Source organism: Ahaetulla prasina, chromosome 6, assembly GCF_028640845.1.
Source record: "Ahaetulla prasina isolate Xishuangbanna chromosome 6, ASM2864084v1, whole genome shotgun sequence".
NCBI lineage: Eukaryota > Metazoa > Chordata > Lepidosauria > Squamata > Colubridae > Ahaetulla > Ahaetulla prasina.
Window position 1 is genome coordinate 108,676,399 of NC_080544.1, and position 72,089 is coordinate 108,748,487.

Below are 72,089 nucleotides of genomic sequence, written 5' to 3' on the forward strand. Positions count from 1 at the left end.
TATATGGCCATTTTTATAATAAGTTTTTTAATTAGTATTTTAAATTGTATATTTTGTACTGTTTGTTTTTATCTTGGCTGTACACCGCCCTGAGTCCTTCGGGAGAAGGGCGGTATAAAAATTGAATAAAGAAAGAAAAGAAAGAAAGAAAGAAATTGCAGCTTCCTGCAATAACACCAGCGGAACTGCAAAAAACTGCACTACTCGGAACATCCTATATTTTAAGAAGATACTTGGTTGATACCTTGGACGCTGGCAGAAACCCATATCAACCATTAGCGCCAGTCAATCATATTTGTGACATATTTTTAAATGTTCAGTTGACTGAGTTTCATGTTTAATGAATAAAAGATAATAACAATAATAGCAGCAGCAACAACCACTACCACTGGTCATTATGTAAAAAATATACGACTTACCTGCATCCAAAAAGTCATGGGAACATAAAAGTGGAAAAAGTTGTCAAAAATGAGAAGGTGAAGATCTTGTGGGACTTTCGAAACACAGATGGATCGTCATTTGGAACACAACGCATGAGATATCACAGTTGTCGAAAACTGAAACCTGCAATTTATTGATATTGCAGTACCAGGAGACGCCAGAGTCAAAGAAAAAGAACTGGAAAAAAATCACAAAATATCGCAACCTGGCCATTGAAACTACCCGGCTATGGATGGAACATGGAACAGTGATACCCATTGTCATCGAGGCACTTGGTACCATGTCCAAGAATTTTACAAAACACATCAAGAAATTGCAGCTTCCTGAAATAACACCAGTGGAACTGCAAAAAACTGCGCTACTTGGAACATCGTACATCTTAAGAAGGTACTTGGTTGGTACCTAGGACGCTGGCAGCAACCCCTTATCAACCATTAGCACCAGTCAATGGTATTTGTGATGCATTTTTGAATGTTCAGTTGACTGAGTTTCATGTTTAATGAATAAAGTAAATAATTAATAGTAGTAGTTGGTAGTAACAGTAGTAGTAGTAGTAGTAGTAGTAGTAGTAGTAGTAGTAGTAGTAGTAGTAAGGCTTGCTGACTACTAGAGAGACCAAACTGGCCTACAAGAAACACCTAATGAAGAACAGAATGGAGACATGGGAAAACAAAGCACTACATGGCCAGTACATTAAAAGAAAATAGCAAGGAAAGCAGATAATAACAAGACCTAGCAAGGGCTAAGAGCAGGAAAGTTGAAGAAAGAGACCAAGAGATTAATTCTGGCTGCACAAGATCAAACCTTAAGGACAAATGTATACAAAGCCACAACCGAGAAGACAGCAACAGACAGTAAGTGCTGCCTATGCAAAGAAGGTGAAGAAACAGTGGACCACCTGGTAAGCTGCTGCAAGAAGATCGCACAGACCGACTACAAGCAGCGGCATCAGTAGTGGGCTGCTGCCAGTTCGTGAGGGCGGAGCTGATGTCGCGACGGGACGACGGGCGATCTTGGAGCTCCAGGATCGCCATCGACGGGCGATCTTGGAGCTCCAGGATCGCCATCGATTTCTCCACCACTGGATGATCCATTTTGGACCTCACTGTCCTGTAGAGATGGTGATAGAGGAGGGCACATCCTGTTGATCCCTGGGACAGCGCAAAGTCCCCGGTTGATCCAGGAGAAGCCCTTTTTTCCCGGCGGTGAAAGAGGCAGCCATTAAAAGCTGCTGAAGTTGGGACAGCTCCGGAATGGCAGAGAGTGAAAGAAAGTGTGTCGGTTTGGTGAGAGAATTTTTTTCTAAAATAGACTACTAGAGAACACCCTGAGATTAAAAGAAAGTTAAAAATTGAGGACAGAAGAAATTAAGTGGCAGAATTAAGCCTGGATCCAAGGTAGTTTTTTTCCTGCACTTTTAATTTGTGCTTTTATGTGGATGTTTATGGAGGATTTTACTTTTTAACTGCATTGGACTGGACTGGACCGGAAACTTCTATTTTACTTTTTTTAATTTTTAAACTTTTAGAGCCTTTTTAGAACAATTCTTCTCTGGTCCTACTTTTTGTCTAATTTTCTTTTCTTTCTATTCTTATTCTTTTGTGTATTGTGTATTGGATATGAAAAGGAAGGAAAGTGGAGAAAAAGTAAGCAACATTGCCACCTAGTGGTCTGGAAATATTGTTTCCTTTTTTTCTCTCCTTTGATTTCAAGAAAGAAACACTGTGCACATCTCAAGGACTCTGAGCTCATTCTTTATTTATTTATTTTGTCACAACATCATACAAAAAGATTATATAGTATATATTCTAGATAAGATAGTGGGGAGAGCATCAAAGACGTTCTGCAAGATTGTTGATTCAGGTGCTCTTCTGGGAATTATCAGTGGCAGAGTCTGAAATTAAAAAGGAGAAGACTGCAGGAAAGAGAGCTGTAAATATTATTTGAGAGTTAACAAAAGAAATGTACTCCTTTCCCTCTTTGGCCTTTTTCTCTTTCCCTTTTTTTTTTGATTGGAGATTGTGAATGCGGTTGACACTTTTTTGACTAACTGAATTAAGACATAAAAGCATCTGAAGATTTTTTTCTTTTTTTTTCTCTTCTGTTTTTTTTTTTAACCGTCATTTGGGAGAACTGTTGCTCTACATATATTTATTTTATTTTTATTTATTTATTTTGCCACAACATCATATAAAAAGATTTTATAGTATATAAACATATATATGAGTAAATATTGGGAGGTATAAGCATCTATATATATATAGGAAGAAGAAAAGAAAAACAATAGGACAGGAACAGTAGGCACATTTGTGCGCTTATGCACACCCCTTATGGTCCTCTTAGGAATGGGGTGAGGTCAATAGTGGAAAGTTTTTGGTTAAAGCTTTTAGGATTATGGGAAGAGACCACAGAGTCAGGTAAAGTATTCCAAGCACTGATGATTCTGTTACAGAAGTCATATTTTCTGCAATCTAGATTAAAGCGGTTAACATTAAGTTTAAATCTGTTGGTTGCTCTTGTATTATTGCAGTTAAAGCTGAAGTAGTCTTTAACAGGAAGGACATTACAATAGATAATTCTATGAGTTAAACTTAGGTCTTGTCGAAGGCGACGGAGTTCCAAGTTTTCTAAGCCTAGGATTTCAAGTCTGGTGGGATAAGGTATTTTGTTGTTTTCAGAGGAACGGAGAACTCTTCTTGTGAAATATTTCTGGACTCATTCAATTGTATTGATGTCAGAGATGTGGTGAGGGTTCCAAACAGGCGAGCTATATTCTAGAATTGGTCTAGCAAATGTTTTGTATGCTCTGGTTAGTAGTGTGGTGTTTTTGGAAAAGAAGCTACGCAAGATTAGGTTTACAACTCTTAGAGCCTTTTTTGCTATGTAGTTACAGTGGGCTTTGGCACTTAGATCATTTGACATGAAAACTCCAAGGTCTTTAACGGGATGGGGGTCGTCTGTAAGGTAATGTCCATCTAGTATGTACTTAGTGTTTGGGTTCTTTTTTCCTATATGTAAGACTGAGCATTTGCTGGTTGAGATATAAGTGGATTAAAGTATAGAAGAACCTGAAGATTATGTTAAAATGAGTAGAAAGATAACAACTTTTGGTTCAGTTACAACGACTCCCTCTTCTTCACCATCTGGGAGACAACATTCAATACAGACGATGTTACAACAGGAAAAAGAAAAAGAACGAGAAAAGGAAAAGGAAAAGGAAGTGACATTGCAGATAATTTGGCAAGGAATTCAACAAACTCAGACAAGAGTGGAGAATATTGAACAGAGAACAGAAAAAAATGAACAAAGAACAGAAAAAACAGATGAAAAGGTGGAGAACATACATCAAATAATGCAAAAATATGAGGATAGACTTCAAAAAATTGAGGAAAAAGAACAAAGAGACAAAAAAAATCAGAGATATTGATAATAGATTAGATGAGATTGAATGAGAATTGACATAATTTGTTTACAAGAAGTACATATTAAAAAGCAACATGAACAATTACTGGTACAGCCAAAATTGGGGAAAATATTCACTTCATTGTCACAATGTAAGAAAAGAGTAGTTTTATATATAAGAGATACAGTTTTGGCAGAGCAAGTTTATACAGATCAAGATGGAAGAATTTTGAAGGTGGAAATAATAGACAATAACAGGAAAATACTTTTAATAGCAATATATGCTCCAAATGATAATCAAGAAGATTTTTATAGAAAACTACACATGAAAATAATTGACTTGGACTATGACAATATTTGCATATGGGAGATTTTAATGGTATAGTGGACGAGAAATTAGATTATAATACACAGAAGACAACAAGGCAAAGTAGAAAGACTTTTCCGAAATCCTTTTTCAAAATGATAGCAGAAGTAAACTTAAAAGATATATGGAGAGAAAGAAATACAGAAAATAAACAATACACTTTTTATTCAAATAGACATTTATCATGGTCTAGAATAGACATGAAATGAAATTCAACAGTGAAAAAAGTAAGGTTCTACATTTAGGCAAAAAAAAAAAAATGCACAGGTACCGTATATGTGGTACCTTGCTCAATAGTAGTACCTGTGAGAGGGATCTTGGAGTCTTAGTGGATAACCATTTAGATATGAGCCAGCAGTGTGCAGCAGCTGCTAAAAAAGCCAACACAGTTCTGGGCTGCATAAACAGAGGGATAGAATCAAGATCACGTGAAGTGTTAGTGCCACTTTATAATGCCTTGGTAAGGCCACACTTGGAATATTGCATCCAGTTTTGGTTGCCACGATGTAAAAAAGATGTTGAGACTCTAGAAAGAGTGCAGAGAAGAGCAACAAAGATGATTAGGGGACTGGAGGCTAAAACATATGAAGAACGGTTGCAGGAACTGGGTATTTCTAGTTTAATAAAAAGAAGGACTTGGGGAGACATGATAGCAGTCTTCCAATATCTCAGGGGTTGCCACAAAGAAGAGGGAGTCGGGCTGTTCTCCAAAGCACCTGAGGGTAGAACAAGAAGCAATGGGTGGAAACTGATCAAGGAAAGAAGCAACTTAGAACTAAGGAGAAATTTCCTGACAGTTAGAACAATTAATAAGTGGAACGACTAGCCTGCAGAAGTTGTGAATGCTCCAACACTGGAAATTTTAAAGAAGAGATTGGATAACCATTTGTCTGAAGTGATGTAGGGTTTCCTGCCTAAGCAGGGGGTTGGACTAGAAGGCCTCCAAGGTCCCTTCCAACTCTGTTGTTATATTATATCAAGGCCATCTTTCCATCCATAAGGCTCCACTCCAGAACTTTGAGCCCCATGGTCTTGCAGGATAACTAGCATCGGCTTGCTCTGTTAGTCTTAAGTATTACCCATTCTTTATGCAAGGAAAAGCTTGATGGGGCAGTCCTGACATTAATAACACGGCTTATAAAAAGCAAGACATTCAACCATCTCTAAGTAAGGGAAGAGGAGAGGGACAGAGAACATCCAACTTCCTAATATACTAGTCTTGTCAGCTCAGAAAGTGACCTCATTTTCCTCAAAATTCACATTAAGAAAAAGATCGAAGTATTTTTGAAGTATTTTTAGCAGCACTACCAGATTCTGGAACAGCTTTGTTCCCTATGCCATTGGTCTGGTAAACTCCCAAGATTCTTTTTTTCTTGCCATGTACATCTATACATCCAAACTAGACTGCGTAGTTTCTCTGTGTCATATAATATATGTGGGTATATATTGAATAGAATAGAATAGAATAGAATAGAATAGAATAGAATAGAATAGAATAGAATAGAATAGAATAGAATAGAATAGAATAGGTTGACTCAGCCTTCCATCCTTTATAAGGTAGGTAAAATGAGGACCCAGATTGTTGGGGGCAATAAGTTGACTTTGTATATAAATATACAAATGGATGAAGACTATTGCTTAACACAGTGTAAGCCGCCCTGAGTCTTCGGAGAAGGGCGGGATATAAATACAAATAAAAAAAAATTTAAAAAATAGAATTTTTTATTGGCTGAGCGTGATTGGACACACAAGGAATTTGTCTTGGTGTATATGCTCTCAGTGTACATATGTATGTATGTATGTATGTATGTATGTATGTATGTATGTATGTATTTGTCAAGAATCACAAGATACAACACTTAGTGAATAGAATAGAATAGAATAGAATAGAATAGAATAGAATAGAATAGAATAGAATAGAATAGAATAGAATAGAATAGAATTTTTTATTGGCCAAGCGTGATTGGACACACAAGGAATTTGTCTTGGTGTATATGCTCTCAGTGTACATATGTATGTATGTATGTATGTATGTATTTGTCAAGAATCACAAGATACAATACTTAGTGAATAGAATAGAATAGAATAGAATAGAATAGAATAGAATAGAATAGAATAGAATAGAATAGAATAGAATAGAATAGAATAGAATTTTTTATTGGCCAAGTGTGATTGGACACACAAGGAATTTGTCTTGGTGCATAGGCTCTCAGTGTACATAAAAGAAAAGATACCTTCATCAAGGTACAACATTTACAACACTTAATGATAGTCATAGGGTAGAAATAAGCAATCAGGAAACAGTCAATATCAGTATAAACTGTAAGGATACAAGCAACAAAGTTACAGTCATACAGTCATAAGTGGAAAGAGATTGGTGATGGGAACAATGAGAAGATTAACAGTAGTGCAGCCTTAGTAAATAGTTTGACAGTATTGAGGGAATTATTTGTTTAGCAGAGTGTTGGTGTTCAGGGAAAAAACTGTTCTTGTGTCTAGTTGTTCTGGGTGTGCAGTGCTCTATACCGTCGTTTTGAGGGTAGGAGCTGAAACAGTTTATGTCCAGGATGTGAGGGGTCTGTAAATATTTTCTCAGCCCCCTTTTTGAATTGTGCAGTATGCAGGTCCTCAATGGAAGGCAGGTTGGTAGCCATTGTTTTTTCTGCAGTTCTAATGATCCTCTGAAGTCTGTGTCTGTCTTGTTGGGTTGCAGAACCAACCTAGTCTAGTCTAGTCTAGTCTAGTCTGTTCTAGTCTAGTCTAGTCTAGTCTAGTCTAGTCTAGTCTAGTCTAGTCTAAGATGCGGCTCAGAAATAAGAACCTGTTTTGCACCAATCTTTGATATTTTTAGAGAAAGCGAAGTTCCACTGTTTGAAATGCTGGCATGGCATTAGCAGCAAATAGACTGGCCTCCGCAAGTGTGTTGGGGAATCAAAGGTCATATAAATTTCAACGTTGACCACCAATGATCAGGCTGGTTAAGAAAAAAGAGCAACTTCTTACACTGGTATTCAGTGGCATTGCCAGCTAATGCAAGACCAAAGTCACAATCAGGCCCCATTAAAGGTTTTCTTATATCATGTCCTCATGGCATTGCATTTGTCTTAATCCCGATGCACAATTTAAGCAGCTTAAAGTCATTTTTAGCTGTTCCAGTTTTAAGGGCTTTCTCCTGCATTAGCTGGCTTATGTTGCAGATACAATCTAGCATGTTTCATGACTGATGTAATAGAATAGAATAGAATAGAATAGAATAGAATAGAATAGAATAGAATAGAATAGAATAGAATAGAATAGAATTTATTGGCCAAGTGTGATTGGACACACAAGGAATTTGTTTTAGTGCAGAGGTGGGCTGTTTGCTGAAAACTGCCCTTTGTGGCTACTCAGGATCAGGCTGCAGGAAAAACCGAGCATCGATCTTTTGTAGAGATTCCCACGAGGGGAACATTTAACATCTTCGTGTTGCACATTTAACAATGTTATTGGGTATGTCTAGTTTAAAGAAGGACCAGGGAGACATGATAGCAGGGTTCCAATATCTCAGGAGCTGCCACAAAGAAGAGGGAGACGAGTTATTCTCCAAAGCACCAGGACAAGAAGCAACGGATGGAAACTGGTCAAGGAGAGAAGCAACTTAGAATTAAGGAGACACTTCCTGACAGTTAGAACAATTAATCAGTGCAACAACCTGCCTCCAGAAGTTGTGAATGCTCCAACACTGGAAGTTTTTAAGAAGAGATTGGATAACCGTTTGTCTGATATGGTATACGGTTTATTGCCTAAGCAGGGGGTTGGACTTGAAGACCTCCAAAGCCCAACTCTGTTATTTTATTATATTCTATTTGTGCAAGGAGTATGTGTGGTGCAGGCGTATATGTACTGATGCAAGAAAACAAGGGAGAAAAGAAAGAAAAAACAGGGAAGGAGGAAGGGAGGGAGGGAAGGAAGGAAGGAAGGAAGGAAGGAAGGAAGGAATCAATGCATAACGGGAGGGAGGGAGGGAGGGAGGAAGGAAGGAAGGAAGGAAGGAAGGAAGGAAGGAAGGAATCAATGCATAACGGGAGGGAGGGAGGGAGGGAGGAAGGAAGGAAGGAAGGAAGGAAGGAAGGAAGGAAGGAAGGAAGGAAGGAAGGAAGGAAGGAAGGAAACAATGCATAAATGACCTTGATTCTACTCATTGCTAGCTGTAATCCCATACCAACTAGATTTCCTACATGAAATACAACTTAGATGGGAAAGATTCCGCATCTCTGCAGGGAATAATTATACCACCTTATCAGATGATGTGGTATTGCAAGAACTTAGAAGTAATATCTTAGAGAGCATTACCTCAGAGGAAGTAAGAGTTTGTTTACCCTGTTGCCGACCTAATCGCTTTTATGATGAAATGCAATTAGGCGTGAGGAAAAGACAATGGAATTGTTTCAAGGAATGACAACCAGGTGTTTGGAATGATTAAAATCCCAGCTGTTGTCCAGGGGTCACATGTAAAACTCCAGGTGAATTGTAGAATTTAATAGAGAAGCTATCTAGCCATCACAGCACCAACAACAGGGTTAGTATTTGCAATGGAGAATTGAGAAGAGGTGGCTGGTTGGTGGCTGAGACTGGACATCTACACACCTTAAACTTGCGGAGTAAAACCTGGTGGCTCAGCAGACTAAGTCTGTCTGTTATTAACACAGCTGCTTGCAATTACTGCAAGTTCAAGCCCCACCAGGCCCAAGGTTGACTCAGCCTTCCATCCTTTATAAGGTAGGTAAAATGAGGACCCAGATTGTTGGGGGCAATAAAAGTTGACTTTGTATATAATATACAAATGGATGAAGACTATTGCTTGACATAGTGTAAGCCGCCCTGAGTCTTCGGAGAAGAGCGGGATATAAATGCGAACAAAAATAAATAAATAAATAAAAAACCTTGGTAGGACAACTTCATACTCCTGTAGTCGTGAACCAGCTGCAGTTCTAAGGTTCTGATCAAATATTAATGCTTAACAAAGTATTTAATCCAGATCTAAAGGGGGAAAATCACTCATGCAGACTCTTCCTCTTAGTGGAAAGAGTTGCAAAGGCAAAGCAGGTGAAGGATACGCTAGGCTTTCAAGAGGAGTTGGATCCTACAGTAGATGCAGGGGTGGTATTCACTTACCTTCGCTACCGTTTTGCAAATGTGAGCGTGCGCCACCTCCGTGCACGCGCAGGACCTTCTGCGCATGTGCAGAGCATAAAAAATGGGAAGCGATGACATCCGGGCGGGTGGGCGGAGCCTCCCACAGCTACCGGTTCGCCCGAACCTGTTCTGTCCCCCTTCGCCTCCGTCCGAGCAATGGCTTAATTAGCCGGCACTATCAGCTCTGGCAGCAAAATAGCGAGAATCTGCCAAGTGTCTCTGTTATCTCCCTCGATGCCAATGAGTCACCCAGGAGCAAACTTCAGCTCTTAGTTAAGCAGTTAATTTGCCTGCTATGAAGAGGCACAGCAACTCTTGCTGCCTTTGTATCCTGTGGGGTGTGGCTCCATGACTCAGCACTTCCTAGGCCTGCCCCACCCGCTTCTGTTGTTCCCGCCTCTCCTGCCTACGAAACCTAGGGTCCAGCCAGGCCTGATTGCCATCAGCTGGGTCTGGAGGCGTGGCCTGGGGGGAAAGAGACAGGGGACTGAGGCCTCGTTATCTCCTCCACCTGGCCTGCCTCTGGCTCCTGGAGCTGAGCCAGGGAAGCCGGTGCTCCCGAGGTAAGTCCTGACGGCCCTTCCCCCTCATTTTCCAAGTCACTTTCTGGCAAGAGGCCCAGCTCGGGGGATGCAGACACAACAGAACTGGATAGGACCAGCTGAATCCCACCACTGAGCAGATGGCTTTTTCCCTTAGCAGCAACAGCAGCCTGTGCCACATACCCACTTGTGGCTTAGGGCTCTTCTTCTCAAGCCACTCTTGATATCATTTTGAAGCAACGTACTTAGCACGCATCCAATGTGATGTCTGCCCTTGGATCACTGGCAGTGGCACTCCTTAGTGACAAAGAACGCAAAACCCTCCACTGTAGGTGCCAGGGTTCCGAGTAATGCACCCATTGAAAGCAGGTAGATTCCTCAAAGAACACGTTTTATCGGATACATCATAGCGGCGCAGCCAGTGAAAACCAACTCTTGACAGTTCCCGGCATTTTCACCTAATTAAAACAGTAAAACTCCCCCCCCCCTTTGCAGGCGTCACCGGTCGCATTGTCCAATGAAGATGGAAGACAGGCTCCTCTCCTCCCTCCCCCCCACCCTTCCCCCCCTCTGGCTTCGTGGCAACTATGAGGCAGTACAAGATGGCTTCAGCCAGGTTTGCTTCAGAGTTGATAGTAGGTTGAGCGCCCCACAGGAAAATGAGACCGACTGAACTCTAAATTGGGGCAATCAATCCCACGTGGTGACCAGCTGGCCAGTGCTTGTCTAGTTAGGTCTCTTGCCCACCGATCTGTACCCCGTTCTCCAAGATAGGGGCCATGGCAACATCCTGTACCTCACAGGGGGACCCTCAAGTGGAGCAACTCAGTTATGATCCTCCAAAGGAAAGGGCAGAGAGCTACTAGCCTTTACCCCTCTTCAAACCGCTGGTTGCAGCCTGACCACTATATCTAAACATATCCAAGGGTGAGGGGCAAGTATTGTTTCCCAAGATACCATCTCACCTGGGTCAGCACCCTGACCCACTTATATGGGTAGTTCTCCTTTAAGTTATAGGTTGTCCTCCTTGTTCTGCACACCAGAACTAGACACAAGGACAGTTTTTCCCCCAAATGCCATCACTCTGCTAAACAAATAATTCCCTCAACCCTGTCCAACTACTTACTAAGTCTGTATTACTATTATTCTTCTTATCGTTCCCATTACCTATCTCCTCCCACTTACAACTGTAACCTTGTTGCTTGTATCTCTATGATTTGTTTTGTTACCTAGTATGATTTGATTGCTTATTTAGTAACCATGACTATCACTAAGTGTCGTATCTTATGATTCTTGATGAATGTTCTTTTTTTAAATGTATACTGAGAGCATATACACCAAAAACAAATTCCTTGTGTCCAATCCATGTCAGGAATTTTTTTAGTTCTAGGTTGCTTCTTTCCTTATTTTCCATCCGTTGCTTCTTGTCTTGCCTTCAGCTGCTTTGAAAAATAGGTTGACAGCCTCTTCTTTGTGCAGCCTCTCATATATTGGAAGACTGCTATCATGTCTCTCTAGTCCTTTTCACTAACTAGACCCGTGATGTCGAACCTATGGCATGCGTGCCCAGTGGCACACCAAGCCATGACACCTGGCACACATGGCGTTGCCTGTTCCGGGTTTCTGGCGTGCATGCGTGCGCGACGATCAGCTGGCCTTTTTCCATGCGGGAGTGCTGGAAACAAGAAGAGCTGGTCTTGTGTTTTCCTGTGTGAGCATTGTTGTGCCTCGTCCGCTTTCCCCGCAGCCGGGCCCATCTTATCTGCTTCCGAACGCTGAGGAATGTCCTAGCATGCCTCCCGGCCCCAGCCCTGGCTCCATGCCCAGACAGGCCGAGGAAGAAGAAATGCTTCCAGCCCCCAGCTTTGGCTCCATGCCCAGGCAAACGGAGCAATTAGACCCCTCCCCCTCCCCCACAGCATGTAAGCCTGAGTCAATTACCAACAGCTGCAGACTGGAATGACCCTCGCTTCAGGAGAATTGATAGGCAGCGGCAACAGAAGGGAGGGGCAGGCCTGAATAAGTGCTGAGTCATGGAGCCACACCCCATGGCCTATATAAAGGATCTGCTTTCTGGCATTCTTTGAGTCAGGCAAAGTCTACCTTATCTTGCTGAAGTCACTTTCTGGTCTCCTGCCTGCCTTGAGAACTTTGCTAGGACTTTGGCAGAGCTGCAGAGGCACGCCTGATTCGGATTTCCCTGACTCGGCCGTCAGCGGAGGAGTGGGACACAACAAGCATGCACACCAGCCGACTGATCGTTGCGTGCACATGCACGCCAGAAACCCGGAAGAATAGCTGGCTCAAACCAGAAGTTCAGTAACTGAAACCGGAAGTTCATTTTCAGGCGCATGCATGCGCTCTGGGCAGCTCCTTTTCCAGGTTACGGCCCAGATGTGCATGTGCTTCCTTTTCGGCATTCGGTGCCAAAAAGGTTCACCATCACTGCCTTAATACTATTTCAGACAAATGGTTGTCCAATCTCTTCTTAAAAGCCTCCAGTGTCCAAATTTTTGAATGCAAGTTATTCCATTGGTCGGTTGCTCTGTCTTGAAATTTCTCCATAGCTCCAGGTTGCTTTTCTCCTTGGCTAGTTTCCATTCATAGTTTCTTGTCTTGCCTTTTGGTGCTTTGGAAAATAGGATGGCCCCTTAGTCTTTGAAGAAGCCCTTCAAATATTGGAACACTGATACCGTGTTTCCCCGGTTGCTCTTTTCATTACCCATCTTCACTCATCCACTGCTACAGTGCCTCAAGACCAAGCAACAGAATTTGACTATTAATTGTAGACTACCAACAATGCACTTGGATGTACACAATGAACTGTTCCAGCATGTTGCCTGGTTTTAGAGTGCAGACAGAAGCCTGGCAAGGCCTCTGGCTCAACACGTACCCATTAAGAGCCATCGCTCACAAAGCCGTTGGTTCTATATACTTTATTGTATTTATAACTGGACAATCACACGTGTACAAAATGGGAGACCACACTACCTGAAGCAGAGGATTGTGGATTGCAGCAGCATTTCCATTGACCCAAAAGCTTTTAGTAGAAGAACGCATAAGCTGATTGGGCAAAAGAAAGATGGGAGGAGAAAGGAGGAAAGGAAGGGGAGGAAAGATTGCTGGCCAATTCTTAATCAAAGGACAAATCCTTTGGATATTACTGATCAAATCAGTCCCTCCTCGGTTGTGTGCCAGATTTTTTGGGGTGGGCAGGGGGAGGGATTGTGTTTTAAGAGAGAAAAGGTACTGGCTTTGTCAGCTATCTTCAGTGCTTCAAGGAAAGTTGCCCTTTGAGGCTATGAAATTCTTTGCTATTCTCACCATCCATGATAATAACCCTCAGACATTTTTGGTCACAAACCTTCCTCGAGCTGTAGGAGAAAGCAATGAGGAATATTCCCACCTTTGCCGCACAACAACAATTACAACAGCAAGAGCCAAGTATAGGAGCCAGAATTAATTCAAGGGTTGTCCAGTCTATGATTTCTCGTCTAGTCTACTGATACATATGCACAAGGATTTCCAAAAAAATACTAGGATATAATGCAAGTAGTGACAACAGAAGGGGGGGTGGGTTATCACACGGTGGATGTTCCCTAGAATGACCACAAGGGGGTGGTATTAGACTGGCCCTTTTACATCCTGGGACAGAAGCAAGACATGAGCCCAGACTCTCAAACCACCTGATGTCAGCTGCATCTCCAACAGTAACTGAAACAAAGCAGGTGTCGGGGGTCTCCCTTTTTTTCTCCCCCTTCGAAGAGCAGTTGCAGGATTCCAGCTTCCAGCCTCTGAATGGAGGAGGGGCCAGTGAAATGCTCTTGAACGTCGAGACCAAAGGGTGAGAGAGAGCCAGCTTGCTGCATGGGGCTAGCATCTTGTCTCGTAGATCCCGCTCCTGCCAATGTACCTCACCCATTTGATCACATCGTGGTCACTGTAGTTCAGCTTTGGCTCAAAGACTTTCAGGTAGCGCACCTTCAGCCCGGAAGGCGCGAAGGGAACCTGTATACAAAGGCAGAACACAAGGATGGGAAAGTGAACCTCTGGCAGCAAAGGCTTTTCAAAAGCTCGCCCTTGCGAACCTTCCAAAGTCAAAGTGAGACTTACTGGGCTGTCCATAATTATTAATTATTAATAATATCATAATTAATTATGAGGCACAAGAATTACTATACCAGAGCACAGAACAAGGGAAGAAAAAAGAGACACAGTTTTTAGGAATATATCTAGCTTGTTGGCTAAAATGAGATTCCAATTACTTTCCCTGAAAGAGACTCCAGTCTGAAGGTAGCCTTCACATAAAAGCAACAGGCAAACTCAGCTTTCAGACCAACCCTCCTCTCATAAGTACAAACAAAAATTACCATACTTTTTGGAGTATAAGACACACTTCCCCACCACCAAAAGAGGGTGGAAATGTTGGTGCATCTTTTGCACCAAATATAGCCATTTTTGACCTCCCGAAACCCCACCCCGGGCATCCCGTTTTTGCCAAAAATAGACACACCCCCCTTTTTTTTTTTTTTGCAAAAACTTGATTCCCCCTTTGGTTTGGGAGGCCTGTAGAGTGCTCCTGGAGGCTGGGGAGGCCCAAAATGTGATGCCTGGGGGTTTTGGGAGGCCAAAAACGGGCCTCTTTTTCATGAAAACGGGCCCCTTTTTCGCAAAAACAGGATGCACAGAGGGTTTGGGAGGCCTGCAGAGTGCTCCTAGGGGATGGGGAGGGCAAAAACCGGACACGCAAAGGCCAAAATCTTTTTTTTCCCCTTGTTTTCCTCTTCAAAATCTTGGTGAATCTTATACTCCGGTGCGTCTTATATCCGAAAAACATGGCATCTCGTAATCCTCCCTCATTTAAGCTACTTTTCCATCAATCTTTCATTTGAGGGTCGCAATGCGAGAAAATAACAATCCTGGAAATCAGTAACTGGCTAGAGAGGTGATGTTGCAAAGATTTGGCTTTTTTGAGGATTGCCTTTAGGTTTGCTTAGTACTCCAGGGGAGAGATGGGATTCCTTTTACAAAGCCTGGGAAGGAAATGTTTGGCAGGTGCCTTGGGACAACCAAGAGGATACACAATTGGGCTGCTGAAGCCCCTCAGAATGTTTCTATATCATATCTCCTGTTCCTGGCGACCTTTTAGCAAGAATGCGGCTGCTTACCTCAAAGTTCATAGAGATGGGTGGCCGAGCCCATTTCTTCTTGTCGTTGGTTGGAAGCAGTTCTATCTCTGCGCTGATCTGAGATTCTTTCATTCCAGCCATCCTTTTAATTCTATAAAATGGAAAAGAAAAAAATTGTTTGCTTAAAATATGAACAAGCATCCTACGCACACTCCAAAGTTTCCAAATTTGGTAACTTTAAGACTTGCGGTCTTCAATTCCCAGAATTCTCCAGCCAGACATTCTGCTAGGGAATTCTGGGAATTGAAGTCCACAAGTTTGGCTGAGGAATTCTGGGAGTTGAACTCCACAAGTCTTAAAAGTTGCCAATTTTGGAGACCCCTGGCCTAGAAGGAAGTACAACCTCTCCCAGTGCCAGAGACCACATGGTAGATGCAGAGAGCTCCAGCTGCCCAATTCAGAAAAAAAAACATGCCACTTACTTCCAGACAATGGCATTCTCACTGGCCTTGTATTTTGCTTTGCCTTTCATGCAGATGACTTGTACGCCACTAGTATTAAGAGGAGTCGGGATTCGCACCTGGAAGAAATATTTATCTGAATCACATTTGGCTGCTTAGGTGAAAAACATGGTGGGGATGGGGTTTTTTTGTGTTTGTTTTTGGAAAGGAACAGAAGATAGCTTAAAGCAAAAATGCATAGTTTTAAGCTCATCTACATGCACAAAATGGGGGGGGGGGGGAAGTTGTTTTTTCCCCTCAAAATGATGCAAAGGCAACGGACACGTAGCGAGGCAAAAAGAAGAGGGTTTATTACTAGATGCTTACCTCTATCTTCTGAGCCAAGAGGGAAGGCTTAAAGTTAGATTTGATCACCACTTTCACCTCCAGCTTGGTGCGTCCCACCTCGCGTACCAGGGGGATGACACGGAACGGCAAGATAATGTCTTTAGTGGTTCGGTACCTGGTGGAAAAGAATAAACACTTTCAGAATGGAAGAGAGGAATCTGTCACTGCCCAGACAACCAGCAAATACTCATAACTGAAAACCTATCTGAAACTTACTGCTACTTTTGTTTCACGGATTATCTCAGTCCCATTTTTCAACCATTTCTTTAACTCTTAGCTGAACTGAAAAAAGATGCTTATTCTATAAAACCTTCACATAACTCCTCTTTAAGAGACCATTGCCGGTCCCAATGGATGGAGACAGTTTTCCTCCAGTCTTCAACCTAGCCGTTTTGAGGGAGATTCCTGAGACTTCGATTCGCTGAGAGCTCCTAGAAGTTGCAACATCCTTCATGCTCAAAAAGCGAATGGCAAAATTCTTGTTAATAAGCCTTCCTGCATCCTGCTGCATTTAGTAATTTCTCACTATCCTAATAGATGTGTGTGTGTGTGTGCACGCACACACACAGTTTGTTTGCCCTCTAATACTGACAACATTCTGCTGCACTATATTCCTTGAAGATTCAGGTGTTAAGAGTGAGTATACATCTTAAATTACCCCTATATCTGCCTATCCAAAAACTGGTGATAGCCAAAATGGGTTGGCAAAAGTATAGTTAAGACAGCAAGTATAAATAGATTCTGAAAGGGACTTGGTAAAGGACTGTATGATAAAGTGGGCACAAAATTTTCAGGAGCCAATATTATTGGAAACTTGGGGAAAAATTTGGGTTAGAAATGTTAAATTCACGCAGGCACAGAATCTGAGGGAAAATTTTTATAAAATGTTTTATAGATGGCACTTAGATCCTAAGAAATTATCGTGTATGTACCCAGATATGCAAGCAAAATGTTGGAGATGTAATTGTGATGATGCTACATACTTTCATATTTGGTGGACTTGTAAGGATATAAAGGCCTTTTGGATAAAAATTTGGTGGATTTTACAAAATGTTTTGAAAAAGAGGATAAAGTTCCTGCTGCAATTTTTTTTGTTGGGAATTATTACGGACTGTACAGTAATTGAGACTCAATTGATTTTAAATCTAATAACAGCAGCAAGATTACTAATAGGACAATACTGGAAGAAAAAAGAAGTGCCTACAATAGAAGAATGGATATTGAAAGTTGCCAATTTGGCTGAGATGGCGAAGATATCAGCATTTTTGAAAGACAATACGCAAGAAAGATACTTAAAGGAATGGGAAAAATGGATTGACTATATTCAAAGTAGATATCAGACTAAGAGTTATCAGACTGTTTTTGAATGATTATGATGTATTATTTTGATTGTTTTCGGGAAGTTAGGAATTGATGATTGTAGGGTGTAATTAAGTTGGGACGAAATTTTTAGCATATGTTTGTTTTATTTTAACTATACCTTGTGATCAATCCGGGAAGCCGGGGGTTTGTGAATGGAGGGGAGGGAGGTGGGGGAAAGGGGGAATTTTCTGTAAAACTTTTTGAATAAAAAAAAGAAAAGAAAAAAGACAGCGCATATCTTTCTTGATAAAAGTTTTACTGACCTAATTATGAGGCACATTTCAAAATTCTGACTGGGAGTCCCTCGTCCATATTTGAAAGAGGCACGCTTGGGGCACACAGCATTCAAAGTTCTCCTAGAAATGATCTCCAGGCTTTTGAATCTAATGTTTAAGAAAATCAGCATTTCCCAATTCTAGCAGAGAGCAAAATATTTCTACTGAGACAGGCCTTCGGCTACCTAGCTGGGTGAACACTGCTTGTTTTCTCCATGTTTTGGGGTCCGCAGTTAACATTTGACAGTGCAAAATGCAAAACGCATAGAGGACTTTTTAACCCTTCAATGGGAATTTGTTTTTTATAGTATTTTAAGTGTATTTACTAGCTTGCACTATATGTTGTTGCTTGTTTTCTACCTTGGTATGATAGGAAATTGTGCTGCAGGGTAATCCCAGTCAGTAGGGGGCCCTGGAAGTTAATAAAATATAAAAAAAATATATTCAAATAAAATAAAATAAAAATTAACAGGCTCAGGAGCATGTACAATGTTAAAACTTCAAGCTGGCCCCCTCTATGTTAGGAGGAACTTCCAGTTGGTTGGGTTTCGTTCTTATTGGCAAACATCTTTGGCCCTTTTTTCCCTTCTATAAGACCGCCAGAATTCAGCAAATAACCGACCGGAGGGCTATCTCAAGCCCGAACAATGGCTACAGAGAGGGTTTTTCCCCCCCTTGCCAACCTTACCGCATGAGCTCAAACTCCCCATCTGGTGGTATGAAGCTGATACTCCTCTCCGAGTCAAACTTGCTGAGCCTCACACATTGGTGAAAAGTGCAATCGTCGATGGCGATGGACTGCTTCCCACTAGGACACAGAAGCAGAAGGATCAAAATCAGTGCGAGGTCTTGCAGCCACGGCATCCCCACCGCAAACTCTACAGACAGAGCACATGGCCTCACACGTGATGGCGAAGTCACAGAAGGTATTCAGAATAAAGGCAGCGTTTCTGGGAGCCACGGGTTCCCTCAAAAGCCACTGGGGTTGCCTGATCACCAGGAAATCCAAGCAACATCTGGCTGGGCTGACGTTGGCTCACATCGGTCCACTTGGGGAAACTGCAACCCCATCAGACCTGCTCAAACATGCCTGTTCCTCAAAGCATTTTTGGACTGGGCGCGTGATATAGGTTTGGGGCTGGGTATAACTGCGTATTACCTCACGGTTGTTTGAACTGTAATTTGGTGGATAAGCCACACTGGCTGATTTCAAAGGTGCTGAGCCATAAAACAGAGTTTACAAAACAGAGTAGTAATGGGGTTTATACCTGAGACTGACTCAAAATTAAATCAGCCACCTTATGGCTTAGCACAGATGTTCAAAAGTAAGCAAAAAAAAAAAAAGCCCACAAAAAAACAGAGGGCTTTGTCTTCCAGTTTTTGCAGGCGCTCCAGAGCTATAAAGAGTTCCTTTTCGAGAAGCTGTTACTTTTTTCCAGGGGGTTTACTTTTTTAAAAAAAATTCTTTTTTAAAGAAATCTCTCCGCTGCGAACAGAGGAACCCTCTTGGGGGCAAAGGGAAGCGCTTCAGAGACCATCCAACATCCAAACAAAATCTCACTGCAAATCTTGCAGAAAGCAACTGCTGGGTGAGAGCAAGCGAATGGCTTAGCCGGCGAAGTCATTCAAGGACAGTTTGCCAGCGTAGTGAGAAGGATCTGCACTGCAGGACAGAGTGAATGCTGAAAGACACAGGATGGGCATCAGATGCAACCGGCTTCACACACACAGCTCAGGATTTGCTTCAGAGGATGCTGTCTGAATAGTTTTGTCTCAACCATATAATATGGAAAGGTTCAACCTGACAACTTAAGTTTTGCATCTTCCAAGGAACATTTCCATTACTCTGCCCTCAATTAATACTCAAGCTTGCTGCTCCGGTTACAGGTAGTCTTTGGCTTACAACCACAAGGGAGTCCAGCATCTCTGTCGTTAAGTGAGAGAGACAGTTGCCGAGCTTTGCCCCATTTTATGACTTTGCTTGCTTACAGTTGTTAAGTGAAGCACTGCAGTTGTTAAGTTGCTAAGTGGCTCCTCCACTGATTTTGCTTGTCAGGTTGCCAAAGGGGATCACGCGACCCCGGGACTACTGCAATGCTCTCTACATGGGGCTCCCCTTGAAGAGCACCAGGAGACTTCAACTGGTCCAGAATGCGGCTGCGTGGGTAATAGAAGGGGCACCACGATGCTCCCATATAACACCTCTCCTGCGCAATCTGCACTGGTTGCCGGTGGTCTTCCGGGTGCAATTCAAGGTGTTGGTTATCACCTTTAAAGCGCTCCAGGCTCAAACTTAATCACTCCAAGACGGAGTGGCTGTGGATGCCGGCACCCCGGTACAGTCAGCTGCAGATGCGGCTGTCTGTTGGGGGCGAGTTGTTGGCCCCGATGGAGAGGGTGCGCAACTTGGGCGTTCTCCTGGATGGGCGGTTGTCTTTCGAAGACCATTTGATGACCGTCTCCAGGAGAGCTTTTTATCAGGTCCGCCTGATTCGCCAGTTGCGTCCCTTCCTGGACCGGGATGCCCTATGCACGGTCACTCATGCTCTCGTTACATCTCGCCTGGACTACTGCAATGCTCTCTACATGGGGCTCCCCTTGAAGAGCACTCGGAGACTCCAGCTAGTCCAGAATGCGGCTGCGCGGGTTATTGAGGGAGCACAACGGAGCTCCCATGTAACACCTATCCTGCGCAGACTGCACTGGCTACCTGTTGTCTTCCGGGTGCGCTTCAAGGTATTGGTTACCACCTTCAAAGCGCTCCATGGCTTAGGACTGGGATACTTACGGGACCGTCTACTGCCGTCTTCTACCTCCCAGCGACCGGTGCGTTCCCACAGAGAGGGACTCCTTAGGGTGCCATCAGCCAAACAATGTCGGCTGGCGGCCCCCAGGGGGAGGGCCTTCTCTGTGGGGGGCCCTGCCCTTTGGAACGAGTTGCCTCGTGGGTTGCGCCAACTTCCCGACCTCCGGTCTTTTAAGCGCGAGCTCAAGACTTTTTTATTTCACCATGCGGGGCTAGCTTGATGGAAAATTTTAACTGGGGGTTTTATAGTGGTTTTGTATTGTTTTAACTTTATTAGGCCATTTATAATCAGTTTTTTAATTAAGCTTTTAACTTTTGTTTTGTATAAGTTTTTAATGGCTGTAAACCGCCCTGAGTCCTTCGGGAGAAAGGCGGTATAAAAGTTTAATAAATAAATAAATAAATAAATTGCCCTAAATGTGAATCGGTTGTCAAGCATCCGAATGTAGATGGCATGACCATGGGGATGCTGCAACGGTCGCAAGTATGAAAAATGGTCACGAGTCGCTTTATTTTCAGCGCCATTGTAACTTCAAACAGTCACTAAACGAACTGTTGTAAGTCGAGGACTACCTGCAGAGTTATAAAAAGTTGGTATTTCGAGGCCATGAAAATAAACGTAGCCAAAATCTGCTTTGGCTGAACTGGTAATTTTGCCATGAATGGTTTAAGCATCTTAGTTTTCAGCGTGGAATTCCGAAGAACTTCTTTCGCCCTTCAAAAGAATTAGTTTTGCTATCGCCATCGCCCAAATTGGGCACTCCAAAGACTCAAGCCTTCCAGTTAGACCATTCTAGGGGAGGTTTCATATCTTGCTTCTCTGCCAAATTCCTCTGCTATGCTCTTCCCCAGTTAATCCAAAGAAGCCAACTCCTGGCTTAATTAGGGGGAGGAAAAAAAAACTATTCCTACTTAAAGCCTTATATGAAATCTTGCCCGTAGTCACTCAAGCAAGCTCCTGTCCGTGTCAACATGATGAGACAGCAACACCTGAGTCGGCTTTGTTCCTATGAACAAGCACACGGTAGCTCAGCCTTCAACCACAGGCGGGGGACCTGTGTGGAAGTGTCCAAAGATGGTGGTACATGCACAAATCACACAAAGCAAAAAGGGTGCGGGGGGGAGGGGGAGGGCGTGTGAGGAACACGTGCACACAGCGGTAAGCAGATTATCTACCTTCCCGTTTCACTGGAGTCAGCAGGACACAAAAGAAAAAGAGAATTCAGTATCAGAAGTCGGTAACAGGCAGCCCGGGGGACCTCTGCGTAGACCAATCCTAACGGTCTCCTTTAAAGCAGGAAATTTACAGACTCCTATAGCCTAATTAGGGCTGGCCTGTGGAATGCAGACCCCATCGTGGGTTTATTGCTTTTCCAGCCTCACGGTTGATGTGAAAATATAGATTTAAGGCAACGGGTGTGAGCGCGTGAACTAATCCATTGGAGCAGGGCCAGAATTTAAAAGTTTTCTCGGGAGACCTTCGCCCCTTTAAACCGTAACAGACGTTTTACACAACCCGCTCGTTCAGCTCCTGCTTTAAACAAGGGAGCGAAGCAACAAAAATCACCTGAAGGAAACTCTGGCGTCTTTCCAAATGCGAAGGGGGAGAACATACAGAAATAGCTTAGAGCAGCAGCGCACTGCTTGAAAGGTAACCTCCCTCCGTTTGCCCCGCTTTACCTTTTCCCCGTCTCGTCCGCAGTCCCCTTGCCTTGTTTCTCAATTACGATCTTGTCGTTCATGCCGAATTTGCATTCCGGCATGCCGCTTAGGTAGCTTTTCATAACCACTCGCCCCGAGACATGGGCGCTCAACACCTGGCCTGGAAGAAAGGGGAGGCCACGAAAAATTTGACATACTTGAGATAATACTCGATATTCCGGAAACGTTCGAACGGTGAGAACAATTAACCAGTGGCGGAAGTTGCCTTCAGAAGTTGGTGGGTGCTTCATCACTGGAGGTTTGTAAGAAGAGACTGGGGAAGTGATCTGTTGTCAGGTCCCACAGACTCCTATAGGGGACGCTGTCATTCCTATGAGTCACGGTGGCCCAGTGGTTAGAGTGCAGTACTGCAGGCTACTTCCGCTGACTGCCGGATGACTGCAATTTGGCAGTTCAAATCCCACCAGGCTGTTGTGTCTCGCCCAATCTCACCACAGCCGGGGCCTGCTTATCTGCTTCCGAACACGGAGGAATGTCCTAGTATGCCTCCCGGCCCCAGCCCTGGCTCCATGCCCAGACAGGCTGAAGAGGAGGAAGTATCTCCAGCCCCCAGCTCTGGCTCCATGCCCAGGCAAATGGAGCAACTAGACCCCTCCCCCTCCTCCACAGCATGTGAGCCTGAGGGAGGTCTATTACCAACAGCTGCCGACTGGAGTGACCCTCGCGTCAGAAGACTTGATAGGCGGAGGCAACAGAAGGAAGGGAGGGGCAGGCCTGGATAAGCGCTGAGTCATGGAGCCACACCCCATGGCCTATATAAAGGACCTGCTTTCTGGCATTCTCTGAGTCAGGCAAAGTCTAAACATATCTTGCTGAAGTCACTTTCTGATCTCCTGCCTGCCCTGAGGACTTTGCTAGGACTTTGGCAGAGCTGCAGAGGCACGCCTGATTCGGATTTCCCTGACCCGGCCGTCAGCGGAGGAGTGGGACACGACACAGGCTCAAGGTTGACTCAGCCTTCCATCCTTCCGAGGTCGGTAAAATGAGGACCCGGATTGTTGGGGGAAAGAGGCTCTGTAAATTGCTTAGAGAGGGCTGTAAAGCAGTATATAAGTCTAAGTGCTATTGCTATTCTAGTGGGAGGGGGAGGCTTGGGGGGGGGGGAATCTCTGTTTGGGGTTTCTGTTTCTATTCCTTACCTTGCTTTGCTGTAACTTTTGGGACCTTGGGAGGGGGAATGGAATGTGCCTCCAGCCGGAGAAGTGCATCAGCACTGCCTTGGAGATCCGGCGTTTATTACCTTCTCAGCCTGAGTTTCCCATCTTCACACATCAGGATTGGCTCAATGATGTATTGGACTCTGAGAGGGGCTCTGTCTGCAATGTTTTAAATCTAACATTTCGAGCGGGAAAACTTACTTCCTGCCTATATCGCTTGCTATCACAATCTTCCAATGAAAGTTTCCTTACGAAATGGCTTTTGTTTCAGGAGTTCTGCTTTCTTGAGAAGACTGGACAGGCAGAACCTCTGAAATGGTATAGGGTTCTCCTGCTTGAATGAGGGGGTTGGAATAGAAGACCTCCAAGGTCCCTTCCAGCTCTAGTCTGGTTGACTTGGTTGATTTCCCCCCCCCTCCTCCCAATTTGGAGAAAGTTCACACTTACCTTGTGGTGACATTAGCAAGTTCACGCTCTCTAGAACATCCAGGAAGAGTTCATTGCGCCGGTATTTGATCCCTTCGCGCCTCCAACCAATCTGGCCAGTTACCTGGCTGGTAATTTGAGACTGCTCTTCCTTAGTCTGGAGGAGGAGGAGGAGGAAGAGAAAGAGGGAGAAGTGCTTTCGTGGGCTCAGCCATACAGAGTTCCGATTCGAAATGAACCAGAAAGGTTCTTTACGAAAGGCAAACGCCGCCGCCCACCTTTCCCTCCCCAATTGCTTTGGAATCAACCTGGAATAACTCAAATTTTGGGATGCGGTTTAAATATTACCATTACATTATAAGATGAATCTCTGCCTTTTTACTCCTTTGGTTGCTCTTCCTCCCAGAGGAAAATGAATTATTTGTGTGCCAAACGGCCAGTTGACTATAAGAAGCCCCATTGGAACTGTAGTTCTGTATCAAATACCCTTTGGAGGGATCTGCTGGATTACCTTTGCGGAAGGACAGCAGATTCTCCTACCTGGTGCTACAGGCGGGTCCAACCGTTATGCGGCAAGCGGGAAAAGAGATGAAGAGCAGCAGCAGCAGTAAGTGCAGCACACACAGGGTTAGGAGGAAGCAGGTCAGTAGAAGGGAAAGAGGAAGAGAGTAATGTTAGATTGGGGAGAAACTGAGATCGCCATCAGCATTACTCCTTGACGCTATGAATCGTCTTGAAGGAGGGGTTTCCTATGAGGAAAATGGGAACGCAAGAAACAGGGAAAGCAATCTCATAGGCACTACTACTACTACTACTACTGCAAGGCAGCATCTTTGAAACGATCCAACTTCTCAGAAACCCAGGCAAGGCCACAAATGTTGAAGTACAGGCAGTCTGTCGTGTCCCCCTCCCCCTCCGACGGCCGGGTCTGGGAAGTCTGTATCAAGCGTGGCCACGAAGCCTCTGCAGCTTTGCCCAAATTCCTGTCAGAGTTCTCTGGGCAGGCGGGAATCCCAGGTGTGACTTCAGCAAATCAGATGAGACTTTGCTTGACTCAAGGAATGCCAAAAAGCAGGTCCTTTATATAGGCCATGGGGTGTGGCTCCATGACTCAGCATTTATCCAGGCCTGCCCCTCCCTTCCCTTCTGCTGATGTCGCCTCTCAGATCTCCAGAAGCGGGGATCCGTCCACTGTGAATTCCCTTCCTCTGGATCTGCTGCCGGCAATTCTAGCACATGGCTGGCTTCGTGCTCACACGCTGTAGGTGTGAGGTTTGTTTGTTCATTCCTGACATTCTGTCCGGGCATGGTGCCAGGGCTGGGGGCTGGAGGCATGCCAGGCCGTTCCTCTTCATTATCAGACTCTGAATCTGATAGCAGGCCCGGCAGGAGGAGAGGAGGGCGGACGAGGCACAACACAGTCCTCGACTTATAGGACTTACGTTCTAAGTTGCAACGGCGCTGAAAAAAAGAGACTTAGGGCCATTTTTTCACACTTACGACCATTGCAGCATCCCGATGGTCACGTGATTTACATATGGATGCTTGTCAGCCGGCTCATATTTATGACGGTTGCAGTGTCCTGGGGCCACATCATCCCCTTTTGTGACCTTTTGACAAAAGTCAATGGGGAAGCCAGATTCCCTTGACAACTGTGTTACCAATTTAACAACTGCAGTGCTTCGCTTAACAAATGCGGCAAAAAAAATCATAAAATGGGGCAAAGCTCAAATTTCCCACCTAGCAACCTAAATTCTGGGCTCAATAGTGGTCATAACTCGAGGGCTACCTGCGTAACAAGCTTCTGCCTCTTCCTTGAGGCATCTGTTTGGCAAATACTTAGATAAATGGATGTGGCTGCCAGTCAGTTCACAGCATGGAGTTCACACATCAACTGAAACTATTAACCATGATATATTTGTAGGCAGTTTTTCTTACCCTTCTCCTATGCCAGACTATACCTTCCAAATTATTGGAAGATAATTATCATTAGATCACTAGTGAGTGGATTCACACAATATATCAAGCCAACCACACACCCCTCCCATCAAAACAAAACCTGATCAGTACGTGAGAGAAGATGCAATTGTCTCGTTCTTTCCTTATAGGTAACATAACTGGCATGATGTATCTTAGTCCTGAGCCTTTACACTAAAGCAGGGGTCTCCAACCTTGGCAACTTTAAGCCTGGCAGACTTCAACTCCCAGAACCACCACCCCCCCAGCCAGCAAAGCTGACTGGCGAATTCTGGGAGTTGAAGTCCTCCAGGCTTAAAGTTGCCAAGGTTGGAGACCCCTGCACTAAAGCTAAGTCTGTATTTCATGAGGCAGTATTTAACCTAACATTATATATCTAGGTGTCCACTCCTCCCAGATTTATGCATGGAGTTTGACTCAGTACAGTTCCTTCGTAATAATCCTGTAAGGGAGCCCTCTGTCTCTCAGTCCTACCTATTGAATGACTTCATCCATCCTAGTCTAACACTCAGCAGTCATCTACTGTGGGGCTGTCTATCATATTAGTTCCTTTCACACATCTGTCCTGATGGGTGAAAGTATATCTTTCTTCATAGCTTTTCTCTAGGAGCCCAAGTCACAACTGAAGCCTGAAAATAACACAAAAACCCTGCTTGTTCTCGGCAAGCATGCAATAGATTTCTTTCAGGGCCTGCTAAGATGACTCTACAGGAAGCAAACAGCTGGCTCAGTTTTCTGGCAATCATTCTACCCTATTTGATACAAGACCGAAGATATTGTTGTGAAAGCCCCATTTCCTGTTAGTACAAAAAGCTGGGCAGATGGCCAAGGAATCCAATCTTTCCCCGTTTCACAGAACGGTTTGAACCCAGAAGAAAAAGGACACTGTTTTTCTTGGTATAAAATGTTTAGGTCCTTTAATCAATGTTTCTATTGTACTAGTTCAGTTTTTTAAAAAAAGGTTTTGGTCATTCACCCTTTAAGATGAAATTTTGGGTCTTTAATTCAACTCAATTAAAAATGTGACAGGAACATCGCTGGCTTTCAAAACTGCCAGGCTAGCAACACATTTTTCTTCAAAACCACAGAGTTGGAAATCCAACCTGTTCCATTGTCAGGCCTATGCTTATTCTACATTTAGGCTTGTAAGAAACATTTGCGTGTAAACGTTTAGGCTTTTAAGATACATTTGCCTGTAAGAAACTCAAAGATTTTCATTAAGAGCAGCATGCTATTGTCACAATTCTTCGTTCCTACGCTACTAAAACAGCTCTTTGATATTAGCCAGTCTTCTCCAGTTTGGTGCTCCCCAGATGTCTGAACAAACTCCCTTTATCCCATAGATCATCACAGCACAACCTATATAGAGGGTTTCAAACTGCAAAACAATTCTCTACCTAGGCACAAATCGTATTGACTGCTTACTGGCATACGTAGCACGTTCAGTCATGAACAACAGTTTACAAACCATACATTAAAATGCAAAGCCAAAATCAAGCAAAATTGGGCCCATGAGATATGTTACCTCGCTCTGTCAAATGCTTCAGAAAAGCACAGTACCTTCATTTACTGAACAATCCAAGTGAGACACAACCCGAACAGAAAGCTTACTAAGGGAAAATCACTTCTCTGGCTTAGCAAACTTAACTGCTATGAAAGGATGATACCCTTTCCTGTTTTTCTTAGTGGGGGGGGGGGGAGGCAGGAAGCAGTCGGCAATAATATCAGAGAGAAAAACAAAATGGATTTTTACAGGAAATCAGCAGGAATTGACCAGAAACATCTAAATATCTATGTGAAACCATTTATTGTGTTGTAAATGTTGTGCCTTGATGAACATATCTTTTCTTTTATGTACACTGAGAGCATATGCACCAAGACAAATTCCTTGTGTGTCCAATCACACTTGGCCAATAAAATTCTATTCTATTCTATTCTTATGAGCTGCACAGACTCACATTCTAAAAAAGGGGGTTTTAAACATTTAACAAGAGGTTTAAGCATTTAAAAAATATTATTTTAGGAAGAAAAGTTTCTGAAACATGTCACGCTGTGGTAGGTTGATGAGTTGCCCTGAGGGATATGAGAAGATGTAATAGTCTTAAGTTAAAGCAGCTTTTTTTCTGGTGTGCCATAAAGATAGTAAAAAGCTTCACACTTGATTACAACTGGATGGAGCCCCAGCACCTTACAGCTGAACTACATAAAAGGCAGAGGGTTATTGGCTAGTGCTGGAACTACAATATAGCATCATCTGGAGATATTGTTATGTATAGGTGGTGGAGGAATCCCTAACTGAAAACCCACCGAGACGGAGGGAGGGATGCGCTAAGTCAGAGGTGGGGAACGATGGCCCCTTTATGACTTGTAGACGTCAACTCCCAGAATTCCTGAGCCAGCATGGCTAGTAGAGGGGGATGCACTTTCTAGAGCAGGGGTCTCCAACCTTGGTCCCTTTGTGGACTTCAACTCCCAGAGTCTCTCATCCAGCAAAGGGACCAAGGTTGGAGACCCCTGTTCTGGAGAACCTCAGTGAGGACAGCCTGAAAAAAATGCTGGAATCCAAGAAGCCCAGGAAAGAATTCAGCTTCTCCTTGTTTTTACAGGTAGTCCCCAACTTACAATAGTTCATCTAATTTCAACAGCACTGAAAATAGTGACTTATGACCATTTTAACACTTAAAGACCACTGTAGCGTCCCCGTGGTCATGTGATCGAAATTGGATGCTTTGCAACTGGTTCACATTTGTGACAGATGCTGTGTCCCGGGATCATGTGATTATCTTTGGTCACCTTCTGACAAGCAAATTCAATGGGGAAGCCAGATTCTTTACCAACTTAACAACTGTGGCCAGAAAAATTGTAAAATTGGGCAAAACTCACTTAACTAATAATGTTTCACTTACCAACATAATTGTGGTCGTAAGCTGAGGACTACCTGTACTTACCCTTTTACAAATAAGAGGCTCAAAAAACTCCATTTGAAATTGATGGTATAATATTGTGTTTATTAACCAAGAGTTAACTCAGGGGGTTAGCAATTGACAATTTTATGGATGGACCTCAACTCCCCTGCTGGTTGGGAATTCTGGGAATTGAAGTCCACAAGTTTTAAAGTTGCCAAGGCTGGATACCCCTGGGTGGGTTAAATAAAAAGTGTGTGAGATTTGGATGTAGCCAAGTTATTCTAAAATCTGCAAAATGTTCAGACCAATTAAACTGGGGCAAAGAATTACAGCCTTTACTGTATGTCCAATGTTTTTCAGAGCAAAAAAAAAAGTTATCACCCCAGTCCCCCAAACAGGACGAGTTCCGAATTTTAAATGTTGCCAGTCATATGAAGGAAACTAGGAGTGATTGCAACTGAAATATCCAATTGTATTGTGCATCCCAAAGACGTTGCCATAGAAGGTAGTGGCGATAATTTTTTTTTTAAAAAATACTAACAATTCATTCAAATGTGTGTCAACCTGCATTTACCTGGCTCTTGATTCCTTGTTGGGTGATGAATGTTTTCAGAGCTCCAGTTTCAGAATTCTGAGGGTAACCAAAGTCCAGGATTTCTACAGAAAAGTAAACAATTGTTGGAGAAAACCAACAGCCAGGCTAGTTTTTCTTTCAACTGACTTTCCTTCGTGCCAATGATTGGTCAACACCGCTCAAGGAAAGTTTCCCCACACTGCACGTTGTCATACTGATTCCCGTAAGGAGTGATCGGGCTTGGCCTACGGTTAGCAACAGTTAGAACAAGATGACAAACTCGGCAAAGACAGCAGAATCACAACATCGAAGGACACCCGCTCTGAAGCCGGATAATTCAACAGCAGCAGAATAATCTATCTTTGCAGCATTTTCTTTAGATTTTGATTTTCACATTAGCATGGCATAAAAATCAAAACCTAAAAAAACAACAGCAGAGTAGCAGATATCGTAGCGTACACAGACAAGTTAGGTTCTGGAAAGAGAGAAGTGCCATTAACTGCCTCCTTCCAAGAGGAGATAGACAAGGCTCTCAAGATCCAGGCCTGCAACACAAATAGGAAACGAAACTGTGCTTTTGCTAGTTTTAGGTCCATTTGCAAATCCATCGTCATCCTGCTTCCTCTCCTGCCCAAAAAGGCTTTTAAATACCGTAACCTGAAAGCGGTTTTTTCAATCCCAACTCACCCAGGGGATCATTCCTGGAAAGCCACTATCTGTTGATAACATGGTTGGAAAAAAAAAGTTCAGTGACACTAAAGAACAGCATTCTTTGGCTCATAAAAAGGCAAAGCATTAAGAATTAAAGCAGTTGTTTGTATTACAGATTAAGGTCAAGGCACAGATGTCTTCCAGATGTTCCTTAAACTGTAGCTTCCCGGCAGTTCTAATCAGCATAGGGGGATGCTAGGAGTTCTAGTTTATCATCCGGCGAGTCACGCGTTCCTCTTTCATGACCTAGATAAAATGTAGTCCTTGACTTACAGCAATTCATTTAATGACCGTTCGAAGTTACAGCGGTGCTGAAAAGTGACTTATGACCATTTTTCACAATCCACAAGCATAGTAGCATCCTCACGGTCACGTGATCAAAATTCAGACGCTGGGCAACCGACTCATATTTATGATGGTTGAAGTGGCCCGGGGTCATGAGATCAACTTTTGTGACCGTCTTGGAACCCAAAGTCAAGGCTGAAGCCAGATCCACTTAACAACCGTGTTACTAACTTAACTGAAAGCATTCACTTAACAATTGTGGCAAAAAAAAAAAAGGTCATAAAACGGGGCAAAAGTCACTTAATAAATGTCTCATTTAGCAACAGATACTTTGGGCTTAATTGTGCTTGTAAGTCAAGGACTACTTGTATTTGCACAGCATGTTAACCTGCCATTTGAGCACATAACTGTGGCTGCAACGTTAGAGGCGTTTGTGTTGCACTCGCCTTCATGGAGAATCCCTCACCTTTAACTTTCAGTCTGCTATTTAGTTTTATAGAACAGGGGTCTCCAACCTTGGCAACTTTAAGCCTGGCGGACTTCAACTCCCAGAAACCCCCAGCCAGCAAAGCTGGCTGGGGAATTCTGGGAGTTGAAGTCCGCCAGGCTTAAAGTTGCCACGGTTGGAGACCCCTGTTCTATAGAAAGTGATTTACAAAACACTGAATTTTTTTAAACGAGAGGTAGCTTCCCCTATACCGTCATGTTTGCACAGGTCAATCTTCTTACCTCAACTAGGTCCAGAATTCACTAGTGTACATTGCAGAAGTAAAACATTTACAGGGAAGAAATAATTCTTCCATTGGAGTACATTTAGTTCTTCCTTTGCCCTTGTCATTACATTGAAATTATTTTAATGCAAACCAAAACGTACGGAGCCTAGCATCCTCACGACAAACATAGTTTACATTTATTCGCCCAGAATCAATTTTTACGTTACTGTCTACAATAAAAGCCTTCCTAGGTTTGCAGCGCCAGGGTTGAAGGACGTGCCTTCCCAGAAGAGAGACTGAGCAACTTATCCTTACCATCCAGCAGCTCGTAGATGAGCACAAAGTTGTTTTTAATGTTCTCTTCACTGATCTTTCCAAAATAGGCAGTCATCACATCGCACATTTTGTAGAGGAACTCAAAGACCATCGCAGCGTTAACATTTTGCTTGGTGACGGCAGCCAGCCAGATATTGGAACGTTTGACATGGAAGAAACTGGTGCGAGCGATGTTGGTGACCGGTGAACGCACTTGTTGTCGTGCGTGGATGACATTGACTCGGAAAGCGTCCACTGCATTCCGCCTGGAGAATTAGAACAGGGTAGGGAGACGTGAGCGAGATGACCAAAGCATGGAGAATAATGAATTTTATAAAAATAATAATTATGGAAAATAAAATAAAACTTGAGTCAGGAGTGGCTGGAATATAAATTACAAAAAAGGAGAACAACATAATATTGAATTTACAAGAGGGAGATATTGTATTACTGGACAATGTGGCCATACAAAAAGCATTTCATCAATATTATTCCAACTTGTATAAAGGAAATGACAACTCTCTATAAAGAAAATGGGAAAGTATCCAAAGAAATTCAATTGACTGAGGATTGTAGAGGAGCAGAGACAGATTATGAACAGCTTTATAACAATACGGGAAGTTTCTGAAGCTATGAAAATATTAAACTAGGAAAGCTGCCTAGACCTGGTGAATTAACACATCCTTTTAATAAATGTTTTGAGGATAAACTTTTACAACCTTTACAAAACACACTGGACTCTATCCTACACGGAGGAAAGATGCCAGAGAATTGGGAAAAGGCTAATATTGCAATATACCTAAAGAGAGACAAGACTTCACTTTAATAGGAGACTATAGGCTAATGTCATTATTGAATAAGGACTATAAATAGTTCACGATTCTAGTTGGTACACTGAAAACAATTCAGCAAGAAATTATTCATGAAGATCAATGTGGGTTTTTACCTAAAAGACAGTTAAAGGACAATGTTAGGAAAGTGTTGGACTTTTTTTTTTTATTTGCATTTATATCCCACCCTTCTCCAAAGACTCAGGGCGGCTTACACTATGTCAAGCAATAATCTTCATCCATTTGTATATTATATACAAAGTCAACTTATTGCCCCCAACAATCTGGGTCCTCATTTTACCTACCTTATAAAGGATGGAAGGCTGAGTCAACCTTGGGCCTGGTGGGACTAGAACCTGCAGTAATTGCAGGCAGCTGTGTTAATAACAGACTGTCTTACCAGTCTGAGCCACAGAGGCCCTTTGGAATATTTTGGAATAGTTTTGGAATATTTAAACAACATAATGAAAAACAAGCCACATTGATCTGAGATGCAGAGAAAGCCTTTGACAATTTGAATTGGGCTTTCTTGTTCAAGGTTTTGGAAAATACAAATTTTGGAGACAGCTTTATAAAATGGGTAAGATCAATGTACACTTCACCAAAAGGACAAATAATCGTTAATGGATATCTAACAAAACCCTGTGAAATAAAATAGAAACAAAATAGTTATGCCCATTGTCTCCTCTCTTATTTATTTGGGTTCTTGAAATATTTAATAGAAATACAAATGAGAGGATTGTGGGATTAATGACTTTAAAAGAAATTTATTAAATTAAAGGCTTTTACAGATGACTTGGTGTTAATTCTGGAAGATCCTTTAATGGGAACTGAAATATTAATGGGAAATTAATTTAGCGTAATTCAAGACTAATAAACAGAAAATGAAAATGTTAACAAAAATAGAAGATCAAACAGAATTTATGAATAAAATGTTAAGGTTGAGAAGAAGGCAAAACAGCTGGGTATCACAATGACAAACATGAACCACATGTTATTTCAAAATAAGTATGCTAAGAGATAGAATGAAGTTTAAAAAGACATATTAAGATGGGAGAAACTACAACTGTTATTCTTCATCCTAATGTTTTCCTGCAGGTACAGGGTCCGCTTTTCATTATCAACAAACACTATACAAACTGCATATTGTAAAATACCACAAGCTATTATTACCCTAATCAATACTTACATAACAGCAGAATCAGTTGCTTAAAAGAATGAAGATACCTTTATTTAGAGGAAATATTTTATTAGGCACATGTGGGTGATGTCATTATAAGGGAAAAGTCTAGAAAATTCATTGCATGTTTTCAATTACGTAAAAGCAACTGATCAACTATCAGTTCTAGCTTCAAGAACACATTGATGCCTTCCATTTACCATTTCATGTTTTGAAATTCAAGATAGCTTTTTCTCACTCGTGCCTAACTTCATATATTATTTAATATTTAATATCACAGAGACCTTTTTGTAATAAGGATGCAAAAATATACCGATTAAGGTTGCCAGGGCCTTGGATTAATTTCCTGAGCAATCAAACCCAAATCCATTATTCATGTCAAGTTTAAAAATTAGCTTAGAAATTATCTGGATTTCTTCAGACTTCTAAGGAAATTCACTTTTAATAGATATTTGAGATTATTGCTATTGAGTTTTCTAAACCAGGGGTCTCCAACCTTGGTCCCTTTAAGACTTGTGGACTTCAACTCCCAGAGTCCCTCAGCCAGCAAAGCTGGCTGAGGAACTCTGGGAGTTGAAGTCCACAAGTCTTAAAGGGACCAAGGTTGGAGACCCTTGTTCTATACAGTATCTCCTTTTCCTGTGACTGTTCAAATAACAAAAAAATTCAGAAAGGGGAAGTCTCTAGTTTCTAACTGTCTAAGAATCTGTAGGCTCCAGTTTCTCAAATGGTAAAGATATTAACTGGTTTGCTTTAACATGAGCCAAACTTCATGTAGTCATATTTTTGATTTGACACTGCCTTCCTTAATGTCAACGGTGATACAAAAGTGAGCTTGTCTTTATACACCAGGTGCCCCATGTCGAGTTCCTGCCATTCTTCTCTTACCTATTACTACAGCGGCCAATGAGATGGGATGAACAGAAATGGCGTCAGCGAAGAAAAGGAGTGACAGCAACAAGAGAAAGGTTAGAACACACACATACACACAAAGCACAATGAATCAAACCAAAAGGAGAAGAGACAACAGACAAGAAACCCCCTCCCACAAAAAGATTTCAAGGCACTATTTAAATTCCCTAGGCCAGCTTTCTCTGCCCCATACTTCTAATTCGCAATTGGTATATCGCCACTGCTCAATCAACATGCTCAATGGAATTTATGCCTATTTCAAGATATTTGGAAGAGACCAGGTAAAGAAAAGCTGGGCTAGGTAGAGAAGCAAAAAGGCTCTTTTAAGAAAAGGCAAGCGGTGTATGAATTGTACAGTATGGAGCAACCAGGCTGTGTGATCTTAGATAAGCATGAACCCATCTCTCTCTCTTGATCTTATCATGCAGAATGCCACTGAAACCAACACCTGAAATAGCTTTTGATCGACAGAAAAGCATAACTCCTTCCAATCGTTTTTTTAAAATTTTGTTGTTGTAATCATCTCCAGCCTGAACTCAGATAACTAGGAAGGAAAAGGGACAACAGCTTATAGTTATCAGCTTTCCAATTTCAAGATTGTCTTGAGAGCTTAACATATATACATTGGATAAATAAATAAATGAACCAATTTGCCAATTCAAAAATATCCTTTGAGTTATGAATTTGCCCATCAAGGATTCAATGTATATTATCGGCTTTTTCTTTCTTAATCAGAAAGAGAATTCTCTTAAGAAAATATTTAAGTTGTAAGTTCAGCCAGATAAGGTCATAGCCCAAGTAGAACTGCTTCCTGACACCTGTAATAGCTATATAAATAATGTTTCAAACAAAATTTAAAAGCATATTTAAAAAGGAAGGTTATATAACCCCATTCTGTTGTAATTGGGATTGTAAAACAGAGAAATTGTTTTAAAAGAATTCAAGAAGTAATCCAAATTGTGTGAAAAACCCACACAACACAGAATAACTCTGAAGCTGACAGTTTTCTCATTCAATGACCAAAAAACTAAGTGACACAGAAATACAGTGTCCAATCAACATATAGAATCCACAAATATACAGAAAGCAAATCCCATTCTCTTTTCTTTTATGTACACTGAGAGCATATGCACCAAGACAAATTCCTTGTGTGTCCAATCACACTTGGCCAATAAAAAATTCTATTCTATTCTATTCTATTCTATTCTATTCTAGCACTGAAGATGTTACCTAGTCAGGTAATGATATGTCTGCAAGCAAACAACCAAGCTTTAAGCACAAGGACTCCATATATGTAGAATCTTTCAGCAATCAGAACTATTAGTCTATACTGTGATAATATTGAGAAACCAACATGCAGCTGATCACAAAGAAAAGACATTTTCTATATCTCTTTTAACACCATTCTTTGAATCAGAAAAGATTTGAATATACAGTAGTGGCCAAAATTGTGGAAACCTTTTGGGAAAAGTGCATTTTCTAAAACTAGCTACTACTACCACCTCTTTTTGGAGTAGTGTCATAAAATTATATATCAATGGAAAGATAATTTAATCAAGAACGTAATGCAATAACTTTTATGAAAGATTTGCTATTAGAATAGCAGTTACAGTATAAAGAAAAATGAAACATGTAGAAAAAATGAGATATACAAAAATTATCACCATAAAAAAATTATCACGTCAGTTAATACTTAGTTGGGTAACCTTTAGCCTGAATTACAGCCTTACAACGTCATCCCATGGAGTGAACCAAGTCTTTAAGTTCTGCAGCTGTTATAATGTGAAACCAAGATTGAACAATTGTTTCTACTAACTATATTTTATTGCTGGGTCGCTTCTGACTAACACGTTTCTTTAGTTGGCTCCATAGATTTTCAATTGGGTGAAGGTCTGGGCTATTCCCAGGCCATTCTAGCAGTGGAATAGGATTATCTTGAAACTCCCCCCAAAAAGTGGTGTTATTAGCCATCAAACCTCAAAAATACACTTTTCCCAAAAGGTTTTCACAATTTTGGCCACTATTGTACAATACAATTTTATATTATGTCTTTCTTACCTAGGATATAGGGTCAATATTCCAAAGCAATAAATCAGCAATTCGCCCTTGAGAACATAAAGTTTCCAATCCATACTGTCTGGGTAACAGAATGTATAAGGCAACCCATGACCCATTGGATCGTTTTTTTAGAGTTATTTCTTTACCTTTCATTTAAAAAATGACCACAAGCAGGCAAAAAAGCAATGGGAGTGGCCCATTTTATACCCTGCCCTGGGTTACTGTCAGCATGAAGATTGGCTAAACTATTCCTACAGTATATTTATCGCCTTCACGGGGTGTTGCGGAGGGTCATTTCGGATAGGAGGGTACAGTTCACAGCCACGTTCTGACAGGAGTTCATCCGAATGATAGGGTCTTACCAGGGTTTAAGCTCAGCTTTTCATCCAAGTACTAACGGGGCAGCAGAGAGAGCCAACGCCATTGTGGAAAGGTATCTTAGGTGCTATGTCACCTATCAGCAGACCAATTTGGCGGACAGGAAGTGGGCTGCCCAGAAGCCATTCCAGGTGGGAGACAGGGTGTATCTATCGACCAAATACTTAAAGTTAAGGGTCCCCTGCAGGAAGTTGGGTCCAAAGTTCTTGGGCCCCTTCCCCATCATACGAATAATTAATCCTGTAACTGTGGAGCTGAAACTACCCAGACTGTTAGGATAGGTGCACCCTGTATTTCACAGTAGTCTGCATAAGCCTGTAAGTGAGTCCATTCAACCATTACCATTACCTGGTCCCGTGGAGGTGGGAGGATAGACCCATTATGAGATCGATTGGATATTAGACTCCTGATTGCGTAAGGGTTGATGGCAGAACCTGGTTCGGTGGAAGGGATATCCCGATATAGAAACCTCCTGGGTAGCAAGCAGAGACATACGGGCGGCCCGTCTGCTCAGGAATTACCATGGGAAATATCCTCACAAACCAGTGGGGGGAATACAGAAGGCCGGGTATAGTACGCTTTTGCTATGTATCTTCACTACGTGTGCTTACTATCTTCCAAGTGTGGCCGTGGTAAGAGGGGAGCCATCTGTCAAACCTCGGGGTTTGCCTTACGTGGGGGGAGGTCCTGCTGTTGGAGGGAAGTTTGTGACGCCAGCTGCTGCAGCCATGCACCAGAGAAACCTGTTGGAGCACCAATCAACTGTGTGGATGGGAGACGGCCAGCGCGAGACAACCAGAACGGCTGACAATCAACGGGGGGGTGGGGGGGAATGGTATCAATCAGCTGTGAAGCCACGTGGAGCCGATCAGAGCTACAGCTGACTTCCGGGCAAGGCCTGCGCCAGTGGAGGGCATGGCTTGTCTATATAAACAAGCTGGGAGGCGAATGCTCCCAGCGCTGACTTTAATTCCGGACTTCATCTGTTTCGTGACCAGTGCTTTTTGGAGCTCATCTGTGTACCTGAGTCCAGCTTAATCAACCCAGTTATCACCCGCCCACACCACCTAGGGTTCTTACTACTGGATTAGATCCGGAGCTCGGACCTTTTGAGAGTTTTAGTAGTATATAAATTGATCACTTTTGTTTTGTAGACAATAAGGGTTTTGCAATTTAAGGATTTTGCAGAATCTTTTACAGCTAATCTGTTCCTTATACCTATTTAAAAAGGTAATGCTATTTTAATTGACCATTACATTGTTCTCATATTATGATGTGTAAGTTTTGTAATATAGCCTGCCTAACTTGATAATGCTATACGTACTTATCTCTGTACTGAGAATTACTTCAGAGTTCTATGAATCTCACCCTTTTTTAAATACAAGCTTTGAATTGATATCATTACTGCCTTATCTCTCAGAGTATGTACCATTCAGTGTTATGCTTAGACAAAATATTGAACTCTGATTTCCAAGAAAAATCCATGCCACACAATATTGCTATATACTGACTGCTTAACCCTTTGTAAAACTTAAAATTATCTTTAAGTCTGCAATATTGGTTCTACAACATAATTTAAGCTGTAACTAAGTTCAACAAATAAATTCTGATTAAATAAAAAAATACATAAAACAGCGTACTTTGCTATGTCTCTATTAAACATGAGTCAATATTTTCTGTCTTCGTTGGAAAAGGTTCATGAGGCCCACATTATGGAAATGTTTTACCACTTATGAGTGGATTTAAAATATATTTATGTAGCTAGTCCTTTTAATATACTCTTTTACTTTTATTTTACTTTTATTAATATTGTTTCTATCATTTCTCACTTACAGCTATTAAGGAAATACGTAACATAAATATCTTTTTAAATGAAACCTTTCAAATTGTTTCAAATTATAACCTTTAAACAATAATTTCCCAAATTCCTCTTTCTTATGCAACTGTAACAACAGTTTTGAAAAACTTAGGTAAAAGAAATAACACAAGATATACAGGTAATCCCCAGGTTATGAGAGTTCCCTTAGCAAAAGTCAAAAGTTACGTTTACAAACAAGTCCCAAAAGTACGAATCTTGCAGCACCATGGCGGTTGTTCGCCCTTATGAACATACGTCCTGCACGTTGCTGGCCAAAATGGAGGTTCGGAGGGGCACCATTTCGGCCTGCAACGTGCCACGGGAGGCCTGTAGAGGTCCGAACAGAGTGTCGGAGGGGCAGATGCAGCTGAGAGGCTGGAGAGGAGAATGCTTGCTAGATCTTCGCACAGTAAGTGTCGCGGCATGGAAGGTGGGTGGGTGGAAGCAATAGTGGGGCACCCTGAAATATTTCAGTGAGTCGGGAAGGCCTTGGATGGTCTTAAGCAGGTGACCTGTTCTATCACTAGCCCCCCCCCATGGCCTTCCCCACCCTGAAATACCTCATGTGCACTTAATGAGCCTCGCATTTGATTAGCAAATGCATGGGTGAAAGGAGGGAGTGATCCCATTCAAGGTACGAGATTCACTCCCACGAATCCTCGGGTTACCAATGGAACGGGCAGGCTCCATTACATTCGTAACTCAAGGACTACCTATACTTAGAAAGAAAAAGGTTCAGTTTAAGTGCATTTTGAGAAAATTTAGAAGCTTATTATTTCTTTCTCTAGATTTGAATATTTAAAGGTAATGAAAATATTGTATTTAAAGAACAAAAATGTATTGTATCCAACGCATAAGAAGAGTTGCTTCAATCAATACCTATTTTTCATTGTTAAGTGCTGGGAATAATATACGGTAATATATACCATGAGATAACAAAATGAACACAGCCTGGATGCAACACACAATACACAAGTTCCACATGCACAAAATGTATAGCAACAGCAGCTCCAATGTTGCAAGAAGTGGTATCGGGGTTCAAAAGTAATGCAGGATGAAAACTCTGACTTACCCAATGTCATCCCTGTAAACCCGGGAGATTAAAACCTCTCCCTTATGATTATAAATGAACAGGCCTCCAATCATGATGAATTCTTAGTCTTCTTTTTCCATGGTGTTTATATTCAATCTGTAATTATAGGAGAGAAAGTTATGGTTATTATTGAAAAAAGGCAGGCAATTACCAATTGGCTTTTCAGCAAACCAATCTTTAGTTTTCTTGTCTACTGTAATGTGCAAGAAACTAATCAGAGTTCACAAATCTGCTTGCTACAACAAGCTCCTCTGATCTCTCTGACAAGTAATAAGTAATTTAGGAGCATAGCACCATCCCCTGTTCTTCTCAGGATTAGGCTTGTGCTGAGCATATCTCCCAAGCACACCTAACCAGGTATGGAAGAATAATCCAATCTGATTACAGTTCCAACAGTTTAAAACTTACATTAAAATATAAAACTTACATTAAAAACTATTTTTGCAAGAAATACCAGCATATTAGGGGTGGGGTGGGAATCCTGAATCAATTTTAACAGTGATGTTCACGGAGATATGCTATTTTAATTGACCATTACATTGTTTTCATATTATGATATGTAAGTTTTGTAATATAGCCTGCCTAACTTGATAATGCTATACGTACTTATCTCTGTACTGAGAATTACTTCAGAGTTCTATGAATCTCACCCTTTTTTAAATACAAGCTTTGAATTGATATCATTACTGCCTTATCTCTCAGATTATGTACCATTCAGTGTTATGCTTAGACAAAATATTGAACTCTGATTTCCAAGAAAAATCCATGCCACACAATATTGCTATATATTGACTGCTTAACCCTTTGTAAAACTTAAAATTATCTTTAAGTCTACAATATTGGTTCTACAACATAATTTGAGCTGTAACTAAGTTCAACAAATAAATTCTGATTAAATAAAAAAATACATAAAACAGCGTACTTTGCTATGTCTCTATTAAACATAATGAGTCAATATTTTCTGTCTTCGTTGGAAAAGGTTCATGAGGCCCACATTATGGAAATGTTTTACCACTTATGAGTGGATTTAAAATATATTTATGTAGCTAGTCCTTTTAATATACTCTTTTAGTTTTATTTTGGCAGGTTTTTAATATTGTTTCTATCATTTCTCACAGCTATTAAGGAAATACGTAGCATAAATATCTTTTTAAATGAAACCTTTCAAATTGTTTCAAATTATAACCTTTAAACAATAATTTTCCAAATTCCTCTTTCTTATGCAACTGTAACAAGAGTTTTGAAAAACTTAGGTAAAAGAAATAACACAAGATATACAGGTAATCCCCAGGTTATGAGAGTTCCCTTAGCAAAAGTCAAAAGTTACGTTTACAAACAAGTCCCAAAAGTACGAATCTTGCAGCACCATGGTGGTTGTTCGCCCTTATGAACAACATACGTCCTGCACATTGCTGGCCAAAATGGAGGTTCGGTGGGGCACCATTTCGGCCTGCAACATGCCAAGGGAGGCCTGCAGAGGTCCGAACAGTGTCGGAGGGGCAGATGCAGCTGAGAGGCTGGAGAGGAGAATGCTTGCTAGATCTTCGCACAGTAAGTGTCGCGGCGTGGCAGGTGGGTGGGTGGAAGCAATAGTGGGGCACCCTGAAATATTTCAGTGAGTCGGGAAGGCCTTGGATGGTCTTAAGCAGGTGGCCTGTTCTATCACTAGCCCCCCCCCCATGGCCTTCCCCACCCTGAAATACCTCATGTGCACTTAATGAGCCTCGCATTTGATTAGCAAATGCATGGGTGAAAGGAGGGAGTGATCCCATTCAAGGTACGAGATTCACTCCCACGAATCCTCGGGTTACCAATGGAACGGGCAGGCTCCATTACATTCGTAACTCAAGGACTACCTGTACTTAGAAAGAAAAAGGTTCAGTTTAAGTGCATTTTGAGAAAATTTAGAAGCTTATTATTTCTTTCTCTAGATTTGAATATTTAAAGGTAATGAAAATATTGTATTTAAAGAACAAAAATATATTATATCCAACGCATAAGAAGAGTTGCTTCAATCAATACCTATTTTTCATTGTTAAGTGCCTGGGAATAATATAAGGTAACATATACCATGAGATAACAAAATGAACACAGCCTGGATGCAACACACAATACACAAGTTCCACATGCACAAAATGTATAGCAACAGCAGCTCCAATGTTGCAAGAAGTGGTATCGGGGTTCAAAAGAAATGCAGGATGAAAACTCTGACTTACCCAATGTCATCCCTGTAAACCCGGGAGATTAAAACCTCTCCCTTATGATTATAAATGAACAGGCCTCCAATCATGATGAATTCTTAGTCTTCTTTTTCCATGGTGTTTATATTCAATCTGTAATTATAGGAGAGAAAGTTATGGTTATTATTGAAAAAAGGCAGGCAATTACCAATTGGCTTTTCAGCAAACCAATCTTTAGTTTTCTTGTCTACTGTAATGTGCAAGAAACTAATCAGAGTTCACAAATCTGCTTGCTACAACAAGCTCCTCTGATCTCTCTGACAAGTAATAAGTAATTTAGGAGCATAGCACCATCCCCTGTTCTTCTCAGGATTAGGCTTGTGCTGAGCATATCTCCCAAGCACACCTAACCAGGTATGGAAGAATAATCCAATCTGATTACAGTTCCAACAGTTTAAAACTTACATTAAAATATAAAACTTACATTAAAAAACTATTTTTGCAAGAAATACCAGCATATTAGGGGGTGGGGGTGGGGAATCCTGAACCAATTTTAACAGTGATGTTCACCGGAGATATGCTATTTAATTTCAACCAATGTATCTGTTGCATATTAACTGTTTAATTTAGATGTTGCAATCTTTAATTTGTCCAATTTCCAAATCATATTTTGGTATTACATACAGGTAGTCTTTGACTTACAACCACAATTGAGCCCAAAATTTTGGTTAAGTGAGACATTTATTAAGTGAATTTTGCCCCTTTCTACTCACTTTCTTGCTTCAGTTGTTGAGTGAATCACTGTAGTCGGTAAGTTAGTAACCTGGTTGTTAAGCGATTCCCTCATTGACTCTGCTTGTCAGAAGATCGCAAAAGGGGATCACATGATCTTGGGACACAGCAACACACATAAATATGAATCAGTTGCCAAGCATCTGAATTTTGATCACATGGATCATGGGGATGCTAGAAAGGTCTGTGAAACTATGAAAAGCAGTCACAAGTCACATTTTTCAATACCGTTGTATCTTTGAACGGTCACTAAACGAACTGTTGTAAGTCAAGAGCTACCTTTATACACTCAAACAGAAGTCTGTATTTTGTATTATAATTATTTCAAATTTGATCAAGATTCTAAGTATTCCACCTTGCTTCTGTAAACCTTTGGAATTAATACTATGTATCTGAAGGCATTAAAATTGTAATGTTTTTGACCGTTCCATGGAGAAAGTCTCAAAAGATTTCCTCTTTATTTCATTAGAGGTTAGATTTGCAGTCTATTAGTGATTATTTCTCTATGGATCATTTTTTTTAACCAAGACTGCACTTACGAAAATATTTAATATTCAGGCAAGAAGCAATTACTCTGGGCTTTTTTCATCATCCCATACTTTCAATATTCTATTATTTAATTATAATGCACTGGACACTTCAATTGATATCATATGAAAGGTATTTAATTAAACAAGCTTTCTGGGAATCCTTCCCCAGAGACATAGCAACATAATCCGAGGCCAACAATTAGCTTAATAGTATAACATTAAGCACAGGGAATCCAAAATGACTTTTGCATCTTGTACATTCCTAAAGTTGAACCTTAGTCTAGCCTACCCGTTTGAATAAAATTTGTTATTTTTGTCATTCATTTTTTATTATTATTTGCATTTATATCCCGCCCTTCTCCGAAGACTCAAGGCGGCTTACACTATGTTAAGCAATAGTCTTCATCCGTTTGTATATTATATACAAAGTCAACTTATTGCCCCCAACAATCTGGGTCCTCATACCTTATAAAGGATGGAAGGTTGAGTCAACCTTGGGCCTGGTGGGAGTTGAACTTGCAATAATTGCAAGCAGCTGCTGTTAATAACAGACTGTCTTAGCAGTCTGAGCCACCAGAGGTCCTGGTCTTCACATGTCTTCACATGTTGTTGGAATCATTTGATTAGAAAGTTACGGTGATCTTTGATAAAGCATTAACTTATCCCTAGCCAGGATGAGTATAAAGCAGTCCTTGACTTATGAACTAAGTGTGAGTTCAGTTGTGAGGCAGTGCAGCACAAGGTTAGGAAGGCTAGGAAAAGAGGGGTGCGTGCATGTGTGCAAGCGCAAGGAGGCTGCAAAAAAGCTCTGGGGTTGCAAGAAACCCCCGAGCTGCAGGGCAACACAAAACGCAGACCTCCCCCCCAGCCCAGTCTCGGCTTAATTGCCCTCAGCATCCTGCATTCCTCTAACCGCTGGCCACATGAAGCTATCTTCCCCAGTATCCTGCAAGGAAACTGCTGAGCACATCCTGGGGAAGAAAGTCTTGTGCTGTCAGCAATTGCCTCACACAGGGCGGGGCAGGGATATTTGGTCATCAGCAGGAGAAAGAAGGTCAGCTAAGGTGTCAGGAACTGTGGAGCACAGGGAGCCAAAGGCAATTAAAGAGCCTTGGTGGCAGAGTGATTAGAATGCGGCTTTGCAGGGTAAGACTGTCCACTGACAGCAGTTCGATCCTGACCCACTCAAGGTTGACTCAGCCTTCCATCCTTCTGAGGTCGATAAACGGAGGACTCAGATTGTTGGGGACAATAAGCTGACTCTGTGAACCACTTAGACAAGTCTGGAAAGCACTGTGAAGCAGTACACAAGTGCTAATGCTTTGAATAATTCTCTGAAGTTACTCTGCATCCATGAAGGAAAATCCAAGCCTCAGTTTATCTTTTTCAGAGAGATGAAATAAAAATACCCCATTCTAAATTTTCAAAAACTTTTTCCTCGTTAATATTATCGATTGCACTCAAGATGTATCCCACATTATCACAAGACCAATCCAGTCTGATCAAGCTATTTAATCTCTTTCCAAGGACAGCAATGAAAATCTTGCAGTCTACGTTCAATAAAGAGATAGGTCCATAGGACTCTAGACAGGTTGGATCATTTCCCTCTATAGAAAAGATATAGAAAAGCCTTTTGGTATTAAAGAAGGAAGTTTCAATATTGTCACAAATCATCATCAGTTAGTTTAATAGTTTGGTAAGAATTTCTCCAAAAGACTTATAGAGAGGAGTCATCCAGTCCTGTTGATTTATTCCATTTTCATATCTGCACTACTTCCTATGTTTCATCTTCTTGTTATAGTTTATTAAGTACTTCCTTTTTCTGGTCTGCAAATTCCACGATCTACATTTGGTTCAAAATACCCTGTAAACTTCCCCTAACAATTGCTCCAGATACGTTTTTTTTTCCATATAGTCAAGAATATTTAACAACCTGATGTTAGAAGTTGAAACATGCTTTTTTTTTCTTCATCCCAAACCATTTTTTCTCTTGTTCTTTTACCAATTGATAAGCCAAACATTCCTGCTGTTTGTCGTCTTTCACAAAATGCTTCAACTTCATGAATTTCCTTATAAGTGTCATTTACTTTCACAAGGTCTAACGTAGATAACCTTAAATCTTTTCTTTTTATACTGTTCACCAAGAGAAGATTGTGTAACACCTCAAAAATGTGTTTTCCAACGGATTTTGGTCATGTCATCTGGAGTCTTCTGAGTCTCAGCTCCTGCTCACAGAGGAGATTAAAGTTGCAGCCGAGAGACCTTTTCCCGTTTTATCTTCTGTACCAGCTATGCTCCTTCCTGGACTGGGAGGCCCCCTCACTCATGCTCCAGTAGCCTCACAGTTGGATTACTGTAATAAGCTCTAACTGGGTCTGCCCTTGAAAACCATCAGGAGCTGCAGCTGGTCCAGAATGCAGCACCCTGAGCAAAGATGGGGGCACTACGTTATTTTTTTAAAATTTATTTATTCTGTCATAACATTATATACAGGAACATATATTGAAAGGAAAACAATAGGACAGGAACGGTAGGCACTTTTGTGCACTTATGCACGCCCCTTATAGTCCTCTTAGGAATGGGGTGAGGTCAATGGTAGACAGTTTTTGGTTAAAGCATTTAGGAGTTGGAGAGGAGACCACAGAGTCAGGTAGTGTGTTCCAAGCATTAACAACTCTGTTACTGAAGTCATATTTTCTGCAATCAAGATTGAAGCAGTTAACATTAAGTTTGTTTGTTTGCTCTTGTATTATTGCTATTGAAGCTGAAGAAGTCTTTAACAGGAAGGACATTGCAATAGATGATTTTGTGTGTTAAACACAGGTCATGTCGGAGTCGGCGGAGTTCTAAGTTTTCTAATCCCAGGATTTCAAGTCTGGTGGAATAAGGTATTTTGTTGTTTACAGAGGAGCGGAGAACTCTTCTTGTAAAATATTTTTGGACTTGTTCAGTTATGTGCCCATGACCCTGCTGCTTTGTAAGCTGAAGTGATTGGCTTCTGGATGGATTCCAGGTACTGATTATCACCCTTAAAGCACTTCGTGGCAGAGGACCCGACCTGGTTATCTGAGGGACCATGTACCTCTCTGCTCATCTGGTTTGATGCAGCAGGGTGTGACTCATTCATTAAATGCCATCATTTGGGATTCAAAAAACATGGTTACTGTTGCAATCCCTGCCATGTGGAATGATCTCTCCCCAAAATTTCTGCAGCGCTCAGTTATGACATTCAGGAAATTGTTGAAGACTTGGTTGTTTGCCCAGTTGGTTTAGCAATATATCCTTACTTTAACTGGGCAGCCAAGATGACTTTTTACATCTTGAGTTATCCCGGTAAGAAATATTGATTCTTGGCCCACACTCCCTCATCACAATGAGATAGCACAACTATACTTGGGGGTGAATGGATGATGCCAAGACTTTGACTATATTCAACGTAGATATCAGACTAAGAGTTATCAGACTGTTTTTGAATGATTATGATGTATTATTTTTGATTGCTTTTGGGGGAAGTTAGGAATTGATGATTGTAGGGGTATAATTAAGTTGGGACGAAAAATTTTTAGCATATGTTTGTTTTATTTTTAACTATACCTTGTGCTCGTTCCGGGAAGTCGGGGGTTGCGAAGGGAGGGGAGGAGGGGAAAAGGAAATTTTGTAAAACTTTTTGAATTAAAAAAAAAAAAAAAAAAGACTTTGCCATCATCCATAAAGGGCCTCCAGATGAGATGAAGTAGCCCACTTGGATTTAATCTTTCTTTTTTGGAAGCTAGATATTTAAGTATATTGCAATGCAACTTCATTGTTACAAGGGTGGATAAAAATCAAAGATTTTTTTTTTAAATCAGAAAAATTGGATTTTTTTTAATTTTTATCAAATTTATTTTAATAAAATACTCCACCAGGTTCGCCTGGTTCGGCAGTTGCGCCCCTTCCTTGATCGGGATGCCTTGTGCACAGTCACTCACGCACTCGTTACCTCTCGCTTGGATTATTGTAATGCTCTCTACATGGGGCTCCCCTTGAGGTGCACTCGAAGGCTTCAGTTAGTCCAGAATGCAGCTGCGCGGGTGATAGAAGGAGCTCCGCGTAGCTCCCATGTAACACCGCTCCTGCGCAGACTGCACTGGCTACCTGTGGCTTTTCGGGTGCACTTTAAGGTTTTGGTTATGACCTTTAAAGCGCTCCATGGCTTAGAGCCTGGGTACTTACGGGACCGCCTGCTGTTACCATATGCCTCCCACCGACCCGTACGCTCTCACAGAGAGGGACTTCTCAGGGTGCCGTCCGCCAAGCAATGTCGGCTGGCAGCCCCCAGGGGAAGGTCCTTCTCTGTGGGGGCTCCCACACTCTGGAACGAACTTCCCCCGGGTTTACGCCAAATACCTGACCTTCGGACCTTTCGCCGCGAACTGAAGACACATCTTTTCATTCGCGCGGGGCTGGCTTAAATTTTATTGATTTTATAGTTTTTACTATTAATTTTAAATGGGGTTTTAGTTTTCTATACATTTTAAATTTTTAGGCTAATTATAATAAGTTTTTTAATTTTGCATTTTATATAATATTGTCTTGTCTGTTTTTATTTGCCTGTACACCGTCCTGAGTCCTTCGGGAGAAGGGCGGTATAAAAATCAAATAAATAAATAAATAAATAAATAAATAAATTTTGGAGTAAAAATCTATCTAAAGATAACTTTCTATTTAAGATACATTAATAATTTAGTTTATTCAGCATGAAATGGAGCTTAGGTATGTAGCATGAGGCTGTATATTCTCCAATATTGAGACTGTCGGTGAGTCAACAGCAGGTCAGAGAAGGAGCCGCTGCGGGACAGAGATGACCAGTTGCTCTTTAAAAATTATGATTTAAATCAAGTCGATTTAAATCAAGTCTTACTAGTGATTTAAATCAAATCCACCCTGATTGTTATATTGTTATTCATAGAATCAGATGAAGATGAAAGGTACCTCAGACCAACCGACTGCCCAAGGAAGGAGTCCTTATACCATCCTGGATAAATGGTTGTCCAATCTTTTCTTGAAAACCTCCAGCTATGGAGCACTCACAACTCCAGGAGGCAAGCTGTTCCATTGATTAATCATTCTTACTGTTACTGTCAGAAAATTCCTCCTCGTTTCCAGGTTGAATTGCCCTGAGCTTCCACCAACCTATTGCTTCCTGTCCTGCCCACAATTGTTTCCCTGTAAGATTCATTTTTCAATTTAACCACACAGCTCATATGTTATATTAAACGTGGGAAATTATTTATCTTGGTCTAATTTTTTTACATCTCAAAAACCTGGCATTTTTACAGGGGTAGGTACACTTTTTATAACCACTGTATTATCAAGTAGAACATTTGGTAAAATGTATATTGTTCTAACTCCAGATTGTAGAGACACCTTCTGCCTTTTTAAACTGCAATACTTCATATTTTGTCTTGAAACACATATAATAAATATATCACATTGTAAGTTTCTTATAGTTTTCTTGACCTTCTAATGATTTATATTTGTTTATATCAAGATACTGTTTGATATTTTTTCAATTTCTCTCTCCCAATCTACCTATCCCAAACCTTCTGACATTCCTCTAAAATTTACATTGTTCCTGCCAATTTTGTTGCAGGTGTTTGAAGTCTCCATCTTCTGGACTGTTATGTGAATTCTCTGTTGAGGGGATGACCAGAGCCCAGATATCCTACTTTAATCTCAACCTACTTGCCTTGAGAATGTGGCAAATGTTTAAGCGAGCATTTAGGATGCAAATCTGCTTCAAGAAAGCCACTAGCTAGTAAGTCAAAAGAAAGAAAAAGTTGATGGTCTTAACTAAAGTTAAAAACCAACAAAAGTTGATGGTCTTTAGTATGCAAATCTGCTTCAAGAAAATCACTAGCTAGTAAGTCAAAAGAAAGAAAAAGTTGATGGTCTTAACTAACCACTCCTGCTAAAGTTGAAGCTGCATTACAAAAGAAAAAGAAAAACCAGGCTGCCATATTTGTTTTAAGACAGCTTTTTGTTTTAAGCAACATCAGCAAGAACTTTCCCCCATTCCTTCAGTTTCTGAGAATACACATTCTCAAAAACTGTTGTTAGATGAGTTGGCCAACCACTATAGCCACAGCACTAGAAAATTCTTGATTAAGCAATGGACTGCTTTAATTACTCTTTTCTATAGAAAGTTACCAAATAGCTAATAGAAATGCCTGTATTTTGCTGAGGTAAGGTAAAAAAGCAATCTGACTCAGAAAACATGCCTATTAACAACTATTTCACGCTAAATAGGAGTTTTCCAGTAATTGTTCTTAGTCATTCCACAGAAATCAGATTTTTTTTCTGCCTGAAATGAAAATCAGAGTATGCAGAAAGAATTTGATTACATAAAGAAAAGAGACCATAGGCATCATAATGGTATCAAAATAATTCACTCAGGCTGCACAATCTGTGCTATCACACAAGCTGCCACAGAAGCCTTCAATCACTAGCTCAACTTATGGCATGTTTGCTTCTGGATTCTATTGAAATTCATCTTTCTAGTTTCTGTCCATCGGGCACATAATAGGTTTAAATTACAAAGTAGCAGATTGCAACTGGACAACAGAAAAACATTGCTAACAGTGCTGTCCAGCAATAAGGTTAGTGAGTTAATTTTGTGGTAATGAAACTGGACTTTTAATATTAAACGAAGCAGCCACTAGATTTCAGGTTTGGTTCAGACAATGGATCATTGCTGATAACACAGACAATAAAATATTCCATATTTCTGTACTAATACAGATAGTTCTCGACTTACAATCTTTCATTTAGATACAATGGCACTAAAAAAAGGGGACTTATGACCATTTTTCACACTTATGACCCAGAGTCATCTGATCACCTTTTGCAACTTTCAAAGTCAATGGGAAAGCCAGAGTCACTTAGCAACTGTCTAACTTAAGAATTGCAGTGATTCACTGGACAACTGTGGTAAGATAGATCGTAAAATGGGGCAAAACTCACTTGTCTCACTTAGCAACAGAATTTCTGGACTCAATTGTGGTCATAAATTGAGGAATACCTGCACACAGATTAATTGGAATCAGCATTGTTCATATATACTCCAAACTATTGAGATGATTTTTCCCCCCTGCTTTTATAACAGTATTCCAGAAATAAATAACAAGTGAGGGCCAGACTGAAAATTAGACACCCTTGGACAAAGGTTTTTTATGCAGTGGTTTAAATGTGAAAGAATGATTCACCATAAGTACTTCTGCATGCTGCTGTTTAGACTCCACCTCTTGCCTGGAGCAATGGCTTTGAACGATTATGCAAAGAAAGCCTGTCCACAAAGATAATAGGCAAAAGCTAACAGGAGACCAAGTAAATTCTGTTTTGCTCCTTATCTTTCCCTTCAGGTACATCATTTGACCTCAGTTCCTGATTCTATGTAAAACTCACCGTTACCCTGCATTACTGGAATAGAAGTGATACAATGGAGTAGTTAAAGAGAGTTTTATACATTTAAGTAGTTTTCTAACAGCAACAGTTTTGGGAAAGTAAGGGGATAATGGTGCCAGGAGTGATTTGAATTTGAAACAGTTGAAATAAATGTACAGAAATACATATTCAGATTTATCCATAAGCATATAGGCAGATTTCTACTAACAAAGTCTAACCTCCCATGTTCAGTCAATACAAGTTTACCAAAATATCAAAACAGTAAGGGCTGCCTTACGCTTTAGGCTAGGAATCTACAGGAATTCCATCTCACTGACCAGAAGCGCTATCCAACAGTCTAATTCTGAATATTTGCTGTTGCTTTTTTTTCTGGCTGAATCAGTTCAGGGTTATATTCATAATGCACTATCCACCTTGTTGAACAATCTTCTTTCTTGAAAGTGATTTCTGGCATGGCAGTGGACTACTCCTGACTTCCTATCTTATGGGATTTGAAGGTCCATGCCAAGGTTGCTCAGTCAAGAACACCCTGGGATTTTGTGTCTCCTATGGCAGGGGTCTCCAACCTTGGTCCCTTTAAGACTTGTGGACTTTAACTCCCAGAGTCCCTCAGCCAGCAAAGCTGGCTGAGGAACTCTGGGAGTTGAAGTCCACAAGTCTTAAAGGGACCAAGGTTGGAGACCCCTGTCCTACGGCATCCATGAGCATATCTCAATTAGCATCTCACCCCACCTTCTTCCAACAAAGCATATGCTTGATTTGGTTATATATGAATGGTGTTATCAGTATGAAAATGGAGTCATTCTTTGGTATCTCCACTTTCATGGACAAAGCACTTTATGATTATGTAGCAGTTGCTGTAAACCACGAGAACTGAAAGATTGATTTAAATGATCTGATCCAAATACCTTATGGATTCAGATTCATAGCGGCTCTTTGAATGTCTCTGGGGAATTTTTCTACCTACTATCCTTGGAATATAGTCAAGGATTTGGTTGATGTATGAGCCAGAAACATGAGCTAGGTACTAATTCTAAGTACCCCTACAGCAAAGCTCAGGACCTTAGTTAATCAAGGCAATAAGCACAATGATGTTAACTGGCAGGAGGATGGAATGCAAGCAACGTTCACAACCCACATCATATGAACTCTTTTCAGCTTGTAGATTTCGAAACTGGAGACAGTGCAGAGGGAAAGGAGAGTGCATTTGTCAGCTTAACCTTTGCCCCTCCAGTCAGATTAAATCTGCTAGGTTGGGACTGTCTTCACAATTCAGGGGATAATTAACACTGCTTTAAGTATAGGATGAATCCCTGCATGCTTAAAGGATATTAATATTCAGCATTTTAACCAATTCTGTCACATTTTAAGTCCAGCATGTTTATATTTTACTGTGGTTGTATATGCTTCTTTTTATCTATTATAATTGCTTAGAATTTTTACAACTAGGCAGAAGAGCATATTAAAAACTGGAAAATAAAAGTAGGCTACTAAAAATAAACTCTGAAAAAGGTACTACCTTGACCTGTACCTAACCAGAAGTAATTTAAAATCTTCAATTCTTAGATTAAATGATTGGGAAAGTAGCGTCCTTGCAACTGAAGATATACCTGAATGACATTTATTATCTGGACCCATTTAAATCAGGATTTTGTCCATGATGTATTACTGAGCCTCTTTGACCACTGTGGCAGATGACTCACACTGGAAATTAATGAAGCTAGGGTGAATCTTTCTACAAAATTGACTATGGCATTCATTTGGACTGTGTAGTAGAGTTGGGTCTAGGAGACACTGATAACATAGAGCTCCAGTGCTCCTAATTGTAAGAAACCAAAAAGCATTCTTGAACACTGCTTAATCTTGATGATGGAATAAATAAGGGAGAACAAGCCAAGATGGAGTGACGTTAGTAAAAGCTGGCCTGGAGTCCATATCCTGCATGGGGTTGCATTCCTTCAGGAGAAGGTTTCTGAGTTCTCTGGGATAACCAGCTATCAGTGGATTTACAAGTGACAGTTGCAAGGAAGACATTTGTACAATTACAGTTACCTTGCTCATTGGAACTCATCTTCAGCAACCAGATTTAATCCTTACAGATGTATTGGTCGTAATTTACCTTTACAACTACAATGCATCATATATGATGCTACCCTTGAAAAGTGCCCAGTGGTGCAAAAGGCATTACTCAGCTATAGGTTTATTCAATATGTATTCTATATCTATATCCATGTATTATAAAGACCTGAGCCATCTATCAAGAGCCTTACAGGCACAATTCAAAGTATTGGTATTGACATATAAAGCTCTTCAAAACTTGTATCCAACTATAGTATATGTAGAATTACTACTTATATTAGTAGGAAAGGGTTTTTTGAAAATTCTGCACGGACAACAGTCCTGACCATCTGTTTGTGAAACATGGGACTATACGATGCACTCTGCAGAAAGATGCATTTAACTCCCACTCCCCCTATGTGCAAGCATGGCTTCTACCAAACAAGAACTTTTACTTTATGTATCCATCATATTTGTATCTCACACTCTCTGTCTGAAGCCAGCCAGTAACAGCTTAATTTTAACTGTGCTATATAGGCTTCATTCTAGACTTGCTACTTACAAGCAACTATAGTTTTTGAAGAAACAGAAAAGCAGGATAAAAATCTAATAAGTAAATTTAATATCTTTCATTGTGATCTACAGCACATAATCATCTTTAATCATGTATCATTAGTGCTGCAAAAATGAATCAATTGTCATTTAATGATAGCCACTTAGATTTCCGCTTATTCACACATAATTTCCCCAACCCTCAAAGAGACAAGAAGCCATCCTTCAAACTTGACATGAGGCGACAGGATTTTTCTTTGCAGCCAAAATCTCCTGGAAACAATCCAGGCATCAGTGCACAGGAAATTCTTCTGTTCTCAGCCTTGATACACAAAATGTGGTCTATTATTGCTGGTATCTTGCCAATTAAACCAAATAAAATGTTCCTTTGCCTGTAACTGTGGCATTCATAATCTGAACAAGACAAACTGTCCTCCAAACTCCAACAACAAGGTGTCTAAATATGTGATGTGCTATAATCACTCCAGAGGTTCTGAAACTTAAAAAAAACCAAAAAACCAAAGCTCTAAAAGCAGGAGAAATATATGCTTAAACTGTCTCTTTAAACTAGGAGTACCAAAACCCAAATGCTGAAGAACCAGCCAATAGGAATCACAGAAACATCTCAAAAACCTGATATCCAACCTTTCAGGGTTGTCTCACCAGCAAGGCTCCATAAGATAGCTACAGAAATGCTGGTGTGCCTCTCCTCAATCTTCCCAAGCAACTCTAAGTCTTCCTTTGAGGTTGATAAATGGACTTTGTTGAGAAAAAGCAACAAGTGGGGGGGGAAAAGACACTTCGGAGACTTTCTCAGTCAACTTGAATGGTTCAAACACAGCACGGCATGTTGTCTTGTTTTATCCATGAACATACCCTGCTCAGAGTCTGCTCTCCCAAAACCCATCATCCTTACCCAGCCTTGCAAACGATGGAATCTCTAATCCACCTTTCAAATACTCTCAAGGACACAGAAAGGGGAGGGGGAGAAGAAAGGACAATTTATTTATCTACAGAACCCTAAAAAGCTATGTCCATGTATATGGGTATGTCTAGTTTAATGAAAAGAAGGATTAGTAGGGGAGACATGATAGCAGTGTTCCAATATCTCAGGGGTTGCCACAAAGAAGAGGGAGTCAAACTATTCTCCAAAGCACCTGAGGGTAGAACAAGAAGTAATGGGTGGAAACTAATCAAGGAGAGAAGCAACTTTGAACAATTACTGTCAATGAGAACAATTAACTAGCTGAATTGGGTAGGTCTAGTTTAATGAAAAGGACTAGGGATGACATGATAGCAGTCTTACAATATCTATGGGGCTGCCACAAAGAAGTGGGGGGGTCAACCTATTCTCCAAAGCACCTGAAGGCAGAACCAGAAGCAATGGGTGGAAACTAACCAAGGAGAGAAGCAACCTGGAAATAAGGAGGAATTTACCGTCAATGAGAATAGCTTGACTCCCTCTTCTTTGTGGCAGCCCCATAGATATTGTAAGACTGCTATCATGTCATCCCTAGTCTTTCTTTTCATTAAACTACACCCACCCAATTCAGCTTGTTGATTGTTCTCCAAAGCAGAGGTCTCCAACCTCGGCAACTTTAAGACTTGTGGACTTCAACTCAAGAAGTGGACTTCAACTCAAGAAGCAAAGCTGGCTGAGGAATTCTGGGAGTTGAAGTCCACAAGTCTTAAAGTTGCCAAGGTTGGAGACCCCTGCTCCAAAGCACTTGAAGGCAGAACCAGAAGCAATGGGTGGAAACTAATCAAGGAGAGAAGCAACCTGAAAATAAGGAGAAATTTACTGTCAATGAGAACAATTAACTAGCTGAATTGGGTAGGTCTAGTTTAATAATAATAATAATAATAATAATAATAATAATAATAATAATAATAATAATAATAATAATAATAATAATAATAATAATAATAATAATATTTTAATTTGTATACCGCCCTTCTCCCGAAGGACTCAGGGTGGTGAACAGCCAAAATAAAATACAAAAGAAACAATACATACAATACTAAAAAACAACCCTTAAAAAACTTATTCAAATGGCCAAATTTAAAATGTAATAACGCCCTATAAAATTGAATGAAAAAGGACTAGGGATGACCTGATAGCAGTCTTACAATATCTATGGGGCTGCCACAAAGAAGTGGGGGGGGAGGTTTCAACCTATTCTCCAAAGCACCTGAAGGCAGGACAAGAAGCAATGGGTGGAAAACTACACTCAAGGATTGATTATAATGAAACAGCCTAGAAAACAAGGAATTTCTTAACAGGCAGAACAACATGAAATGGAACAGCTCGTCTTCAGAAGCTGTGCTTAAGAAGAGGCTGGACAACCATTTGCCTGGGATGGTATATATACGGTCTCCTGCTTGAGCGGGGGTGTGGGGTGGACTAGAAGACCTCCAAGGTCCCTTCCCGCTCTTCGTTTGCTCCGTCCGGTTAACCGATTATAGGAGGTTCATTGCATGGACCTCCCGCTGTTAAAAAGTAGCGGTTTATAGAGCCGACAAGCATGAAGACGCCCCCGCCGTTACATGAAATGTAGCCTCACCTGAGGAGATCCTGAATGGGCGTCCCCCACCATCCACCCCAGCTTCAGACGACACGCGTGACCCGCAACACCCCGGCAGGTCGGCCGGGCGGAGAAAAACGCGACGCCTCCCTCCCCACAAGTCCCTGAGGGAATTTCCACCTCAGAGGAGAGGCTGCAACCTCCTCTTCCAAGCCGGTATCCCCTCAGCGCCAGGCCCGGCCTCGAGCGGAACCACCCACCCGCCCCCCGGGGAAAGAAGCGGCGCCTCAGAAGAAGAAGGGGAAAAAAGCGGGAGATAGCAGCCGCTCGGTTCAAGGGCGGGGCGGAACGAGCCTCCACGGAAAGCCACTTCTGGCCTGTCTCAGACGAAGCAACCGAGGCCTGCTTGCCTGCCTGCCTTCCCGGGAAGGTCCCGACTCACCTGGTCCCGCCGACGGTAAAAGAAGCCGCCGCGTCCAACCCTCGTCCCCCCTCCGCCGACTGGTAAGATGGCGGCCGCCCCCCCTCAGCTATCACTGCAGCAGCGGCCCCGGGCGCATGCGCGAGGCACGCCCGGCACGCTGCACGCATGCGCCTATCCCGTGGGTGGAGGGGAGAGAGAGAGAGACAGACAGACAGATAGACTTGGGTGGGACGGTTACCAACCGGTGAGGGAAAGACTTCTAAGACCGGCATGCACCGCGGTCAAAAAAAAATAAATCCGGACGGCGCGCAAGGCAGCACGGCCTTGATAGGTTTTAATTGGGCATTTGAGCGCAGTGTACACAATATTCGTATTTTAATAATATTTTATTAAATAATTAAATGAATATTTTATTCAGAGATAAAGATAGATGATAGATAGATAATAGATAGTTGATATAGATGATAGATAATAGATGATAGATAATAAAGATAAAGAGATATATAGTAGATGATAGAGACAGAGATATAGATGATAGATAATAAAGATAGATAATAGATGATAGCTAGGTAGGTAAAATGAGGACCCAGATTGTTGGGGGCAATAAGTTGACTTTGTATTGTAGGAAGTTAGCAACCACCCCCCTCCTAGAAAAATGAAATATTTTAGAAAATATTTAAAAAGGCAGAATATATTTCCCTGGATGAGAAATGAAGAAACATGTTTTAAAGACAAAGCAGCTTCCTGACTCCCCCCACCTTTGTCAATCGGCCATTAAAGCCTCAGCCAAGCTCACTCATTTCTCCTCACCTTTGTCAATGGGCCATCATCATCTGCAACATAATAGGACCCATCTAGCAACAGAAACTCACCACATGGCAAGGCTCAGGCAAGGTTGAGGGACAACCTACAATGTTAGCTAAGACCCCTAGACCACCTGGGAGTTTGACAACCAATCAGGATACTCTTCCTGTGCCCCAGAAAGTTCAAAGCTCAGAAAAAGCATAAAGCCAGGGAGCACACAGGATCTCAGCCCCTTTTCTGTTCAGGAACTCAAGCCATGTGATCCTGACCACCATTAAACCATCTTTCCAAGCAGTCTCCATGTTTCCAGTGTCTTTGTCCCCACTTGGAACTGAACCCAGATGGATATTTCTTCCAACAGTATATAATATACAGATGGATGAAGACTATTGCTTGACATAGTGTAAACCGCCCTGAGTCTTCGGAGAAGGGCGGGATATAAATGCAAATAAAGAAAAAAATAGAGATAGAGATAGATGATAGATAATAGATAGATAGATAGATAGATAGATAGATAGATAGATAGATAATAAAGATAAAGAGATATATAGTAGATGATAGAGACAAAGATATAGATGATAGATAATAAAGATAAAGATAGATAATAGATGATAGCTAGGTAGGTAAAATGAGGACCCAGATTGTTGGGGGCAATAAGTTGACTGTGTATTGTAGGAAGTTAGCAACCACCCCTCCTAGAAAAATGAATATTTTATTCAGAGATAAAGATAGATAATTGATAGTTGATATAGATAGATAGATAGATAGATAGATAGATAGATAGATAGATAGATAGATAGATAGATATAGGCTTTTGTATAGTTTTATCCTTTTTTTTAAATATTGCAAGCTGCCCAGAGTTATCCTGCGGTAAAAATGGGCAGGCCAGTAAATTTTATAAATAAAAAATAAATAACAAAATTGTGTGTGTCTGTGCGGTACATCCATACGTGGTTTCTTGCAACGTGTTCACCAGTATATGTGGGCTAAATAGGGTTATTTGATAGCTCTCTTTATGAATATATCCAAGTGTGAATAAGGTAGTCCTCAACTTATGACCACAATGGAGGCCAATATTTATACCGCTGAGAAATTTGTGAAGTGAGTTTGGCCCCGTTTGACAAAGTTTCTCGCCACATTCGCTAAGTGAACCACTGCAGTTGTTAAAATTAGTAACGCGGTTGTTAAGTGAATCTGGTTTCCCCATTGACTTTGCTTGTCAGGAGGTTGTAAACGGGGTTCATATGGCCCCAGGACACTGCAATTGTCATAAATGTGAATCAGTTGTCAAGCATACGAATGTAAATCACGTGACCGGGGTGGGGGTGGGGATTTGCAACGGTCGTAAGTCTGAAAACTGGTCATAAGTCACTTTTTTCACGGCTGTTGTAACTTCGAATGTCACTAAACGATCTTGCAAATTGAGGATTATCTGTTTTTAAACAGGTTTCGAGAGACAGAAAAAAGTTTTTAAAGCAAAACGTTATCAAATATCTCTTGAAGTTCTGTTTTATTGGTGGTCAATGGGATCTTTCTTGCAAAACAATCTTATTGGTTCAGTGATGAAAGAAATTTTGTAAAACTTTTGAATTAAAAAAAAAAATAAATAAATAAATAAATAAAAAAATAAATAAATAAATAAATAAATAAATAAATAAATAAATAAATAAATAAATAAATAAATAAATAAATAAATAAATAAATAAATAAATAAATAAATAAATAAATAAATAAATAAATAAATAAATAAATAAATAAATAAATAAAAAATAAATAACAAAATTGTGTGTGTCTGTGCGGTACATCCATACGTGGTTTCTTGCAACGTGTTCACCAGTATATGTGGGCTAAATAGGGTTCTCTTTGATAGCTCTCTTTATGAATATATCCAAGTGTGAATAAGGTAGTCCTCAACTTATGACCACAATGGAGGCCAATATTTATACCGCTGAGAAATTTGTGAAGTGAGTTTGGCCCCGTTTGACAAAGTTTCTCGCCACATTCGCTAAGTGAACCACTGCAGTTGTTAAAATTAGTAACGCGGTTGTTAAGTGAATCTGGTTTCCCCATTGACTTTGCTTGTCAGGAGGTTGAAAAACGGGGATCATATGGCCCCAGGACACTGCAATTGTCATAAATGTGAATCAGTTGTCAAGCATACGAATGTAAATCACGTGACCGGGGTGGGGGTGGGGATCTGCAACGGTCGTAAGTCTGAAAACTGGTCATAAGTCACTTTTTTCACGGCTGTTGTAACTTCGAATGTCACTAAACGATCTTGCAAATTGAGGACTATCTGTTTTTAAACAGGTTTCGAGAGATAGAAAGAAGTTTTTAAAGCAAAACGTTATCAAATATCTCTTGAAGTTCTGTTTTATTGGTGGTCAATGGGATCTTTCTTGCAAAACAATCTTATTGGTTCAGTGATGAAAGCCGAATTTTTCTACTACCGGTTCTGTGGGCGTGGCTTGGTGGGTGTTGTGTGACTTGGTGGGCATGGCAGGGGAAGGATACTGTAAAATCTCCATTCCCACCCCACTCTGGTGCCAGCCAGAGGTGGCATTTGCCGGTTCTCTGAACTACTCAAAATTTCCGCTACCGGTTCTCCAGAACCTGTCAGAACCTGCTGGATTTCACCCCTGTATTGGTTGTAGTTATTGGATCTGAATGGAAACATAGCTATTATTTTCTCTTTGAGGTGGCAATAAAGATTACCTATTTATGGTACCTCAGGAGCACGTTCACATAACAGACTTAATTTGGTTACTAAATAAACCCACTTTCTTGGTTCACAAAAAGGTTTTAAATCATTAAAGCAACTCCGCTTGGTTAATTCAGTAACCAGTCTACACTAGATTCTAAGCCCGTGATGGCGAACCCATGGCACATGTGCCAGAGGTGGCACACAGACCCCCTCTCTGATGGCACGCAAGCTGTCACCCCAGTTCAGGTCCGCTGCGCATGCATGCATACCTCCCGCCAACCAGTTGGTCTTCTGGTCTCTGCCGCGCACGCACGGGGGGCAGGACACATGTGGGGGGGGGACGTGTGTATGCGTGGGGGTGGAGTTGTTCTGTCCTCCCTCGCCTCCGTCCAAATGATGGCTTAATTAGCTGTCACTATCAGCTCTGGCAGCAAAATAGCCAGCGTCTGCCAAGAGCCTCCGTTATCTTCCATGACGCTGGTGAGTCACCTAGAAACAAACTTCAGCTCTTAATCAGTAGATTTGCCTGTTACAAAGAGACACAGCAGCTCTGGCTGCATTTTATATCATGTGGGGTGTGGCTCCATGACTCAGCACTTCCTAGGCCTGCCCCACCCTTGCTTCTGTTGTTCCTGCCTCTCCTGCCTACGAAACCTAGGGTCCAGCCAGGCCTGATTGCCGTCAGCTGGGTCTGCAGGCGTGGCCTGGGGGGGGGAGAGTCAGGGGAAGGAGGCCTCGTTATCTCTTCCACCTGGCCTATTTCTGGCTCCTGGAGCTGAGCCAGGCAAGCCGGTGCTCTCGAGGTAAGTCCTGACGGCCCTCACCCTCACTGTCCAAGTCACTTTTTGGCAGCAGGCCCGGTTCAGGGGGCGCAGACACAACAGGAGTGCATGCACAGGGGCCACAGGGGCATTGCCTTTTGGGGGATTTGGGCACACACGCACTTTGGGCACTTGGTCCGGAAAAGGTTAGCCATCACTGTTCTAAGCCAAGAAGAAAACAATCTATGATTAACCCTAACCAAATCCAGCTGATGTAATGTGTCCCTCTACCTTCCTTCCACTTATCAAACCTGCTGTGTGAACTAGGCCAAAATGCGGATCCCTTTTTACCTTTGTACCAGATATGATGCCTGGGTGTTAACATACTTCAAAGTCCCTCCAATTGCTCTGTTGGGGGACTTTCGTTTGATGAGACAAAAGCTGTGCCGTCAAAGTTCATGGCCTCCCCTGAAAGCAGTGATCAGGCAATTGTGAAAATTGCCATCCCCTGTAAAGACAGCTCAGATACCTGATCACAGGAAAATTACCTGTCTCCTGCTTCAACTAGCCTGCAGTTGTACATCTTGCAAATAGATCAAAACATCCAGTGGGTGGGGGGGAAATCACATAAACTTGCTTACATAATTTTGCCAGGCATGGTTAAAGGCTCTATATTTGTTGAAGGATAAGAGAGTTGGAAGGGGCCTTGGAGATCTTCTAGTCCAGCCCTCTTGATTTTCATCCCAATCTTCCTCAAAGACTCTTTTGGGGAAGATGGCTTAATTTACGAAAACAGCATCTTTCCTGATATTCCGCTCAAAATACCAGATTCAAAACTTAAGCCAAATTAAATGAGCATCTAATGCAGAGGTCTTCAAACTTGGCAGCTTTAAGACTTGCGGACTTCAACTCCCAGAATTCTCCAGCCAGCAGGCTTTCTGGGAATTCTGGGAGTTGAAGTCCTCAAGTCTTAAAGCTGCCAAGTTTGAAGACCTCTGATCTAATGGATGCATTCACGCAACACATTTAACACGGTTAAGTTTTTGCAACATGTATTATGCAGATGTGTTTCATTAGTTTGTATTGCATGACCCTAGAATAAATCTGGAAGCCTAAAAAAACTTTTATTGTCAGTGGGTATAACAGAATCTTGCAAGACTGATTACGTTCTTAGGCCCTTTTCCGTTTTAACAATTCAGTGAATGAGCTTGTCTGAATCACTTCCAAACAAGATGACTTGACAAAGATAAGCCAGCTCTGCTGCCCAAGACAAGAAGGGGTAAAACGTGTTTTAAATCCCTAACAGCCAGATCACATTTGGAAGCGATTCAGACACCTCCCCAAGTACCAGGTAGCCCTTGACTTACGACCTCATTTGAGCGCAACGTTTCTGTTGCTGAGACATTTGTTAAGTGAATTTTGCGCCATTTTACGACTTTCTTTGCCAGTTAAGTGAATCCCTTCAGTTGTTAAGTTAGTAATATGGTCTCCCCATTGATTTTGCTTGTCAGAAGGTCGCAAACCCGGCAACCATCATAAATGTTTGATTTATGATTTATTTATTTATTGAGCACCAGCGTGCCTACCGTCCCTGTCCTAATGTTCCCTTTATTTGTATTCATTTTATGTATTCAATTCATGTTTATACCTATATATATTATCTAATACAGCGGTTCTCAACCTGTGGGTCGCGACCCCATTGGGGGTTGAATGATGATTTGCCAGGGGTCACCTAAGACCATTGGAAATATGGGAAGTATACTTGCGAGTCGAAGAATCGCAAATTCGGCTTCAGGCGCGATGAATTAAAAAAGAGAGAAATCTTTGCTCTGATGTCTCCCTCTCAAGCCAGCTGCAATCACTCCCAATCGCTAGCCTAATCTGGCTTCAGGCGCGATAAACTTAATAGGGGAGGAGTCTCCGCTTTAATGCCTCCGTCCTCAAGGCAATCGCAAGCAGTTCAGATTGCTAGCCAATATGGCTTCAGGCGCGATAAATTCAAATAGTGCTTTTTTCCCCCTTCTGCGGCTGAGGTGCGCTGAGATCGCTGCCTAAAAAAAAATAATTTTACAGTTGGGGTCGCCACATCGTGGGGAATTGTATTAAAGGGGTCGCAGCACTATAAAGGTTGAGAACCACTGATCTAATACATGCTTGACAAATCAAATAAATAGAATAAAATAAAAATACGAACCAGTTGCCAAGCATCTAAATTTTGATCACATGACCATGGGAATGCTGCAAGGGTCATGTGGAAAAATGGTCATAAGTCACTTATTTCAGTGACGTCATAACTTCAAATGGTCACTAAACGAACTGTTGTTAAGTCAAGGTCTTCTGTAGTCTTAGACTTCCTGTGGAGTTGATTTCTTGATCTGATCGATCTGGTGGAGTTGACACCAGGCGAGATTTCTACAAATTCAGATTATCAAAACCAGAACCAAAACGATATCGAATATCCCTGATTATACTGTTTATTTTTCACCTATTTTGTGCTCTAGTTGTTTTGACTTCACTCTTCTTTTCCCTTTTAAGAGTGGGTTTTTCTTTCTTTCTTATTTTATGCATTAGGGATTATTTAATTTCAAGGCCACCTAAACTCTGCAGCAACTCCGAGCACAATTACATGTTTTTAAAAAAAAGAAAAGAAAATGACAAATATCACAGAAAGCGTACAAACGATTCAGTGTTGCGATTTCGTCTCTCCGCTTCACTGTTTCCTTCTTTGTTCTTTATTTTCTAAGAGCCCCTCTGGAAAATAGAAGTCAGCTTTTCAAACCATCCCTCCAAACCTCCTTTTCATTCCACCGCCCTAGGGCCAAGAAGCAAAAATGTCTTTCGCTACCGAATGAACATTTTTCACTCGTGAGTGCAGAATGAAAACAGAAAGCGGGACAATCTATTTTGGGAAATCAAGGAATACCACAACATATGTTTATGTCAATATATGTCAAAAATTTTAGCAACCTGTTCTTTGCCCAGTTGCTGGGTGGGTGTGGCCATGGTAGGTGTGGCTTACTCAGCCCTCCTGCATCACCCGGGTGGGGAAGGTGTCATTTTTGCCCTAGCCAGGCTCCGAAGGCTTTCCTTGAGTCTCCAGAAGGGCAAAAACAGCCTCCCCCAGGCTCCGGAGACCCTCCAGAGGCCGGAAATGGGCCCATTTCTGGACTTCCTGAACTTTCGGTAGGCCCATTTTTCACCCTCACAGACTCCGCACGGGCCCTGCACTGACCTGGCATCCAAACCAGGCCACGTGGAGACTCCTGGGAGGGGCGGGATGGGGTGGGTCAGCGAACCAGATGTAAAATTAGCATCCGGTTCTCCCGAACCGCCTGTTCTGTCCTCCTCCGCCTCCATCCGAATGATGGCTTAATTAGCCGGCACTATCAGCTCTGGTGGCAAAATAGCCAGCGTCTGCCAAGAGCCTCCGTTATCTTCCACGACGCTGGTGAGTCACAAACTTCAGCTCTAGTCAATCAGTGGATTTGCCTGTTACAAAGAGACACAGCAGCTCTCCCTGCCTTTTATATCCTGTGGGGTGTGGCTCCATGACTCAGCACTTCCTAGGCCTGCCCCACCCTTGCTTCTGTTGTTCTTTCCTCTCCTGTCTACGAAACCAAGCCTGATTGCCATCAGCTGGGTCTGCAGGTGTAGCCTGGGTGGGGGGAAGAGTCAGGGGATGGAGGCCTCATTATCTCTTCCACCTGGCCTGTTTCTGGCTCCTGGAGCTGAGCCAGGCAAGCCAGTGCTCCCGAGGTAAGTCCTGACGGCCCTTCCCCCTCACTGTCCAAGTCACTTTCTGGCAGGAGGCCCGGCTTGGGGGGCGCAGACACAACACCGCCTGAATCCCATCCCTGGTTAAAAACAGATAGCGGTTAAGATTTCAAGTGAAGTTTCAGTTGCACCATCTGGCCACATCTTAACCTGTTTCTTAACCACGTTCCATGGACACCCCTGAAGCCGAGTCACCTTTGTGAACCAGTGTCTGAAACAAGCAGATGTGGGGGTTCTTTTGGAAATGGGAAAAAAAAAACACACACACACCAGTGTGGAGTCCAATAAAACTATTTTATAAATAAAAACACATAGGAAGTTTCCGATTGATATAAAACCAAGGAAGAAGAGGTAAGGCAATATGCATGATGTGACGGTAGCACCAAAGTTCAGGAGGAAAAGAACCAAAGGGAAGGGACCAGCAAGAGATGGAGGGTGAGGTGGACCGGGGACGGGGGGGGGGGGGCAGGGAAGGGAGAGTCAAAGCAACTTTGTGGCACAAAATAAAATTAGGGGCGGTGGCCTGAAAGAAAATACTAACTGCGAATCAAAGAAATTGCAGAACGTTTAAAAACGACAGCGAAACAAGATAATCCTTGAGTCTAAGGAAACCCATGTGGCTGTTGACCCGGAAGACAATTCACAAAACATCAGGGAATGTGTGTGTGCGAATGGAAGGGCACAATCCTTGTTCGGTGGAAGGGCCTAGTGTGGGATCTGTACCTAAGGAAAGGGCTTTCAGGATAGCAGTCACTAGGTGGGGTTTCTCTCCCCCCCCCTCCCCCCCGCTTCTTCAAGGCCAAAAATTTGCGGTTCCTTCACCCATGAAGAGAAGGCATGACAGACAGAAATCCTAAAAGCAAATCAAGCGTTAAGGGCAAAACGTCACTTTTTTTTCCTACACCAACTCTGCTCCCCACCCGCCCACCCCCGACTTCAAAAATCAGACGGTCCTCAATTTACAACCCCAATTGGAATCAATTTGTGTTGCTAAGCAAGGCAGCGAAGTGAGTCACTCCCAATGTTACGACCTTTTCTTCTTCTTCTTTTTTTTTGGCGAGGGCTGTTAAGCAAATCGCCCCGCTCGTTAAGTGAACGATGCGGTCGTTAAGCGAATCCGAGTTCCTTGTGGGAAGTCAGCTGGAAGGTTGCAAACAGCAATCACACGACCCCTGGAACCCTGCAACCATCATATATACATCTCAGTCTGAATTCTGACCCATGACCACGTTGTTAAGATTGTTGTTATGCAACAATCGTAACAATGAAGACCTCTTAAAAGTCATTTTTTTTCAGGGCTGTTGCAACTTCAAACAGTCACTGAAGGTTGTAAGTCAAGGACCGCCTGTAATAGTTTTCCCAGCTCTTTCCTTTCCTTCACCATGTCACCACAGACTGAAAGATGGGGATGCTACTCAAACCAGGAGTGAAATCCTCTGAAGTCTCCTACCGGTTCTGTGAGTCTGCTACAAACCGTGCGCTTTGCGCGCCTGAGGCACACCCGTGCAGCGCTAAAAAAGGAACATTTTGAAGCCTTCAGAATCTGCAAAGGTAAATAGAACAGCGGGGGGGGGGGAGGATCTGCTGTTCCACGCGATTTAGATTAGCTAGAAAACAGGAAATCCGATGATTCTAGCTAATATAAATCGTGCGTCACAGCTGATTGTCGGCCAACTGATCGTTGGAACCGGTAGCATTTTTTACTACTGGTTCGGGAGAACCGGTCCGAACTGGTAGCATTTCACCCGATTCAAACCCAGTAGGAATGAAGGTGAAGGAAAACCTGAAAGGTGCCGGACTGGATGTGGCCTCAGACTAGCAAATTCTGCCTGGTTCTACCAACAGGACCAAAAAAGGTCTAACCCGAAACGCCTACTTATTATTCTTGGTTACCGGTCAGAGAAAAGGCATTAGGCTTATTGGAATCGCAGCATCTCGCAGAAGTGACGAGAGCTGACAATAACGCCTCTCGCCTTTCAGAAAGACCGATGGCCATGCCCACCATATCTAAGGTAGGGAAAGAAATTTCATGGGTAGAGCAAATCAACAGGAAGACCAAAACTGGCCCCAGACAAACCAAACAGAATTTTTTGCCTCGAAAGTAAAACCAAACGATGAAGCCAGAGACACTCGAAAGTCACTTGGCGTGATTGTAAGCATTTATCCTGGTCGACGTGGACCGTACGAGTCCTTTTCTTGCAAAGCAAATGCCACTCCCCCGCTTTTCTCTTCTGGGCATCGCCATCGTTAAGTTCCCCCAGTCTCACTCACGAATTCTCTGGATTTGCTCTTCACAGTGACGCTCGATGGATGGACACTGAAGCTAAGGAGCAAAGGAACTCTGGGGCCTATGCACACCTGACGTGTTCCTTCACAGGAAGCAGGTAAGGAAGAGCCGCCGCCGCCGTCACAACTTAAAAGGGGAACACCACAAAGTTGCGTTCCTGTTAGATGGGTTCACACCACGTATTAGTGTAGGTAAAGGAGGACGGGATAATCCACAGCATGTGGCAGCTCCTAGCTGACCTTGGCTGACCTCCAAACAACACAAGTGAGCTGGATCTGGTTAGTGTTTGGATAGGTCGGTAGGAAATCTGTTGTTGATGCCAGACTAGGGAAGTGAGAAGACAATATCCCACAGAAAGATAAGGAAGATACTCGGAGGAGTCCATGAATTCAGTAAGAGTTAAAGTCCTAAGTATCTTTAGTTTGTGCTTCAGTGTATTGCAGGAAACCAGCCCTTGAGGATCAGAATTGGTCCATATTTCGATGGCGGGATGAGGTCGGAGAGCAAATGAAATACCAGGCTGGCAAATCTCAGCTGTTTGTGCTTTCATGATTCCCCTGTTATGTGCCGAGCCATGGGAGGAATAAGCACCATCTTCTCTCTCCTGCCTTTCAAAAGATTTCGAAAGCCAATTGTCCGGATCGTCCAACTTCAAAACCAAGAGGAAATTTGATTTGCTAAAGACAGGAACCGGAAGTTGCATTCTCGACCGGTATTATTTAAAAAAAAAAACAAGCAGAAAAGTTTGTTAACTCCCAGAAATCATGCAGAAGGGATTAGGGAAGGAGAGAACGAGAGAGTGTCAACGCTAACGCAATCTCTTAGAAATCAGTCCTTCCCTTCAGGGATAAATGCTTTTCACATTTCTCCCAGGACCTTAATTGTGTTTTTTCTTTTCCCTTGTTTTGGGATTGTTTTCACACACACACACACAGACAGAACAAAGGCAGTGCCAATCCAACATAGCAATGAAAAGGAAAGAACCGACGATGGAATTTAAAACAAAATAATGGCAATACGGGATGGGAAGGAACTCAAAATTTCCCACGGAGATGGAAAACTATAAGTTTGCGAGAAAGTGGTAGCAAAAAAAATCCAAAAAAAATCAAGGGACACGTCCACCAGCAGTACAACCCAAACATGATTCATGGTCATCACTGGTGCTCCAAAAAGCAAGCAAGCAAGCAAGCAATCCTGTTTTTTTGATGAGTTCTTTTTTTTTTTTGCATTTACTCAATGGTATTATAGTTTTATTTTTATTTTTTTCAGAAGAAAAAAAAAAGTTTTGGATATCTTGAGGAACCTAGCCTTAGAGTGGAGACGGCGTCCTGGCCTTCTCGTCCTGGATTTCTTCCAGACATCAGGCAGCCAAATACCAAGTTTAGCCTCCAGTGTTTTTTCCCTAGGAAAACCTTCACCCCAGTTTGAGGATTCAGCAAAGAAGGGGAAGTCGCCACCATCCAGCAGGTCCGTCTCAAGTGTCCCGCGGGTGAAGGCCATGGTGCTGCCGAAGAGGGACACAGGCGGAGCTCAGCCCTGCTTCCCTCCCCGGGCTGACGGATGAGGAAGGACGTCTTCCAAAACCAAGAAGTCATCTTCTGCCCCTAAGCAGGGCTGAAAAGGCTCTGTGTCTTCCTCTCCTGGAGGCAGGAGGAACCAAACCACCACCGCATGCTGCGGCTCTCCCCAACCACGACGGGCCAGCTCAAAGGAAGTCAAAGACCCCATAATTCTTGGCTGCTCGGCAGAGAGGAACACAAGAGGGGCGAGGAGGAGAAAGAGGGCAGGTGTTTAGGGCTGGTGGCGTGGAAAAAAAATGACAACAACGGGCGAGCAGCGGAGGTCCCGGGTGGGTGCAGATTAATGGATTAGCGTGCAGGTTAACAGGTAAAAATACAAGCTGGGTTAGGGGCTGTTCTTTTCTGCAATCACATATGAGGAGAAGCTTCTGGAGAGACACTTGCGGGAAAAGATTAGAATCAAACAGTTTTAGTTCAGGGGTCCCCAACCCCCAGGCTGCAGCCCGCTAATGAGCCACGCGCCTGTTCAGAAGCGGGTCGCAAGAGTGACTGGCTGGCTGGATGGCTGGCCTTGCACTAGCGGTGAGCCAGTTCCCCTCTCCCACCCACCCCAAGCCATAAAGGATGGGGACCGCTGGTTTAGTTCAGTTGATTTCCTCAACCCCTTTCCATAAATGCCAAGTCAAAAAACAAAACAGAGAAAGAGAGAGAGAGAGAGAGAAACAGAGAGGGAGACAGAGAGACGGAGAGTGATACAGGCAGACAAGAAATGCATTTCACACTGAGTGTGCTCTTTCTAGGAGACAAACCGACTTTGGGGTGGGGGGCAGCCCAGACAGGCAGAGGGAGGGAGGTAAGGAGGGAGAGAGGGAGGGAGGGATCTTCACATTACATCCACAAAAAACTCACTAGGGTTGCCCATGGCCATTCGGAATGACTGTCTACTGGCGGTCAGTTCAGGGGGCACCGAGGCCAGATCTCGGCCCGGGGGAGCCCCAGGAGGTCCCAGGGCAGAAGGGGGTGGCGGCATCAGGAGCATGGGAGGGTTGTAGAGAGGTGGGAGGCCAGGAGGGCCGTAAGACTGCTGGCTGTGGTGACTGCGGACGCTGTGAGCCATGGAGTGATGGCTACGTTGGCTGCCCGGCACGGAGCATTCGCTGGCCGCTCGCTCCCGTCGAATGCTGCTACGGCTGGTGTGGTCAGATTCGCTGCCGCTTCCACCCGACTTGGATTCCCCGGCTTTGGGGTCTCGGTCCTTCCGTCTCTCGCTGCCACTGCGGTTTGAACCGCTGCTGCGGCTTCCTGCACAAGGAGTAACAATTGAGAGTGGTTAGAACAGCGTTTCTCAACCTGGGCAGCTTGAAGATGGGTGGACTTCAATTCCTAGAATTCTGGGAGCTGAAGTCCACCCATCTTCAAGCTGCCCAGGTTGAGAAATGCTGGATTTAGAAGACTTACCTTATTTAAACTGAGGGAATCTGCGGGAGGAAGCGAGCCAGCAGGGACTCAAATGCACATTCTGACATCAGATCAGAAATCTGCATTCTCCACCAAAATAGCCCCAATACAGGCAGTCCTCGACTTAGCACAGTTCCTTTAGTGATGCTTCAAAGTTACAACAGCACTGAAAAAAGGGACTCAGGACCGTTTTTCACAGTTACGACGTCTGCAGCATCCCCCTCCAACACTGGAAGTTTTTAAGAAGAGATTGAACAACCATTTGTCTGAAATGGTATAGGGCAGTGATGGTGAACCTTCAGCGTTCTCACGTGCTGGCCCGTGTGCCGGAAGTGGCACATGAAACCGTCCCGTACCGAATGCGCGGCCCTGCCGGCTCCCATTGCGTTCCTGTGCTCAAATGCGTGCCAGTCAGCTGGTGCGCGGTGCTGGCGACCCCGGAAGTGCAGCGGTGCATCGCGCATGTGCGAGCCGTCAACCTGGAAGGCTGGGTGCCGGCTCACGCATGCATGGTCGACCGCCGCATTTCCGGGGTCCACCGGCACCACGTTACGTGACGGCCAGCTGACCAACGTGTATTTGAGCACAGGAACACGACGAGGAGCCGGCGAGGCCGCGCATTTGGCACGGGACAGTTTCGTGTGTCGCTTCCGGCATGCGTGTCATTGGTTTGCCAACACGGGTATAGGGTTTCCTGCTTGAGCAGGGGGTTGGACTAGAACAGTGGTCACCAACCAGTGGTCCATGTGAAAATTTTGACGGTCCACAGAAAAATTATTTGCATTTTTTATATTGCACTAAATAGTATTTCTATTTTTAAAAAAATCATATTGGTGGTCTGCAGGATTTAAAATTATGAATTTAGTGGTCCCTGAGGTCCGAAAGGTTGGTCATCCCTGGATTAGAAGACCTCCTAGGAGCCTTCCAACTCTGCTACTTTACTCTACTCTACTCTACCCTACCCTACTCCACTCCACACTCCACTCCTCTCCTCTCCACTCCACTCCATTCTCCACTCCACTCCTCTCCTCTCCACTCCATTCTCCATTCCTCTCTTCTCCATTCTCCACTCCTCTCCACTCCTCTCCACTCTCCAATCCAATCCAATTCAATGATGATCATAAAACACTTTTTTCAGTGCCATTGTAACTTGAAACAGCCACTAAATGAACTGTAGTAAGACGAGAACTACCTGTAACCACATGAAGAGTAAAACACTGCCATTGAAACATGAGACAGACCAGTGAAAGGGCTATTAAAACAGAACCCAGTTCAGTCTAACAGTGAAGGCTCCAGGCTGAAAATCATGAGACTACCACCTCTCACTCCGTTCAGATTTTGAATGATTAAAACTTAACCCCACCTCCCTCCTTCATGTGTCCGGCTCCTTCTTTCGCCATCTTGTCTTAATGATTTTGCCTGCTGTGTTTTTTTTATGATTGATGATTTTAATGATTTTTAAACTTTTTGTGTTGTAAGTGGCCCAGAGCAGGGGTGAAATTCAGCAGGTTATGGAGAACTGGTAGTGGAAATTTTGAGCAGTTCGGACAACTGGCAAATGCCACGTCTGGCTGGAGATTTTGCAATATCCTTCCCCCAGGAATAGGGAGGGAATGGGGATTTTGTAGTATCCTTTCCCTGCCACGCCCACCAAGCCACACTCACAGAACCAGTAATAAGAAAAAAATTAATTCCACCACTGGCCCAGAGTCATTGGATATGAGATGGGTGGGGAAGGAAGGAAGGAAGGAAGGAAGGAAGGAAGGAAGGAAGGAAGGAAGGAAGGAAGGAAGGAAGGAAGGAAGGAATCAATGCATAAAGGCAGGCAGGTAGGCAGGAAGAAATCAATGCATAAAGGAAGGAAGGAAGGAAGGAAGGAAGGAAGGAAGGAAGGAAGGAAGGAAGGAAGGAAGGAAGGAAGGAAGGAAGGAAGGAAGGAATGAATCAAGGAATCAATGCATAAAGGAAGGAAGGAAGGAAGGAAGGAAGGAAGGAAGGAAGGAAGGAAGGAAGGAAGGAAGGAAGGGCTAGAGAGCCATCCATAGGGATATCCTGGCCTAAGTGACCAATTTAGAACGAGGATGCAGCAAACGAGAATTTTTGAAATGCTCAAAAGCTAGACTCGCTCCTTGGTTGAGAGGGAACAACCTCCTCCCCCCCAGGAGAAGGAGCCTGTTCCCACAACCCAGATTTTGCAGGCAACCTGACCTTTCTTTTAAAAGTCAACCTGACCTTTCTTTTAAAGTTTTCCAGGGCGGGAAAACACGGCAAGATTCGCAACTCAGGCAGAAGAGAGAAGGGCCACGTTCTACAAGACTTCGAAGGTAGACCAGAAGATCCTGGTAGATGCTTACCTTCACTGTGCTGGCTTCCTGCGCTGCCCCCTCCGTAGCTGTAACCCGGCTCAGGGAAGCCGGGGTGGGGGTTGTAGGGATGTGGAGGTGGATACTGGTAAGGAAAAGCTAGGGGCCAGGGGGCCGCTCCTGGGTGAGGTAACGGAGCCAGCGTATCCTGGTCGGAGGCCCCGCTAGATCCATCATGGTCATGCAACGATAAGTTGGCCATATCTGCAAAGAGAAAAGAGGCACAGAAAACCAGCAGAAGTTAAATCAGCGGTCACCAAGCTTCCCCATTTTGTGGACCGCCGCGGCGGGGGGAGGGGAGGGGAGGATGGCTCAACGCAAGTGGCAGGCAAGTGTGCGTTATGCGCACAGCTCCATTAGTGCAAGTGTTCTGACCCAGCTCCCCAAACACGACAAACCATTGGTGAGATTCAGATTTTTTTTTTTTACTACCGGTTCTGTGGCTTGGTGGGCATGGCTTGGTGAGCGTGAC

The 72,089-nt window shown here is 42.4% G+C and overlaps 2 protein-coding genes across 2 annotated transcripts in view; both read right to left on the bottom strand.

The window, feature by feature from the left end:
- Positions 1-12,848: 12,848 nt before the first annotated feature.
- On the bottom strand, positions 12,849-39,564 carry AP2M1 (adaptor related protein complex 2 subunit mu 1). Its single transcript, XM_058188334.1, has 10 exons — positions 39,422-39,564; positions 31,134-31,399; positions 29,110-29,192; positions 23,674-23,809; positions 22,028-22,169; positions 18,230-18,349; positions 15,884-16,019; positions 15,539-15,636; positions 15,096-15,207; positions 12,849-13,935 (listed from the first exon to the last, which is right to left on the bottom strand). The coding sequence occupies exons 1-10, from the start codon at positions 39,493-39,495 to the stop codon at positions 13,801-13,803; spliced, it is 1,302 nt and encodes a 433-aa protein (XP_058044317.1). The 5' UTR covers positions 39,496-39,564; the 3' UTR covers positions 12,849-13,800.
- Positions 39,565-67,486: 27,922 nt separating this feature from the next.
- Positions 67,487-72,089, bottom strand: part of DVL3 (dishevelled segment polarity protein 3) — a 95,966-nt gene continuing 91,363 nt past the window's right edge. Inside the window, exons 15-16 of the mRNA XM_058187755.1 lie at positions 71,609-71,821; positions 67,487-69,098 (exon numbers count right to left, since the gene is read on the bottom strand). Coding sequence (XP_058043738.1) covers positions 68,680-69,098; positions 71,609-71,821 — 632 coding nt within the window. The 3' untranslated portion in view covers positions 67,487-68,679. The remainder of the gene's footprint in view (positions 69,099-71,608; positions 71,822-72,089) is intronic.

Coding starts and splice junctions, on each gene's coding strand:
- AP2M1 (XM_058188334.1), bottom strand. CDS start 39,495: ATGATTGGAGGCCTGTTCATTTATAATCATAAGGGAGAGGTTTTAATC. Junction 23,810..29,109: donor AACAAGGAATCAAGAGCCAG/GTAAATGCAGGT, acceptor CTCCTCCTCCAG/ACTAAGGAAGAGCAGTCTCA. Junction 13,936..15,095: donor CCATCTCTATGAACTTTGAG/GTAAGCAGCCGC, acceptor CTTTGTATACAG/GTTCCCTTCGCGCCTTCCGG.